The sequence below is a fragment of the Helianthus annuus genome, chromosome 9, assembly GCF_002127325.2.
Source record: "Helianthus annuus cultivar XRQ/B chromosome 9, HanXRQr2.0-SUNRISE, whole genome shotgun sequence".
Taxonomy (NCBI): domain Eukaryota; kingdom Viridiplantae; phylum Streptophyta; class Magnoliopsida; order Asterales; family Asteraceae; genus Helianthus; species Helianthus annuus.
Genome location: NC_035441.2, coordinates 183756505 through 183828593, shown reverse-complemented (window position 1 = coordinate 183828593; position 72089 = coordinate 183756505). Strand labels below are relative to the sequence as shown.

Genomic DNA, 72089 nt, shown 5'->3' with positions numbered 1-72089 from the left:
ATTGTAGCCTTACACGGCATACCTGTGTCTATTATCTCCGACAGGGATACTAGATACACATCTCACTTCTGGAAAAGTTTCCAGCAATCTTTGGGCACGCGTTTAAACTTTAGTACGGCTTACCATCCACAGACGGACGGTCAAAGTGAGCGTACTATCCAAACGCTAGAAGACATGCTTCGTGCATGTGCGATCAATTTAGGTGGTAACTGGGATAAGAATCTACCTCTAATCGAATTCTCCTACAATAATAGCTACCACACCAGCATAAAGGCTGCGCCTTTCGAGGCATTATACGGTAGAAAATGTAGATCGCCTGTTTGTTGGGCGGAAGTAGGGGAGGTCCAACTATCAGGACCAGAGATTGTTTTCCAGACAACGAACAAGATTGTCCAGATCCGGAACGTCTCAAGGCTGCCCGCGATAGGCAGAAGAGCTACGCTGATCCAAAGCGTAAGGATTTTCACTTCGAAGTGGGTGAAAAGGTATTACTTAAGGTGTCACCCTGGAAGGGAGTGATGCGTTTTGGCAAGAAAGGCAAACTGAGTCCGAGATACATAGGACCTTTTGAGGTCATTGAACGTGTCGGATCAGTCGCCTATAAGTTAAACTTGCCTGAAGAGCTCAATGGAATTCACAACGTGTTCCACATCTGCAATCTCAAAAAGTGCTTCGCCGATGAATCATTGGTGATTCCACACACAGATGTGCATATAGATGAGAGCTTAAAATTTATAGAAAAACCTTTGTCGATTGAAGATCGACAGGTAAAGAAGCTTCGCAGAAAGCACGTACCGATTGTAAAAGTCAAATGGGATGCTCGTAGAGGTCCTGAATATACGTGGGAAGTCGAAGCTACAATGAAAGAAAAGTACCCCTACTTATTTGAGTAAATCTCGGGACGAGATTTATTTTAAGGGGGTGAGGATGTAACACCTCGAATTTTTGTGTCCAATAATGTGTTAACACGTGTCATTTGTTTACACGTGGCATTGATATTAAATAAAGGACCGATTTTGACAAACCTTGAAAGTATATCAATTCGAGGGTTATAAATGTCAACAAGGGTAAATATACTGTATAGTAACCCTAAATAACGCTTGAACCTTCAAACGAATAAATCATAGATCGTACTGGAACGAAACGCGGAAGAAAGTGAGAGATTACGAGCTACAGGGGTTAACTGTGTCAACATGTTTAATATTACCTCTGAGTGACCCTTTAACGTTCCCAAGGCTTCGTAACAGTATTATACGCTCACTAGAATATACTGTATAAATTCCGCGAAGTTCCGTCTTAAAACGAGAGAGTTATACTCAAACTCGTATGAGAAGGGTTAAAAGCGTCGGCAATGAAAGTTAAGACTTTCAGAATAATTAAATTAACTAACCGGGGACTTAATAGCGCGGGTAAATAACACGAGGTCCTTAGTTGTAATTAACCGAGGGCCAAACAGCAAAGTTACCCCTTCAAACCCGAAAGGTCAGGTAAATCATTACGAAAGATTTCGTTATTAATTACCAGGATTTCGTAATCATTTCAAAAGATTTTAAAAATCTGAAAAACAGGCCCCTCGCGACCCGCATTGCATGTTTGGGTAAGTTGAGGCGGGCCGCGAGCCTCCTCTTTTACTCGCCTGGTATTTAAATCCCAGGCGGCCCGCATTAGAAACGCATGGAACTCCCATGCGGGCCGCATTAGACGCCCAGATGCAGAATACTTGTAACTACATGCCTTTTGGAGCCTTTGAACGACCAACAACCAATTAATGGAGCATGGGCGCCCCCTACTCGACCCATAGCCCTCAGGGACACCTACCCATCATCTCTGGACTGTTGTGAGTGTTTGTAATGATCATAGATGCTTGGCATTGGCTATAAATAGCCACATTATACACATAACCTTCACAACACCAAAAACACACATCTCTGGTCATTACAAGAGCTCTCAAGTCCTCTTCTCTGCTCTATAAGCAAGAACACACTTCTGTAAGTCGTTCACAACCATTTTGGTCATACATTTCCATAGTTATAGCCTAAAAACACAACCGTCGTAACTAACGGTTGTCATTACAATAACTTGCAAATGGTTCAGTCTTATGACGGATCAAAAGTAGTTTTGAGTAGGTAATTATGTGGGTAATAAACCTCTAAAAAGGTTCCCCCTGATCACCACTCTAACTATGTCAAATATCGAGTCAAACGTGCGGTTAAAAAGTCAACAGAAAGCTATTTTAGCGATTTACGCATAATCTGTAATGTATATGTTATGAAACCTGTTTTGACACTTATAAAACATGATATTAAGTATATAAACTTGTTTGCGCTCGTTTGGATCGATCATTTGCTATATTGACCCGGTTCGGAGCCGAATGTCGCAAAAGTTTGACTTTTGCTTTGACTTCAGTTCTGACCCGTTTTAGTGAGGTATAGATATACCTTAGGACTCTCTTAGGACCAGATTACATGATGGTACCAACCTCTGTGATCGGTTCATGAGTTATCCGAGTCTTTTGCGCATTTCCATCATTCGCCTAAAAGTTGACCGTAACGGCCTTTTGAAATTAAAACGAATATTTCGGACACGTGAACGGACCAAAACCTTGCTTATTAAATTATGAGCGTGTCCTTAAAGTTTCACGTCAATCAGAGGTCTAGAATGAGAGTTATGCTAATTAGCGCAATTTAAATAAACTTTTGTAATAAACGGCGCAATTAGCATAACACCTATCTAAACCAAGATTTCGTCACCAAAACTTTTACCCACTGTATTAAAATAATATTTTGGGAATTTTAAAGATTTTTAATAATTTTTACCTCGCTCATAACCTGCGGTTATGGCTACGGTTCGGTAAATACCGAATATGCCCTTTTCGGCCAAAACATGAGTTCTACAAGGTCTTTTGACCCGATTCCAGTTGCTACTGATTTTAAATAATAAATAAAGTATTTTAAGCTTTATAAGCTGTTCGGGAAACTCAGATTTCCTGTAGAACTCGAAAAGCCCTTTTTAAAGTCTTTAAAAGGACCAAAAAGCCCCTACGGGGCATAATAATAACTTAAACTCGTTACGGGCGTCACGGAAGGTATTCTACTGATACCACAACCCATTTAAGGCATATTGACTTAGGAAATAAGCGTACGACTCTCATGGTTAACCGTTTCGCCTATTGCGCGCACGGTTCGGCTTATGAAACTAGTTTTCATAAATTAGCCGATACGGGTCAAATTATATTATTTGAACCCCAAAATCCAGAGTGTGAACCATTAACCCATGTAAAACAAAGTCTCTGAACTTGTTGGGTCAGAATCACGCTCCATTCTCGGTTTTCGCCTTTCGCGCGATTAAACCATATCTATATATATCGGAACCAACCGGTCTAGGCTACGGCCATTATAACGACTCGTTAGGATTCTAAGAGGTTAATTAAAACCTTCGTTCCAGATTAGGAGCCCCAGTAAAAGCTATCGGTGACTTAATCCAAATTAAGGAAATATACTTGCAAAGGTAAATACTTTAACTTATTTCCCCTATATGGGCTTGGGTTACGGTATATTAATACCGCTTGATTGAGCATTGTATTCTTCCATCGCTTAGGTGGTTAATTAAATAATATGATCGGCTCATTTAAACAGTTTTGTTTCTTATAAGCCTTTGGGGGGTTTAATGACCGTTGTCCCGGATATCCTTGGCATCATTTTACGAAATGGCCACAACCATCGACATCCCGGTGTAGGCGTACACCCGGTATATATTGTCGACATTAAATTAAAAGACGTAGCCGTTGGTTTTTATACTACGGTTTTACGCAATGTGGTGTGTCTATAAATCTTTAACCCGGCACGACCCGGGCTACTGAACGCATAAAAGAACATGTAAAACGTTCACAAGATTTTATTATAATTTTCCCAAGTTATAAAAGAGTTTGTGCCTTGTGCATTCAAATCAATTTTAACAAACATTTTCAAATGTGTCAGTTGAATGTATTTACCAGTGTAAACTGACGTATTTTCCCCAAAAAGATTAAGTGCAGGTACTGTACGAAATTGGCTGGTATTAGCTGCCTAAGCATCATGAATAGTCTCGCAAACTCGATGCCGTATCTGAATGAACAACATTTTATTATTTTGATCCGCTGTGGATATATTCAACTTCTGTAATACATTTGATATTACAACCAGAGGTTGAGTTTATATATTTATCTTATGCTTCCGCTGTGCATTATATAATTGTGTGGTTTGACTATATTGTTGCCAACGTCGTCACGGTAATCCCCCACCGGGCCCACCGGTGAGATACGTGGAAATCGGGGTGTGACATAATAAGATGTACCAGGATTTAAGAAATAATTTTTGGTGGATAGGAATGAAAAAGGATATAGCCGAATACGTATCTAAGTGTCTAACCTGTTCACAAGTTAAAGCCGAACATCAGAAACCTTCAGGACTACTACAACAGTTAGAAATGCCTGTATGGAAATGGGAACTCATAACAATGGATTTTGTTACTAAGTTACCCAAAACCAGAAAAGGTAATGATGTTATTTGGGTAATTGTGGATCGATTAACCAAATCAGCTCATTTTCTACCAATAAAGGAAACCTTTAGCATGGAAAGGTTAGCCAAGTTGTATGTAGATGAAGTAGTATCCTTACATGGAGTCCCACTCTCCATTGTATCGGATAGAGATAGTCGTTTTACTTCCCGTTTCTGGACAAGTTTCCAAGAAGCAATGGGAACTCGACTTAACTTGAGTACTGCATATCATCCTCAAACGGACGGACAAAGTGAAAGGACGATACAAACCCTGGAAGACATGCTGTGTAATTGACTTTGGTGGTAATTGGGATAGCCACTTACCATTAATTGAATTCTCCTATAACAATAGTTATCATTCGAGCATCGAAGCTGCTCCATTCGAAGCACTGTATGGACGCAAGTGCAGAACTCCCGTTTGTTGGGCAGAGATAGGAGAAAGTCAGTTATCAGGTCCAGAGATTGTGCAAGAAACTACTGACAAGATATCGCAAATCAAGGAAAGACTGAAGACTGCTAGAGATCGTCAGAAGAGCTATGCAGACAATCGCCGCAAGCCGTTAGAATTCCAAGTCGGAGACAAAGTACTATTAAAAGTGTCACACCCCAACCGATGGCGGAAACATCGAGATGAGACGTACAAACTGTTCAAAGACATCATAACACTAGTTGTGATAATAATTAAAGTTTATTTCATTGATATTCATAAGTTTCATACAATACATGGAAATGAAAAAGTACATAACATAGATTGTAAATTTAAATAGTTGATGGGTTTCTAAGCCATCCTAGCCTTTTCTTGTTTTCTTGAATCCTCAGCCTGCAGTATGCATTTAAAATACAATCAACAAATAATTGCTGGCGAGTATACAGGTTTGAATATAGCATAATAGAGTTAAATAGTTTATCAAATCTATTCCATGTGAACAACTGATATTAATTAACTGTTATACTCGTAACGATGAAATCCACATGTCCAAACCATAGTTACGCAATTAACATAGCCTAACCCTCGAAAGGGTGGTAATAGAGTTAATAGATTAAACCTAACAATACCCGTATATACGGGAGGGGCGTTACAACCTACAGCGCTAAAATTGGCGGATGTTACAGTCTCCCCTACTTTAGGAGATTTCGTCCTCGAAATCTAAGATTAACGTATTTCATAAAAATTTAGAACAATCCACATGCCATACTTAGTTGACAAGATTAACGTATCCCTGGCATGTGAATACACAGGTCAACCCATCGAGTATGTTAAGGTGTGGCTTCTTACGAAGTTAATGACAAGTTTATCACATAAAGTTTAACCCAAGTAACACGAATCCAGTATATCGTATTAGCATGCACGTGGAATAAATTCTAAAATTTTTGAAAAGGAACGTTCAATCATAAAATTTCATTGAGAACGAATAAAAGTTGGTAACTACCTCCGAGGTAAGAGAATCACCTCTAGCTCGTTGGTGAAGTTAGAAAGTGAGTGGAGCTAATCATCAAGGTTTGGGAATCACCCCTATCTTGATGATAAGTTTCCATTTTTTTTTTTTTGGGAATATGAGTATTAACAAGCATCAAGATGTATCAAAGTATTCATATATAATGTATTATTTTGTGCATTGCATAAGAAAATGTTCACAATAGTATGGATAGATTGTGCAATGAAAGTGTTTATCATTGTGTTTTTGATAAGGAAATGCATACTACACCCAAACGTGTAAAACGAAAATGGGTCAAGTATACTCACCTTAGGTTGCGTTGCGTATATTGGAAAAAGATAATAGAATCAGGGATTTTCCAAGAAGATCGTGCACAAGAGAATTACCCTATTAATTTGAGGATTTGATTAATTATTTGGGAATTTATAGAATAATTTAGATAATAAGACATAAATAATACAAAATTCCTAAAGTGTTTGAACAATAAAATAAATAGGAATTTAAATAGATAATTAATTATTTTAACAATCTAAAATAATTACCACAACATTAGTTAATAATCTTATAAACAAATAACTTATTTATAAAGTTTCTAGTTTATAAAACAAATAAGTAAATCTGAAAATAAAATAAATAAAATTTCTAGATTTTTATTAAATAAACAATAATTCTGATTTAAAGAATATAAATCCTGAAATTAATAAATATGATCAAATAATAATTAAATGGTAATTCAGAATTAATTTATAATTTAAACAACATTTAAAATAAATATTCTGAATTAATAAAAACAATATATCTGATTTTTATGATAATAATTCTGAAATACATAAATAATTCTGATTTATAGATTCTGAAAATAAATAAATAACCTGATTTTAAAATATAATTCTGAAATAAAATTCTGATAAAAAAAATATACAAAAATATGATTTCTAAATATTATTAAATAATAATTCTGATTTGTAAATTCTGAAATAAATAAATAGATAAAATCTGATTTTATTAAATTTCAGAAATAAATTCCGAAATAAATAAATAAATAAAGTCTGATTTTATTAAATTTCAGAAATAAATCCTGGAATAAATAAATAAATAAAATCTTATTTTATTAAATTTCAAAAATAAATTCTGAAATAAATAAATAAATAAAATCTGATTTTTTTTATAATTCTGATTTTTAAATAATAAATCAGAATTATATAAATAACACAAATAATAATTCTGATTATTTTAATAAATAATTCTGTTTTATTAAATTTCTGATTTTAAATAAATATTTCAGATTTAAAATAATTAAATATGTTTAGTAATAATTATATTAGTATATTTGTTTTCTAAATAGATATATTTGATTTTTTATAAGAATTTTCAGTATTATATATTAATATTTATAATATATAAACCTGATTTTATGTATTTATATCTTATAATACTAAATTATATAATAATAATAATAATAATAATAATAATAATAATAATAATAATAACCGAAAATATACTAACGGTAATACAGTAATCGGAACAAGAACGGTCGGAACGTTTACCGGAGGTTTGACGGTGAAGGCGGTGGCAGGCGGTGCTCGGCGGTGGAGTTCCGGCGAGGAGATGGTTCCGGTGGTCCTCGGTTTCCCGGCGAAGACTCGTATCGGGTTGGTTTGGCTTCGGGTTGGTTTCGGTTGCGGTTTGGATCGAACGAAAAGGAAACGAAAATGATGAAGGATTGATGTGTTTATATATAAAACGGTGGTCGGTTACAGGATCCGAGCGGTCACCGGTTATCAAACAGTCGGAGAAGACGATACGAACAGTTGGCGGTTTCTGATTTTGAATTAAATTACGTAATAAATGAGTGCAAAAAAATAATGCAGATCCAATTTGTTCACATGCTGAGATGTAGCCCAGTTGGTTGTGTGCGTTGTTTGGGAATAGAGGGTCGCGAGTTCGAATCCCGGGTCACGCGAATTCTTGGGATTTAATCCTTTTTTTATACAATTAGTTTTAACTAACTGGGTTAACTCAGTTAGTGCTGCCCTTTAGTAAACTTATCCTTGTTAGTCTTATTTAACCGGTTTTCACCAACGGGTTTAGATTTGCTAACGGAAATGCTTAAAAATCAATAGAAATTCAGAAAATATTTATTTACTTAATTTAAATTGTTATTTTATTTATCTAAAATACAAAATTAAATAATATAAAAATCAAATTTAACCAAACTTCAATATTTTTACTGAATTAGCGTATAAATTCCCAATTTTTGTACGGTTTAGGGTAATCTCTTGGCAACGATGAATTAAAGAGTCGAAATTAAGATGGAATTCCTCTGTTTTTACGTGTTTAACATAGTTTCAACGTGTTTAACATAGTTTCAACGTGTTTAACATAGTTTCAACGTGTTTAACATAGTTTCATAGTTTCAATGATTCATAGTATTCAAACACAAAATATGGATAAAATCATGCAATTTCATTATGATTTCAAGTCTCGAGTACAATTTTGGAATTTGAATTAAGTACAACAAAGGTACAACTTACAAAAGTAGAAAGTACAAGTAGACTTTCCAAAAATGGAAAGTTTGAAAATACGAAATGTTACAGTCTCCCCTACTTTAGGAGATTTCGTCCTCGAAATCTAAGAGGAAGACTGTTGAAAAGATGGCATCCAAGGATTCCACAGAGAGAATAGATGAAACTTGATTGTGAATGGGAGTCATATCAAAGACATGGAATAATAGAGAATAGTGGGAGTATGGAAGTGAACGATTGACTCTAAGTGGATGCAAGTATAAGAATGGCATCAGTATTGGATATACAAAAGTTGCGTAGTAAGAATGGAGTTTCGTCTTGGATAATCGGACATAATGCGTTTGTAAGTTGTTTAAAGTTTGCATTAGGTCCAAAAAGGTGTGCAAAACACTGAATTTCTCATGGCACGTTTCACGAAAGTTTGGTAACGTGGTGAAAACACTTATATATAGGATGTACCAGCGGTGTATCCACCATGTTTTGACCATGTTACGTCCGTTTCGTTATTCGTGTCATGTTACGTTCCATGTCTTACCATACACAGTAGTACACTCTATGGTTCTCATGCGCTTATTACTATAATCCCGTGTGCACCCGCGATTATACCAATCGTCGCATGATCCGCATAGCTTGTACTAATTTGCGTATGAATCAAGGTATACATAAATTTTGAAAATAAGATTGTGTGCGTATAAAAATGTAACATGTAAGCATGTTCGCGTTCCAAATAGTATAAGACTAACGTAAACGAATCCTTCGGGTTTCGCCCGTGTACATGTGCGAATGTATAAATTTTGAGTAAAAAGCATGAGCATAGTATAAGTTTAAATTTGAACACGCACGTGAGCATAAACATAAAACGCATGCCAGGAGTGTGAGCAAAAGTATAAGCATAACGTGTATTAAAATGAGCATAAATGTGAGCACAATTTGAGCACAAACGAATGACGTGAGTATGGACAAAATTCGTATAAATGAGAGTATGAACACAAGTACGAGTGTGAATACGAGTATAAATATGAGTATAAACATAAGATGCATGAGTATGGTTGTAAATGTGAAAATTAAGTGTAAAACATGAATGTTTAAGTACGAATGGAATGTATGAGTATATATATATATATATATATATATATATATATATATATATATATGAGTGTAAACGTGATCGTATAAGTACAAGTACAAGTATGTTGTTGCGACTATGAGTATAAATATGAGTACAAGTGTAAGCATACGAACGTATTGTGGGGAGTACGTGTGTAAATATGAGTCAAAGTATAGACACGAAACGTGTCGTGGTAGTTATGAGTATATAAATACGAGGATCATAACAGACGTGAGAATGTGTCTGAATATAAATACAAGTATAAACATAGCGGTATAAGCGTATACGCAAATTGCATACGTATGAATGTGTATATGATTATAAGTAAAACGAAGGTGTATGAATATGAATTTAAGTATCACGTAAATGTATAAAACGTATGAGTTTTGAATCGTGAGTATAAATGCGTAAGTGTGAACATAAGTGAAAGCATAAAATGTATAAGTATAGACGTAGGGATTTATGATTTTGTTTATAATATAAAATTAAAATACATGAGTTTATGCGCATAAAAGGTTTAAAGTTTTGAATATGAAAGGAAAAAGAGAACGAGTGACACGCGTGAGATTGTTGTGAGATATTGACTAAAACGTGTAAAATGATATACATATATAGTTGTCTGTGCAAAACGTGAAGTTAAATTAGATTGAGTTGTCAGGAATGTAGAATCTAGTTTGTGAATTGTAAAGAGAATATAAAGGAAAACATCTTTTGATTATGCGAAAGGATACTTTGTAAAAGAATAGAAGTGCTTATTATGGTTTTAAAAAAAAGAATTTTCATAGCTGAAAATTTGTCGTCCTTATAAAGTTTCCTTGCCCACGTGTTTTGAATTTAATTAACGTATCAAGCGAGGTTTTGAAAAGTTCTTCGAATTAAAAAGTTTGCATCGTTTTAAGAAGTTTTTTTTTTTGTATTACTAACTTCGAAGTTTACAGATTCTAGTGAAAAGGTTTAACCTTAGGAAAAGGAATTTTGGTATATGAACCTGGTGATCGTGAAAGGTGTCCTTAATAAAATGTTTTTGTTGATCTTGAAAAGAGTTTTGATAACTGATCGGATAATATTTGTAATATTCTGTATGAAAAGTTGGTTTGATTCTCAATTGGAAATTTAGAATTCTTTAGTATAGTGATGCGAGATGAGTGCGTTTTAGTAATTACGTGGAATACGAAATTTTGTGGGCAATAGATTTATTAAACTGATTAGGGTGACAGTAGTATTTTGTGAAATTTTTGAAATCGAGGAATACGCGTTTTTGGTAACATTGAAAATTTTTGTGTATGCGAGCGATGTGAAAATAGATTATAGAATAGGAGATACGTCTAAATAAATGAAGCATTTTGAAATACATGATAAATGATTTAGGTATAAACATGATCGTGTTTACGCAATATAATCTATTAAAGAAAGTATTGGTAACGATCACCTAGGTAAGGGAATCACCCCAAATCCGTTGGTGAGGTCGTTGTAAGATGAGAAAAGAAGCGAAGTTAATCGTCAAGGTAAGGAAATCACTCCTATCTCGATGATATGTCTTCACTCGTTGTTACGAAAGTGTAATTAAAATTAAGTGAAATTATGCATGCTAATGATGTATAATCGTATGATGTATGCGCAAAAGTGAAATCCTAAAAATGGTTCAAAATTGACAAGGAAGAGTTTCATCATAAAAGATCGAAGATAATAAAGTGTACATCTGATAAAAAGGAACTTGGATTTTCTGGGAGAGTGAGAGTACTGACGAGATGATGACATCTAGAAATTCAAAACAAGAAATGGATGAGACTTTTAATCATAATGTTTTTGTTTAGGAAAATTGACTTCATGTATGCATCACATAGCACATAGTTTCTCACATGGATCACCAAATAGTTTCACATAGTTTAACATAGTATTACACATAGAATGATGTTTCACATAGAATAATGAAAGCAATATAAATTTAGTTTGTTCACGAAAGAGAGTAGTTATTAATTGTTTTGGATTGCGATAATAACGTGCTTCGTGTTCCCAAATTTGAATTGAAGATAACGCTCAAATATAAATCACATGATAATTGAGATAGCATAAAAAGAGATTTTATCAATAAATATGGAGTGTCACGGAACGTAACATAGACTATTCCAAAGTGAATCGAAGTCCTTTTCGAATTAAGGAAACGTGCTTTGGCCTAATAGACAAACATTCTCATCGAGGAGCGACTAACGATGTTTGTCCTTCCAGTTACTACACGTCCTTAATCGATTGGGTAAATCGAAACTTTGGCGAGATCGAAAATCAAGGAATGGGACTAGTTAACAAGATGCGAGTTTCACCTCTAACTTGATAACATCGTACCCTAACGTGGTTAGTACCCATCCAAAGATGAGGGTCCACTAGATTAGGAAATGGAAAACTCCCATCAAGATTTGGATATCACTCCTAACTTGAGGGTAGATTTCGTGCAAAATCAAAGTATAGCTGAGTGAAAATCATCACCAAGTGTGGGAATCACCCCTATCTTGATGAATCATTTCGATTGTGTTATAAGAGTGTCTTCAAAGCTTTCAAGTGTGTATTGTGTTAGCCTTAGGAAAGGCTTGTATATTAGAAGTCCAAAAGAATAGAGAGAAGCAAAGAAGAAAGCAAAAGATAATGTCTTTAACAGCAAGTAAATGAGAAAGCTCTTAAACTATAGACTAGGTAAAGCAAGGCAATCCTAATTCCCTATAGTTATGGCTCTGATACCAATCTGGTATCAGAGTACTCCTACTATAGACTAGGGAAAAGTATAGCAACTCTACCTAATTCCCTATAGTTATGGCTCTGATACCAATCTGGTATCAGAGTACTCCTACTATAGACTAGGGAAAAGTATGGCAATCCTACCTAATTCCCTATAGTTATGGCTCTGATACCAATCTGTCACACCCCAACCGATGGCGGAAACATCGAGATGAGACGTACAAACTGTTCAAAGACATCATAACACTAGTTGTGACAATAATTAAAGTTTATTTCATTGATATTCATAAGTTTCATACAATACATGGAAATGAAAAAGTACATAACATAGATTGTAAATTTAAATAGTTGATGGGTTTCTAAGCCATCCTAGCCTTTTCTTGTTTTCTTGAATCCTCAGCCTGCAGTATGCATTTAAAATACAATCAACAAATAATTGCTGGCGAGTATACAGGTTTGAATATAGCATAATAGAGTTAAATAGTTTATCAAATCTATTCCATGTGAACAACTGATATTAATTAACTGTTATACTCGTAACGATGAAATCCACATGTCCAAACCATAGTTACGCAATTAACATAGCCTAACCCTCGAAAGGGTGGTAATAGAGTTAATAGATTAAACCTAACAATACCCGTATATACGGGAGGGGCGTTACAACCTACAGCGCTAAAATTGGCGGATGTTACAAAAAGTATCTCCTTGGAAAGGAGTAGTACGATTCGGTAAGAAAGGAAAACTGAGTCCCAGATATGTTGGACCATTCCCAGTGATCCAACGAATAGGACCAGTAGCTTATCGTTTACAACTACCAGAAGAGTTAGCTGGAGTACATGATGTGTTTCATGTATCCAATCTCAAGAAATGTTTATCAGACGAATCCCTGGTAGTACCTCTTCAAGATATAGAGGTAAATGAAAAGCTGAAGTTCGTAGAGAAACCCCTACAAATAGAAGATCGGAAGATTAAGTTTCTCAAACACAAACGACTAGTGCTAGTAAAAGTCAAATGGGAATCCAGGAGAGGACCAGAATACACTTGGGAACTGGAATCAGAAATGAAGCGAAAGTATCCTCATCTATTTCAGTAAATCTCGAGGACGAGATTTTTCTTAAGGTGGGGAGGATGTAACAACTGCCACTAAAATCAATAATTAGGACAATAATTAGTCAATAAGGAAACCCTAATTGAGACACCCAAGTAATTCTGCACTAGCCCTAAAATTTTCAGAATGATCAGAATCAGGATCAGGGCCCCTAAAACTCGAGGGGGGCAAACCCTAGTTGATAATTATCTAAAATATTACGATGGATTGTTCTGATTGGCCAAATGTTTTGACTCATGCAAGCTACTCCCGTGCATGGCAAGTCTAGGACAAATAGGTATCCCTTACGGACCGTAAGGGATCAGGCTTACGGTCCGTAAGCAAGGCCAAATTTTGGCTATAAATAGCCGACCTTGGGACTTGAACAGGGGACGACGTAAATAGTTGCTGTGTACGCCGAGATATCACTGTTATACTACAATAAACACACACACGATCACGAGGTGCTGCCGCAATCAGGGTAATAACTCGATCGCTATTACGATTCAACGTCCGATCGATTATAACTATCCAACGATTGTCCGAGTGCTGCTCAAATTGAGCTTGTACTTTGTTATTCATTGTGATTTCAACTTGAATGTTTGAGTGCTGTTCGAATTCGGACTATGCTCTGTCATTCGTTGTGAATCCATTGAATTGTTAAGTATCGCACTTAATAATAGTTGTGAGGGTTTAATCTCGTGAATTGACGTAACTGCTGAATTAGTTACTAATCCCGTTTGTGTGTGCATTGTTATTTAAATTAGGTTAAAAGGTTAATCAGTAAAGCTTATACTCTGCTCGTAAATCTGCAAAGTGAGTCATTCCTCTTTTATAAACTCTTTTCTCACAGTTTGTGAGTCAACTGTTTTACAAAACTCCAAGTTATTTTCCAAAGTTATAATTACAGGGATTAAGTCTATGTAATCACCAAATTACAGCCGGTATGTGGGGTTTTGTATACATTACTTATTTCCCGTCACACTTGGACAAACGGGTGGCCAAGGGGTGATCTGACCACAGTCACAGACACCATTGGACAAATGGGCTAGCCAATGGATGGTCGAGTGACAAGTACTATGGGTAGTTGGTTTGATATCAGAAACATTGTAATTCCCCTTAATACTGTAGATTATAACAAATGTGTCGTTTTCAGTAAACTGAATGATTCACTCAGTATTTCCCCGCTGACAAAACCTTTTTCAAACATGTTTCAGGTGATCTGGCATGAGGAAAGAAAAGTGCCGTGGAGCACTCCCAGCTTAGAAAAGTGGCTCAATGTAAATAAATAAATGAACATGTTTTGAAAATAAAGATTTCCCTGAGAAATCACATTATTGTAAATTTCGGGAATTTATCCCTAAGTTATGAAACGGGCAGTTTAAATTATTGAAAGATCCTGTTTTAAAAAGACTTCCGCTGTCGCCTAAATTAAATACCACGGGATTCCTGTCCCGCGGCTCCTGAAACGGGTCAAACCGGGTCGGGGGCCGTGACATAAGGGTAGGGGTTATAGACATGTTTGATTTGTTTGGTGAGTGAAGTCACCGATTCGGTGACCACACCTCCCTTTTAGCGGCAATAGGTGAGCAGGAGAGAGAAGGGTAAATTCGGTGTACACTCACCGAAATGATATGACTGATTTGACCCCTTTTTTTAATATTTTGAACGTTAAAAAATTGACCGTTTGAATATATATTTGACCGTTTGAATTTTTAATATAAATACCCATATTTCCAATCAATTTAAAATACACAACTCTTCTCCATCCAACTTTATTTTTTTTTTAAAAATCATCACTTCCATTTTTTCAATGGATGATATACCACCGCTATTCCTTCCGATTGATATTAGTGAAGACGATGATTCTTCCTCGAGCGATAGTAGTTTAATTTTTTTTTTCCAAAATCTTATTAACGAAGCCGCTCAACTGGAAGACACAGGCACTTCTGAAAAAAGGAAAACTGTGTATCGAGATCGAGTGAAATGTCACGACAACCTTATGAGAGATTATTTTGTCGACGAGCCCGTATTCAACGAAGATGTTTTTCGACAAAGGTTTCGTATGTCCAAAAGGTTGTTTTTAAAAATTTTGAGTGACGTGCAAGCGAATAACTCGTGGTTTCAAGACGCCGCGGATGCTAGTGGTAGGAAGAGTTTTACATCGATTCAAAGGCGATTAAGCAACTAGCAACCGGCAACGCTCCAGACGAGTTCGACGAATATTTAAATATGTCCACAAGGACTTCCCGAGAAAGTCTAGAATATTTTTGCGAAACGGTTTGTAATTTATACGCTTCCGAGTTTTTACGTAGACCTACTGGCCACGACGTTGCGCTCTTGTACCAAGCTCATGAGGAGAAACATCACCTTCCTGGGATGTTGGGTAGTCTTGATTGTACACATTTTGTTTGGAGAATGTGTCCAACGGAGTTGCGGGGTCAATATATGAGGGGGGATCACAGTCACCCGACAGTTATGCTCGAGGCGGTGGCCTCTCAGGATTTATGGATTTGACATGCTTTTTGTGGTCCAGCAGGTTCACAAAACGACATCAACGTGCTCCAACAATCTCCGTTATTTCTTACTGAGTGAAATGGAACTGCACCAAAATGCCCATTTTACGTGAACAACCACTTGTACAAGCGTGGATACTATCTTACCGATGGAATCTACCCTACTTGGTCCGTGTTTGTTAAATCATTTCCGTATCCTCACATTGTGAAAGAAAAGAAGTTTAAGAGGCAACACGAGGCAGCAAGAAAAGACGTGGAGCGGGCTTTTGGTGTTTTAAAGGCAAAATGGCATATACTTCATCGCCCGATGCGTTCTACGAGTGTTAAAAAAACTAGGATGGTCATATATGCGTGCATTATTATGCATAATATGATTCTAAAAGACGACGGAAACGCCATTGCACCGGTACATATTCGGGATCCCCAGTCGAGCCCGTTTTCGAAGACACTGACGAGCTCATTGATGAAGATACGCATTATAGACTTAAATATGATTTTGTGGAGCATCTTGGAGAACAAGATTTACCCCACCTTTTAGCGGATTCCGACGACGAACAGTTAAATTAGTTTTTTTTTAATTTATTTTTATATTTTAAATTAGGTTTTTTTAATTTATTTTTATATTTTAAGTTAGGTTTTTTCTTATGTAATGCGTTTTTTTAATTAAAAGTACCTTTGTTTTTATATTTTTTAATATGTTTTGTTTATTTATGAATAATTTCTAGAAATTAAAAAATATATAACTCAAACACCCTAGGGTGTTTGACTATACCCTCTGATTGAGTGCAAAATGGGGAGTGAAATGGTGAGTTGACATCGCATAATATTATTGGTTAGGATTTCACTCAAACACCCTAAAGGTGTTTGACTATACCCTCCACCCTAAGAAAGTAGCATTTTTTAAGTTAAAAAATAATATCGCGGTCGATGCGTAAAGTAGCTCGAATTTATGCTACCTTGTGAAAACGCTTTATATTTGACTCGATTTTTAAAGTTAAAGAATGGTATCACGCAATTGCAGTGACGTCGAAACGTAAAATAACTCGAATTTATAGCCTTGTGAAACCGCTTCATATTTGACTCGACTCGTTTTAAAACAAAAAATATGTCAAAACGTACACTAACCGAAAACGTACATAAAAATAAGCACGAAAACATATTATATTTGACTCATATATATAAAAATAAGCACGCAAACGTATTATATTTGACTCACGTACATAAAAATAAACACGTAAAATTCAAGGGGTTCAAAATCATAATTTATAAAGATTTTAGAAAACCGGGGGACGTAAGAGTCACCCAAAAGTGTTATATACATAATTACCAAGTAAATATATTGTTAATGTATGGTTTAATTTTTGAAAGTCTGAAACTGAAAAATGGTAACTTATTAATTGATTTATTTTTTAAATAAGTTAATAACATGAGAACAAAATGTAAAAGGATGAAAATGAAAAAGGGTGGCTGGACTCGAACTCACAGCAGCAGGTTTTCTAAAACGTAGCACATAGGCTGCAATCATCTGATAACTTTGTACTCTGGTAATTCATCAGCAATTAAATCTATATATACAGTTTAGTGGTCGGTGGTTGTTGATGTAACAACCATCGACTTTGTCATTTAACATGTTATAGAATTTATACATTTTATAGAGAAGATAATGTTTTGAGACTTTAATGCATCGGTTGATAATCAATATCGTCACCTTTTCTACTAATATTATCAACCATGTTTGTTTAGACCAAAACCAAACACAACTTAAGATGATAACACGTGCCTCTAAGACAATGCTACGTGTCAACACCACATGAATCATTTCGCCAGCTTACACAACACGTGGCAGCACCATCCGATTCTCATCCACCGTTTACATAAACTTCCATGTAAAAAAAAAAAAAAAAAAACTTCTCTTACGTAAGACATGGGAGATCAAGGATCAGGAGAAGAGTGGAGAAAGATGGCAGACACCCACAAAATGAGTCCGGAAGAAGTCAAAAAACTAGGGGTGGAGTCATCCAAGAGACCCCCTGGCCACAACCCTGGTGGCGTCCTACACCAACGCCGTAGTTTGCCGTTCAACGCCACCACCATGACCGTTGTCGGCTTCCTTATGGCTGCCGGCATCGGTTACGCGGTTTTGTACACCAAGAAAAAGCCGGAGGCCACCGCACTTGATGTTGCCAAAGTTGCTACAGGAGTCGCGGACGCGTCTAACACGCATCCGCGAGGCGGTGGTGGAACTACGCCACCGGAAGATACTAGTCCGCGGAAGTAATTTTGTTGCATGTTATTCTCATGACTCATGTTTTGTATTGTTTCTCTTATCTTAACTGTTTTTTTGAAATACGTACGTATTGTTGGCTGTTGGTAACGGTTGCGGCGTGTGCATAACATTTTATTGTCTTGAGAGGATACAATTTTGATTAGTGGGGTGTAACTATTTAAATGGCTGATTAAAAAGTGACAGAATTTTATTCTAATGGTTTCTAATGGTTTCCTTTTGTTAAATTCTCTTTAATTCTCACTAATTTTTTTCTAAATTCTACAAAGTTTTCACTATTTTTTTCCGTGGGTTCGTGGGAACCCACAAATGTGGGATGGATCCGCCCCTGTAAGTGGTGTCCGGTTTTGGAGATCCCCATCGGAGCAAATACACTATGTGTGTGCATATATTATTAGTTGTTTAAAAGAAATATTGGTGTTTGAAAGTGGATATAATATATCGGGGAAAAATGAGCGTGTAAATCTGATGCGGCCTATGCATTTGAAAGTGGATATGATATTAGTAAGAAAATGATGAACATCTTTAAAATATAAGATATGATATTAGGAGGAAAACGAATGCATTTGAAATACAAGTGTAAATCTGTTGCGACATCCAAACGGTTGTTAAGAATATACGAAGAACAAAAAATGTGGTCGTTAAGAATATAGAAAGAACAAAAAAAAGTGGTGGTTGGTTTTTTCAATGATAAATCTAGACCGAGTCAAACTAAATGTTTACTCCCACCATGAGTAGGTGGGAAGGTATAATCCTAAATATCGAAAATATTATTTAGAACACGTACATTAGATTCATTTCAAGAAAGATACTTGTGTGCGTTTCCTTTTTTTAATAAAGAAAGTACTTTTATCTTTAATAAAACGACTTTTATCTCACCGCATTGTCGTATTTTTGGGTGAGTGTTTACAGGCTTTGGCCTAGATGAGGGTTTTTCCTGATTTGAAGGCGAGTATATTCAAATGCTCTGAATTCACCAATAGTCCATTTAGAAAATTCGTTAGAACATTAAAAAAAAAAAAAAAAAAGCCAGCCCTACGTAGTATTTTATGTGTGGAGACTGTTTATGAGGCGTAGTGGAAGTGGACGGGTTATATTATTATTGATATTATTATATGTGTGGTCGGCAATAAATTAACTGAGATTACCCCGAAATGCTCTATGATTCCATCACTGCGTCATCTTCGTCTATTTATCGTCAAATACGAGAAATTAAATTCGATGTACAGTATGTGCTTTTATTTATGCAATTTGGTTGGGAAACAAGTGGGACAACTTATTTTAATTTAATTTTCCCATTTTTTATCAACGAAAATAAACAAAACATATTTTCTCGTTACATCTATTTTCTACTCTTGAGTTGGCCAACACATATATGATATATTTAAGTAAAGATAATTTATAAGCATAGAGTATATATTTTATATAAAAATTATAAGAATCATTTAAAAAGTGTCATATGACATTCAACCAATTATTGAAAAATGGTAAAATAATAATCTAAATAATATCAATTATATTGCATTCCCTATAATTATGCTAACAAGCAATTAATTCTTTATTTGGATCTTGCTTTCTTTTTCAATGTGCTGATATAATTATTTATAAAGAAAAGTGCTGATATCATTCATATATGTGCTAAAATCAATTATCTTGATTAATTTTCATATGCTAATATAATTCAAAAGTGCTACTTTTATGTATTCATTGTTTTATTATATGCTAGTTTAACTTTTTTAAATGTTAGGATACAAACCCCTTATAACCATAACCATAAAATATTAGTGTGGGTTTGAGTTCAAATTTCAAAACACTTAGAATTAAGGTGTTGATTCCTTTAAAGTTAAAGTTTGAGCTATGCGAGCCGAAGACGGAATGATGTAATATTTGTTGTTTAAAAAAGATAAAAAACCTAAAAAGTATTAATTTTGTGATCTAATAAAATTTAAATAAATTATTCACCTTTCACATCAGGAAATAACAAAAGAAAAATGGTGATACTATACACACCCCCCCTAATTCCTGATTACACCCCCCCTATAAAAACATCATATCCAGGTTTTTGTTTTTAGTCTTTTTTTGTCTTTTTGTTGTCTTTTTTATTTTATTTTATTGTCTTTTTTATATTTTTGTTATTTACTATTAGTAATGAATTATTATTATTATTATTATTATTATTATTATTATTATTATTATTATTATTATTATTATTATTATTATTATTAAAATTGATAAAATATTTGTGGTGGTGGTTTCAAATTATTAGTTCTTTTTACTTTTTTTTTTTTTTACCTTTTTAGTGCTCAAATTATTGGTGTACAACTATCTCGTGGTGATATAATAATGAACACAAAAAGCTCATATGAGTCGTGCTATTATTGCTGCAAGTTCTGTAGCACCTGAGCAAAATCCGCAACAACATTGAATTCTCACTTCATTCTTTCGTGCTTACGTGTCAAATTTCGGGACGAAATTCCTTTTAAATTGGGGATGATGTGACAACCCAATCCTTAAGGTCAGTATTTTGTGGTCACGTGATTCTACTTTTCGTTATTCCTTGTTCGTATTCGTTACGTTAATTTAATTAATAAACGCTCGTGCCTGAAATGTAATAGTGGAATGTGTGACGTATTATGAACATGTTTTCTTGAGTGTAGTTGTTTAACCTTGAGATATCGTCAAAACATTCTATGCATCGAGTAACTGAACTAAAAGATTTAATATCGTTAATACTCTTGGGCTGTCGACCATTGGGCTGCACTGATGGCCCATCATGTCCGAACAAGCATGAACCGAGACTAACAAGGCTTGAATGAGTCTCGACCATATTAGGCCCAATAGTTGTAATGCTTAATGTGTATTGATATGGATCGGCCCACTTGCCATGATTGGCTTTATAACTGAACGAACGTAATACTCCTCTATGCCCTATCATTACAATATATCAAACACAAACCCTACACCCTCTATTGTTCACGTCGGCAGGAGAAACCCCCCCCCCCCCAATCGTGATGACCTTGTGCTATTGAGATATCATCACATTTGGTCAAGCCCATTGATCTGTAAGTTCGTACTCATATTAATTGTTAATAGTTTGATCTTATTATGTGTGTGTTTGGTTAACTAAGTGTACAAAACGTGTAGCGATACTATGATCTAGGTAGGTGATTAAAGTTATGTGAGATTGGCTACATGTGTTTTGATTTAGGATATCTTAGAAACTGTTAACTTCAATTGTATATTAATGATAATGTTACATGTCAGGTTTGTATTTTGAGGGATATCTTGAATTATGTAAATTCACTTATGTTAACCTCTTGACCGTTTGACCACTATTCCAATTGTAAGTGGACCGATATCTGACTTGATAGAAATCATGTCATTCTTCACATGTTAAAATGGCCGACAATCTCATTTATTATATGCAACTTATCATGACAACCTTCACATGATAAATGGCTGCAAGAATTCTAATAGAATTTATTTTATTGGACCAAAGAACCCATTAAGCCAACAACATTATTATCTACCTTAAACACCATTGGACCATACATTGTTGAGGGACTGATGGTAGGCTGCTAAGTGGTATACCTAGGGTAATTGTAATCACATGCTAGGTTAGGACCGGGTTAGATAAGTAACAGCGGGGCCGGAATATATGTGTATATAGGAATCAGATATTAAAGGGGGTGTTTTGAATGGGAATAACCTTTTTTTCTTTTAAATGATGAACTATGTCACAATCACAGAGCAATTATATCGATTGTTTTGAATTGAGCATGTATGATAAAGGAGAATAAAATTGATAGGAGGACCTACTTGTTAGTTGAAATAACGGCTTCATAAAGGCGAGTACATTATGACAAGTACGGATAGTGTGTAGATGTTTTGGCATTGGATTTTGGTTACTGGATGTTAATGAATTACTAACCTACAAGCCATTGGGCTAATAAGTTATATGGCTAAGACATAAAGGTAAGTGGGCTTAGAGGGTAACCGTGCTATACAAGTCCACAAAATAAAATAACAGATCCACTTAAAACCAACTGTTTAGGCCGCGTATTCTGTTTGGACGACATGCTTGACCATTGGGTCATTTGTGTTGGGCCGCACCTTTCTCTGATTTGTGTTGAACCGCATAGAGGGTAACAACATTAGTTGGGCTGGAAACTAAGTGGGTTGCACGTTAATTCAAATAGTGCAACGAGTTGTCAAGTGTTGTTTAATAGATAATGTTTGTGATACGGAATTACTTGTGATCCGGATGTGTTTGACGTATTATGTGAACCTGTATGCTACGTGAAAGTAAACTAAATTGTTCCATGTACGCTATGGGGGATATGATCATGGGACGTGAGTATATTTATGGCTCAAACACTGTTTGTAACGCGAGTGATAATATGTGCCATGCTTGTTCTTTACTTGCATAATAAGAATATGTGAGTTATGTGTACTTGTGACTGACTGACGTTAAAACCATACTAGGATTCGGGTGTCCAACTATAAACAAGTAATTCACCATACCGAGCAAACCAAAGGTGAGTTCACTACATTCGAGCATGCGTCCCAGTGGTTGGGGACAGTCAGTGGGTATCCCACGGGAGGGGATGAGTCTTTGGGTAAAAACGGGTATATTGGTTAATGATCTCACCTATCATCTTTTGTAAGTCCCTCATCGGGTATTAGTTAGTAGCGCTACTTAGGTTTGGCACCCTCACCCCGTGCCTGTAGAGGACGGAGGTGAACTAATGACCCAGTCTGGCCCAGTACTAGATAGGAGTACGTGGGAAGGGCAGTCCGTGAGCCGTCCGTGTTTGGAAATGAGATATTAACAATATTACTTGCAGTGGTTATTGAACGATTTTACGCACAACGGGTAATAAACATTTTCTAAAACTGTGAACTCGCCAGCTTTGTCTGATACACGTGTTACATGCTCGCAGGTCGTAGGTATCTTGGAATTGGGAAGCTTGCTATCTGGGAGTGCTGGAGTGGTCATGGATCGAGGCTCTTGGATTAAATTACATTTGATACTTTGGTTTTAAACGTTATTATGAAACAATTGCTAAACAACTTATTACATGCTTCCGCTACACAACTTTTGAGAATTAATATTATGTTGACAACTTATGTGAGTAAATTAATGCCATGATTTATTTAAATATTTACTATTGGTTCAAAGTGATTGGTGGCTCGAACTCTGATGCGTAACACGCCTCGCGGGGTTTCAGTAGGTGGAATTTTTGGGGGTGTTACAGTTGGTATCAGAGCCACTGGTTATAGTGAACTAGGTTTTAAAACGTTTTATAAAACCAGACTATAACCGAACAACTTCGAAAATCGATCATGACACTCAGCTCCAGATTGCAAGGTTCGACTCTCTCTCACCTTATACATTACTTGTTTAACAGTCACACACTCACAATGTATATGAACTGAAACAATTCGCACCATAGTGACCTGATAGCGTGACCCCACATATCAACTCATGCGAGCCATAGACCTATGATATCATCTGTTGTGTTGTTTGAACGGGGGGAAACTTTGAGCGCGAACTAAGAGGCACTGAGATAAGCATGCAAATTGCCTTATTATTATGGGTGCACACTTAATAATAACGCGGGGTGCATGCAAGTCCCAGTGAGACTTATCGAGCGTAAGGAGGGTTCTGCCCTACTATGTGTGAACTTGGTAGTACGTAAATATCAGTATGATACTTGACTCTCATCTCGTTTCAACTTCTAAACCGGTTAATTCCCAACTATAGAAACATGAGTGAACGAGGACGCGGACGAGGCAACATCACCACGACACAGGCTGAGTTGACTGACCTAATCAACACCCACGTGGCTGAGGCTTTAGCAGCCTATCAAGCTGGTACGGAATGTACCAAGCATCCTTACCCCCGTATTGTGTACACGACTTTTCACTTCCATAATGCGAGTCCCAGCGAGGTTTTTCACTTATAATGTGTACACGGCTTTCCACTCCTATTATTTGATTAATGTGACACACAACAGCCTATAGAAGGCATGGCAGTGAGTGACTCTTACATGAACACAAACTTTTTGAAACACGAACTTTTCACTTCTCAGCAAACTTTTACGAACCTCGATGTTAATAAACAGTGCTTGAACACTCATCAGAACGCCTAGCAAACTGTGTAGAATGCTAGGTGCTTGTGCGAACGTTCCTGAGTTGGATAGCGTTGAATGAATGGTTATTACCTTCCTCACTTGCCTTCATTTGTTTGGACCCAACACACTAACGCTCTAAACCCCGAAGTGCGATCGCTTTTGCAACACTCTTGAAACACACTGGGGATAATTCGAATCACTTGCTGGAATGATGAACAAAAGGATGAGTGTAGTATCCCATTTGGACGACCCCGATTGCCAGCAACGGACACCAGCGAACTGACTTCAATCTAAAACTTAACTCTGGTCAGCGACTCATGGGAGTCAACTGTTACAAACCAATCTGGACTTTAGAAGTGATAACAGATTTTAGTGTGGAATGTGTAACTTCCAGCACCACGAGTAACACCTTGGAACTCGGCACGAAGTGTGAAGAGAGGAACATTGTGGTGAAAGAATGTGGCGATCGGCTTCAGGCTCAAGCATTAGAGCAACAGTATTCGTGACAACCAGGTACTTGTAATAGTAGCCTACTGTATGGAAAAGGAGGTGCCTTCGGCACATATTGGACGTTGATAAGTCAAAAACGACCACAACCAAGAGAGCGATGACAATACGGGAGGAATCCGCGTGATTGTAACAATTGCACCGGCAGTGGTACTCACGGAAAGGAAGTTAGGATTGATGTGGGCAACGATAGAACAATAACAACATGGTGGTTCGGATGGGTAGCAAATCGCTTCGCCCTAATTTTGTTCAACCCTGATGATTCGCAAAACCAAACATGTTATGGAACCGGCTGATGGCAAGTCAACTGCGACCGCACATGTTAGTTGGGACGCCAACTCGACCTTACGGGAGACAGGCATTCGACACCGGTCTCACTCCTACTATCCTTGGTGGTTACGATGCAGTAGTCAGTGATGGTTCATTAACTAGATAAATCGCTCAGGCGCACCCTGTGAGAAGAAATTTAGCGTCACCTTATGCATTGAAGCACCAGAGTGGTGAGAAGGTTAGCATCATGTTAGTAGTGACAGCCCCGAAAGTGTCTATGAAAGGATGACCTCGCTGTAGTAGCAACTAATTCTAATGATTAGACTAAGGGCGATAGGATCGAGGATCTATCAATTATTGTGACTAATCTCAATGTACAACTCGAAGAACTTTCAGACATATCACCACATCTATTAGTCAGAAACTCGTTGATCTCACGATCAGAGGAAGCTCCGAATACTCGTACTCTTACTGTTTTACATCAGGATGGGTGCAAGAGCAGTATAAGCCACTATGAGAACTGTTCGACAAGAAAGTTGTCAGACCTAGTTTTCGCTTTGGGAAGCCCAGATAAATCCGGGAGGATAAACTTTTTGGTGTGTGCACTGATTATCGGGAACTCATCAAGGTGACAGACAAGGAACTCGTTTCGGTTGGAACTGATCGACACTGAAGAATTCCTCGAGGATACAACGATTACTTGGTTCCGCTTAATATGCTCGCAGATTAATCACAGGGATTCCAGAGGTCGCGTAGCTTAGACCGCTCTAGTACAGCCGAGTAATGAGATTGCGAAAGACAGAACAGGAGGACGCCTCTCCAACTTCCGAATTTTAATTCTGCAAGACGCTGAGCATCGTTTTACCCGAGGGTGTGGGTAATACAGTGGTATATCATCATGTTTGAATCGGAGACCCAGATACACGCCGACGCAACACAAGAAAGTGACGACTTACGTAATGGAGTTACAAAGAAGAACATCACGACACACAACCGGTGGAAGAAATCGTGGCCTTTGGATTCACTTGGAGGCATTACTTGGACGGTACCGAACGCGTTACTTAGACCGATCACAAGGGCCTCCCGTGTACCCTGGCCACGAAAGAAGCTTTATCAGTTGATGAGAACGCTGGATGGAACTTTTGGATGATTGCGACTGTGAGACCTGAACGTGCACGACCTTGCAGTTCGCTATCCACTCTGACACACCTGACCAGACTCACCTAGTTCGAAGTGAAGACCTGTTGGAAGAGAATTCACAAGATGGGTTCATGCAGGGCATGGGGAAACAACTATTGGCAGGACGGACGGCATTCGCTATCTCATGGAACAAATGTGGATCCCACTATACAGCAACCGTATGGAACTCATACTGAGCGAAGCACACCGACTCCGATGTTCCGGTAGTCTGGACTTGATAGGGGATATTAGGATTTTAAGTCTCGTATGAATAACCGGGCATGAAGGCCCCATAATACTACATATAACCGATGTCGGACATGTGCGAGAATCAGGGTGGAACACCGGAAACCTACTTGTTTGAACAGTAACCGGAAACACCCATATGGGAACGAAAACAAACACCATGAAATTGTCATTGGGTTACTTAAAACTCAGAACGGAACCGATATCACCTGGTGATCATATATTGCCTCACGAAACCATCTCACTCTCTTACAATCAAGAAAACTAGCGAGTCTTCACAAGCTGTGGATGTTCTTCTGAGAGAGGCGGTCTCAGGCACGAGGTGCCAACTTCTGTTACTTCTGATAGTGGAGCTATACCTGATTTATGACAGGCAATACACGATATTCTCGGCTTACGTCTAGGCATGGGCATTTTGTATCACCGTGGGGCAAACGATCAGAGTAAACGAACCATCCTTGCACACGAAGACATGCTGTGAGCATGTGAATGGTTAACTTTAGTAGAACTGGAAGGACGCTTATCCTTGGGTGAGTTCTACAGCAGCTGTTACCGTATTAGTATGCATATAACCTTGTTTGAGGCATCGTTTGGACGGTAACGCTAATCTCCCTGTTGAATTAAGATGGGGTGATAATCTAATCACAGGTTCAGGACTTGAGCTCCAAACTCTTGAAGATTGTTTAGATCGAAAATTGTTTGATGGCAACGCGTAACAGCTAGGAAAAACTGATAAGCTTAAGAAACTCTGGGAGTTTGTTGTGGACGAACGTGTCATAATCGAAAGTATCACCCTAGGAGGGTGCGGTACGCTATAGTAAACATGGTAATCTTAGTTTTTGACGCGTGGGAACATTCGAATTACTAGAATGAAACGGTGACATGGCTCACAAACTCGGACTAATTGATGGAGTGGGATAACTGTCGTAATGGTATGTATGCCATGGATGTAAGACTGTGTTGTCCGATGAAACCCTTATGATACCCTCGTCGGAATCTGAAGTCATCGGAACAGTTGTATTTATCAGGGAACCTATCGAAAACACGGACTAAGGAGTCAAGGTTCGCTAGCATAAGTTGTATGACAATTGTGTGGATTTGTTAAACCTCAATACGTGGACTGGAGTTTACATAGGAATGTAAGGATCTGTTGAAACTTTAATATCCTCAATGGTTCAAGAGGTTGAACCAACCATGGTTATCACTGGTGAATTTCGGGACGAAATTCCTCTTCAAGTTGGGGATGATGTAGCACCTGAGCAAAATCCGCAACAACATTGAATTCTCACTTCATTCTTTCGTGCTTACGTGTCAAATTTCGGGACGAAATTCCTTTTAAATTGGGGATGATGTGACAACCCAATCCTTAAGGTCAGTATTTTGTGGTCACGTGATTCTACTTTTCGTTATTCCTTGTTCGTATTCGTTACGTTAATTTAATTAATAAACGCTCGTGCCTGAAATGTAATAGTGGAATGTGTGACGTATTATGAACATGTTTTCTTGAGTGTAGTTGTTTAACCTTGAGATATCGTCAAAACATTCTATGCATCGAGTAACTGAACTAAAAGATTTAATATCGTTAATACTCTTGGGCTGTCGACCATTGGGCTGCACTGATGGCCCATCATGTCCGAACAAGCATGAACCGAGACTAACAAGGCTTGAATGAGTCTCGACCATATTAGGCCCAATAGTTGTAATGCTTAATGTGTATTGATATGGATCGGCCCACTTGCCATGATTGGCTTTATAACTGAACGAACGTAATACTCCTCTATGCCCTATCATTACAATATATCAAACACAAACCCTACACCCTCTATTGTTCACGTCGGCAGGAGAAACCCCCCCCCCCAATCGTGATGACCTTGTGCTATTGAGATATCATCACATTTGGTCAAGCCCATTGATCTGTAAGTTCGTACTCATATTAATTGTTAATAGTTTGATCTTATTATGTGTGTGTTTGGTTAACTAAGTGTACAAAACGTGTAGCGATACTATGATCTAGGTAGGTGATTAAAGTTATGTGAGATTGGCTACATGTGTTTTGATTTAGGATATCTTAGAAACTGTTAACTTCAATTGTATATTAATGATAATGTTACATGTCAGGTTTGTATTTTGAGGGATATCTTGAATTATGTAAATTCACTTATGTTAACCTCTTGACCGTTTGACCACTATTCCAATTGTAAGTGGACCGATATCTGACTTGATAGAAATCATGTCATTCTTCACATGTTAAAATGGCCGACAATCTCATTTATTATATGCAACTTATCATGACAACCTTCACATGATAAATGGCTGCAAGAATTCTAATAGAATTCATTTTATTGGACCAAAGAACCCATTAAGCCAACAACATTATTATCTACCTTAAACACCATTGGACCATACATTGTTGAGGGACTGATGGTAGGCTGCTAAGTGGTATACCTAGGGTAATTGTAATCACATGCTAGGTTAGGACCGGGTTAGATAAGTAACAGCGGGGCCGGAATATATGTGTATATAGGAATCAGATATTAAAGGGGGTGTTTTGAATGGGAATAACCTTTTTTTCTTTTAAATGATGAACTATGTCACAATCACAGAGCAATTATATCGATTGTTTTGAATTGAGCATGTATGATAAAGGAGAATAAAATTGATAGGAGGACCTACTTGTTAGTTGAAATAACGGCTTCATAAAGGCGAGTACATTATGACAAGTACGGATAGTGTGTAGATGTTTTGGCATTGGATTTTGGTTACTGGATGTTAATGAATTACTAACCTACAAGCCATTGGGCTAATAAGTTATATGGCTAAGACATAAAGGTAAGTGGGCTTAGAGGGTAACCGTGCTATACAAGTCCACAAAATAAAATAACAGATCCACTTAAAACCAACTGTTTAGGCCGCGTATTCTGTTTGGACGACATGCTTGACCATTGGGTCATTTGTGTTGGGCCGCACCTTTCTCTGATTTGTGTTGAACCGCATAGAGGGTAACAACATTAGTTGGGCTGGAAACTAAGTGGGTTGCACGTTAATTCAAATAGTGCAACGAGTTGTCAAGTGTTGTTTAATAGATAATGTTTGTGATACGGAATTACTTGTGATCCGGATGTGTTTGACGTATTATGTGAACCTGTATGCTACGTGAAAGTAAACTAAATTGTTCCATGTACGCTATGGGGGATATGATCATGGGACGTGAGTATATTTATGGCTCAAACACTGTTTGTAACGCGAGTGATAATATGTGCCATGCTTGTTCTTTACTTGCATAATAAGAATATGTGAGTTATGTGTACTTGTGACTGACTGACGTTAAAACCATACTAGGATTCGGGTGTCCAACTATAAACAAGTAATTCACCATACCGAGCAAACCAAAGGTGAGTTCACTACATTCGAGCATGCGTCCCAGTGGTTGGGGACAGTCAGTGGGTATCCCACGGGAGGGGATGAGTCTTTGGGTAAAAACGGGTATATTGGTTAATGATCTCACCTATCATCTTTTGTAAGTCCCTCATCGGGTATTAGTTAGTAGCGCTACTTAGGTTTGGCACCCTCACCCCGTGCCTGTAGAGGACGGAGGTGAACTAATGACCCAGTCTGGCCCAGTACTAGATAGGAGTACGTGGGAAGGGCAGTCCGTGAGCCGTCCGTGTTTGGAAATGAGATATTAACAATATTACTTGCAGTGGTTATTGAACGATTTTACGCACAACGGGTAATAAACATTTTCTAAAACTGTGAACTCGCCAGCTTTGTCTGATACACGTGTTACATGCTCGCAGGTCGTAGGTATCTTGGAATTGGGAAGCTTGCTATCTGGGAGTGCTGGAGTGGTCATGGATCGAGGCTCTTGGATTAAATTACATTTGATACTTTGGTTTTAAACGTTATTATGAAACAATTGCTAAACAACTTATTACATGCTTCCGCTACACAACTTTTGAGAATTAATATTATGTTGACAACTTATGTGAGTAAATTAATGCCATGATTTATTTAAATATTTACTATTGGTTCAAAGTGATTGGTGGCTCGAACTCTGATGCGTAACACGCCTCGCGGGGTTTCAGTAGGTGGAATTTTTGGGGGTGTTACAAGTTCTATGTGGTGATATTAAATAGTTGATATTTCCTCCAAAATATCACCAGTTTCCTTCAAAATTGGAAACTTCAGTGCATTCGCTTCATATACTTGAGAAAGCTATTCAAAGAGCTGCATAAATTTACTTGTTCAAAGAGTGATCTATTTATGTTTCATCATAGCATTCGGAAAAGTTAAAGAGATGTCTGGATTTTCAACAGATCAGGTATAGTTTTTAATTCCCATGTTTCAAGTTTCAACTTAGTTATATAATCTAGCTAGGTTAAGGGTCTTGTTTTAGTTTAAATGGGTTTGTTTGGATAATATATATTTTGTAACTACTCAAGCTTGTTCACCTAAATTTTGTAACTAATATTAGTTCACTTTTAGGTGTTCAAGTCTCGTGAAGAGTTGATGGAATGGGTTAGAAACACCGGACGTAGTCTTGGTTACGCTATTGTGACTAAAAGATCGAAAGCTAAAAATGGCTACGTGTCTAAAGTTGTACTTATGTGTGATCGTGGTGGTGTGTATAAATCAAATAAAGATTCAAGTAGAGAGACCGGCACTAGAAAGATAAATTGCCCGTTTGAAATGGTAGCGAAATTTTCAAAAAAGAATGGTTCTTGGACGTTAAAAGTAAAACCTGGTGAGCATAATCATCCACCCGGAGAATATATGGAGGGACACCCAATCCTCAAACGATTGACACCTAATGAACACCAATTGGTGGCAGAGTTGACGGGGAAGGGTGTGTTCCCAAAAGATATTTTAGGTTGGTTACATCAATCCAGACGTGAACTATCAAGTGACAGGTGAAACAAGTCCGTTCATAAATCAAGATATTTACGGAAAAAAACCATTCAAGGACGATCCTGGTGAACCAAGTCCGTTCATGACACAAGATACAGACGGACAAGGTTTTTTTACCAACCTTTTAAACATACCGGGATATGATTTCATGGGGTTGAACCAATATATTGTCGGACAAAGTTCTTTCGCCAACTCTACAAGTGCGCCAGGCTATGACTTCATGGGGTTGAACCAAGATCAAGCATCACAGGTGATACACAACTATATTCATCTAATTCCAAAAATCTTCCATGCGTATGTTACACGCATACCTAACGTGTTAGGTGATGAAAATTGTGGGTTTCGGGCGACAGCTTCTGCTCTCGGCTACAGTGAAGATGAATGGTTATTTATCCGGAGATCACTGATGGAAGAGCTACTCGAGTTTAGAAATAAGTACACTAAGGCTTTCTTAGGCTCATTCAAAGATGTGTTCACGTCCTTGGCTTGGTCAGGATCGGGGTTTGCACCTGAAAAACACTGGATGATTATGCCAGAGGCAGGATTCTTGATTGCGAACAAGTTTAATGTGATCGTTCATTTTTTATCTCAAGAAAAAAGAAACAGTTCTACTTGTTTTTCGCTTTGGAGAGGCCCTCACGAGTTCCCAGAAAAAAAAATAATTACAATTGCACACGTGAATGGTAACCATTTTATAATGGTAGAATTGCAAGGAGAGTATCCAATTGCCAGCACAAACAACCTATGGAAATTAATGAGAGAAAATGATGCAGCTGGCTGGGAGAATATATTTGAATCACGTCAAAATATGTATAAGTCTTGGATAGCACAACCTGCTACATTTGGGGGGAGTATAGATTAAACCTCGGTATGTAAATTATTAAATGATAATAATTTTGTAAAAAAAGTACTTATTTTTATATAGCTTTTGTTACAGCTATAAATATAATTTGATAAATTATAACAATAAAAACTAATAATAAATACTATATCATAATAATAATAATAATAATAATAATAATAATAATAACTAATTAATAAACAAATACAAACAAATACTAAATAACTAATAATTAAATAAATGAATAAAAAAAAGACAACAAAAAGACAAAACAGGCTAAAAACAAAAACCAAATGATTGATGGATGTGATGTTTTTGATAGGGGGGGTGTAATCAGGAATTAGAGGGGGTGGAAATAGAATGAGCCACTTACTTTTAAAAAAACCCTAATTTTCTCTCCCCCTTCTCTCTCCGGCCGCCGGTGTGCTCGACGACTAGGCTCTGATCGGAATAGCGGGTTGGGTTTCTCGACTTGGCGTCTAGAGTTACCTTGCTCTCTATTCGGGTTAGGACTGAATCCATTCGCCACTGGGGCTGGTGTTTTCTGTTCTTGTTGGGGAGGCCGCTTTTGGATATGAGGGCTGTGCTGGTACGGGTTATTGGTTGGTTGATCCATGGTGATAACTAAGTTCTTCGTGACAAACTTGCCGGAGGGGTGTACTCCGTGGGACTTAAGGAAGTGTCTGGAAGGCTTTGGGGAGATCGTTGGAACGTATATCGCTAAGAAGAGGGACAAAGGAGGCAGCAGATTCGGTTTTGCCAGTTTTACTAACGTCAAAGATAGAAGTGAGTTCGTGAAAGCGTTGAATGGGGCGAGGATGGGAGCATGCAAGTTGAAAGTCAATGTTGCAAGATTCGCGGTTGAGAATACTGGGGTGGAGGAGCAGAAAGTAGAGAGGCATGCTGACAGACCTGCTGCTCCTGGTCATGCAGGGGTAAATGGTAAGAGCAACATTTATAACGTAAGGGATTCAAGGTCATATAGAGAGGTGCTGGGTAAAACTAAAGGCTATGGGGAGTCCTCAGTGAATTTAGGGGGTGGTCAGGGGATGCATGCTGAGAAAATGGTGGTGGTTCATGATAGCTCTCAAGCTTTTGCTGGTTCTTCTGGTTTAGCGTTGGTGGGAAGGACAGTGGATTTGGAAACCCTGGTCGACTTTGATCGGCTTCTTAGGATTGTCGGTACTGAGGTTAGCAACATTCAGTATCTGGGTGGTCTTTCCTTGCTAATCTCGTTCAAAGATAAAGAAGCGGCTCGTGATTTCCTTGATGCTAAGGTGATCTGGGGCCCGTGGTTCTCGAAACTTGAATTGTGGAATGGTCAATCTCTCTCGTATGAACGGGTAGTCTGGTTGAAGGTTGCTGGGGTTCCTTTGCATATCCTAGAATCCGGGACGTTGGAGCAGATTGGTACACTGTTTGGTAAGGTTCTTCACACCCCGAAGCTTTTGGAAGGAGACCAGGATCTTTCTGTTTGTAGGGTGGGTATTTTGGTGGGTGAGTCATCCAGAATTAGTGAACTCGTTGCTCTTAAGTGGAAGGATCGTTGTTATCGGGTCTGGGTGGAGGAGGATAAAGATGATTGGATCCCTGATTGTTTGGGTCGATCAGAATCGGTAGCGTTCAGTGACACCTCACCGATGCAATCATCTCCGGTGGGGATTCCGGAGGCTGGTCGGAATTCAGATATTGAAGGGTCGGGTAAGCTGGACGGTCGGAGCTCGGATAACGAAGGGTCGGTTTCAGAAAGTTTTACGGGGAAGGGGAATAATTTTAATAAGGGGGCTGATAGTAATGGTGGCTCAATTCCCGAGGAGGGCTTTCCCAAGGTTGTTGGAGATTCTCCTAAGAATATTTTTTATTTTAAGTCTAAAAAAAGGTCTCGAAGGTGTGGGAGGAGGGTGAACTGGGCCCACTCCAAAGGGAAGAATGTGAATTTAGGGGAGAGCTTGGATTCGTCTGAAAAGGCAAGGCCCATTAAAAGGAATAGGGCCCAATCTTCTGTAGCGTATGAGGATCTGTTTAATTTCAGGGCCCAGGAAGCGGTTTCTAGAGATTTATTTTCTTTGGACCGTCTTCTTGACCATGTCTCTGGAGATAAGGTTGAAAAGGGGGTTTCGGAACCTACTGGTTCTTCTGTTCCCGTTGCTTCTCTCCCGCAACCGAAGGAGACGCTGTTTGATCTGAATAACATGGCATCGTCTTCGGTATCGGGAGGAACAAATTGCAGTGATCGAGATTGCAGGGCTTCGTCGGTTGCAGGAGGATATGGGGCTGAGGTTCCGTGTAGGAATTCAAAGGTTGATTCGGAGGTGGAAGCCACAATTAATTTAGGCAATCAGTTGGGGATGCATTTGGATAACTGTGAAGGCCTTGTAAGGAACGTCATTTTAGGCAAAGGTATTAATGAAGTTTCCAAATGAATTTTTTATCGCTTAATGTTAGAGGTCTGGGGGGAGATGTTAAGGCCAGATGGATTCAAGATATCAAAGTCAAGTATGGGATTAATTTTATTGCTCTGCAAGAGTCTAAATGTGTGTTGGGCTCTAGTATGGGGTTGAGGAGTATTTGGGGAGGTAATAGCTTTGGTGCGGAGTGGGTGGACTCGTCGGGGCTGTCGGGTGGTATTATATGTTTATGGGATCCCGGAATACTGGATTGTGTTGATGTGGTCAAGGACAAGAATTATCTTATTATAAAAGGCAGGTTGAAAGGTAGTGGAAAAAAGATTAATATTGCCAATGTTTACGGGCCTCAGGATTATCAGAATAAGAAGTCGCTTTGGGAGAGGTTGAGTCTGGAAATGGCTGGTTCGGAGGGGCTATGGTGTCTATTAGGTGATTTTAATGAGGTGAGGTATCCGGAGGAGAAACGGAATGCTAGCTTCAGTCATCGATGCGCTTCGTTATTCAATGACTTCATTTTTAATGGTGGTCTTCTGGAATATAGTATGAAGGACAGGAGCTTTACTTGGCAGTCGAGTAATGGTAACAAATTAAGTAAGATTGACCGGGTGTTAGTATGTTCGGAGTTTTTTGGGTTGTGGCCGGACGCGTGTCTGAGGGCTTTGCCTAAACGGTTCTCGGATCATTGTCCTCTTATTTTGGTCTCGAAGGAGTCGAATTTTGGGCCTAAGCCCTTTAGAATCTTTGATTCGTGGATAGGTCGGGAAGGTTTCGATGAAGCGGTGAGGTCTGCGGCTAGTTCGTTTGTTTTTGATGGTCCTGCGGACTTACATCTTCTGTATAAGTTCGAGGCCATTAGGAATAGTGTCAAAAAATGGAGGAATTTGATGATTAAAAAAGAAGGGGAGAAGGAGGCGTTAGTGAGAGAAGAGTTAGAGGAACTGTAAATTAATCTGGAAAGCAGAAGTCTCTCGGAGGAGGAGGAATGGATTCAAGCGGAGAATCTTATGTTATTAAAGGAGATGGAGGAGAATAAATCCAAGGATATCAGACAGAGGTCTCGGGTGAGATGGGCCAAAGAAGGGGATGCGAATTCTAAGTTCTTTCACTCCATGGTCAATTGTCGAAAAGCTAGTAATAAAATTCATGGTCTAAGGATTAACGGGAGTTGGTGTGCTAAGCCCTCGGTCATAAAAAAGACGGTTTTTCAGTTCTTTCGGGATAAGTTTAAAGAAGATTTGACTCTCCGTCCAGAGGTGGTGTGTGATAATTTGAAGACCTTGGATTCTGCGGATGCTATGTTCCTAGTTCAGGAATTTAGTAAAGAAGAAATCAAGACTGCGGTTGCGGATTGTGGGAGTGACCGGGCTCCTGGGCCTGACGGTATGAATTTCAGATTTTTAAAGCATTTCTGGGATATCTTCGAGGAAGATTTCGTTAATGTTTTGAATGAGTTTTATGTTGATGGAATGGTTAATAGAGGTTGTGCATCCGCGTTTATTACTCTTGTGCCTAAGGTGAAAGATCCGGTCAGCCTCAACGATTACCGGCCCATCAGTTTGGTGGGTGCCATTAATAAGGTGATTTCCAAGGTTTTGGCTAATCGTTTGAAGAAAGTTCTGGGTTCTGTTGTTTCTCACAATCAATCCGCTTTTCTCAAAGGGAAGTTTATTCTTGATGGCCCGATGATCATTAACGAAGTTATCAACTGGATAAAGAAGAGGAGGAAGAACGCTTTTCTCTTGAAGCTTGACTTTGAGAAAGCGTATGACAATGTTAACTGGGGTTTTCTTATCTCTACTTTGGGTCAAATGGGGTTCCCGGAGAGGTGGTGTAATTGGATTGCCGGGATCCTTTCCTCTGCTAGATCTGCGGTCCTTGTGAATGGATCTCCAACTTTTGACTTCCAATGCCATAAGGGGTTGAGACAGGGGGACCCTCTGTCCCCGTTCTTGTTCCTGTTAGTGATGGAGGTCCTATCGAGTTGTTTTGACAAGGCTGTTGATATCGGTTTTATTGATGGGATTCAGCTTCCTAATGATGGCCCCAACTTGTCCCACCTTTTTTATGCAGACGATGCGCTGGTTATTGGGGATTGGTCGAGGGGTAATGCTCGTAACGTTATCAGGATCTTAAGAGGGTTTCACGTGTGCTCTGGCCTCAAAATTAATCTGGCTAAATCTAGTTTTTTTGGAGTTGGAGTTTCGGAGTCGGAGGTGGCTGATGTGGCTGGTGTTATTGGGTGTAAGGTGGATAAGGTTCCGTTCTTCTATCTTGGGCTCCCGGTTGGGGCCAACATGAACAGGATTGCTAGTTGGAGTCCGGTTGTTCAGCTCTTCGAATCCAGGTTGTCTCTTTGGAAGGCGTCAGCCCTGTCTTTTGGGGGTCGGGTTATTCTGGTTAGATCGGTTCTGGGGTGCCTCGCCAATTACCCATTCTCTCTTTATAAGGCTCCAGTGGGTGTTATTAACAAGTTAGAAGGCATTATGAGAAAGTTTTTGTGGGGAGGTGCGAGCGGGGATAAGAAGCTTCATTGGGTCGCATGGGCCCGTGTGGCCTCCCCGATTAAGAATGGGGGCTTGGGTATTAGGGACTTATCGTCTATCAATATGTCTCTCCTCCTCAAGTGGGTGTGGAGATTTAAGTCAGAGAATGGTAGCCTGTGGGCCAGAGTGGTTTCGGCGGTCCATTCGGCCAGTTGGAAGACTGATTTCCTTCCGGTGAAGAAATCTTTGGGTGGTACTTGGGGAAAGATTGTAGAGTTGGCTGCATCTCCGGTTTTCTCTGGTATCCCGTTTAAGAGTATGGTGAGGGGTTGTGTTGAGAATGGGGCTGGGATTTCCTTTTGGTCCGATCCCTGGCTTGGTAATGGCCCGATTATGGATAGATTTCCAGAGTTGTTTCGGTTAGAAAAAAACAAAAATTGTATTGTTCGTGACAGGTTGGTTCGGCCGGTGCTGAACCCGGGGGCTAGGTGGTGCTGGAAACGTCCCCCAAGTTCTAATGTAGAGTTGGCTCAATGGTTAGCTTTGGATTTGGAGCTTAGGGATGTGGTTCTGTCGGATAAGAATGATAGGTGGGTGTGGTCCGGTGATGCCGAGGGGGAGTTCAGTGTGGCGTCGGTTAAAAGTCTCTTCGACAAGGGTAGGGACTTCAGTTCGGTTTATGTTTGGGAATGGTGTCGTTGGGTGCCGTTAAAATGCAATCTTTTTGTATGGAGGGCTGAATTGGATAGAATTCCCACGAAGGTTGAGCTTCGCAAGCGGAATGTTTCTATTCCGGATGAGTTCTGCCCTTTGTGTAAAGCCGATTCGGAAACTGTTGAGCATCTCTTTACGGCTTGCCATTTTGCTTCGCTGGTATGGCTGAAGATTTCGCGGTGGTGTAGAGTTCCTGACCTGATGGCGTTCTCTTTTAGGGATATTGTGGAGTTTCACAAGTTCTGTGGTCTCAAAGATAGGGCTCTTGAGGCTTTCAAAGGCGTTATCATTATCTCTTGTTGGCAGATTTGGAAAGCCAGGAATGCTATAGTTTTTGGGGAGAGAAGCGTGAAAGTGGAGGAAGTGGTTGGGGCTGTTAAATCTATAGGTTTTCTTTGGTTTAAAAATAGGTCCAAATATAAAGAAATAACATGGGACGAGTGGTGTAAATTTGTATAGTTTTGTGGCTGGCCCCTTTTTTTCGGGGGCCTGGCTTGTTTTAATGAAGTTTTCCTTTCAAAAAAAAAAAAAAAAAAAAGAAATAGAATGAGCCAAGAAAAATGATAGGTGTAGGTTTAAATTAGTGAAGGTAGGTGGGCAATCATATCACATCAATGAAGTTGCGAGTGAGAAGTATGTCAATTTCAATTTATCATGTCGATCGTTGGAATGAATTTATCTTATCGTGAAATAATGGGACTGCGATAACGAGGTTTGTCTTCAGGTTTCCAAATTCAAAACCAAATAAAACTAGTTTAATGCTCGTCTAGTGGACGGGTATTTTAATGTCTTAATGACATAAGTATGAATTATGACTCTTAACCTATTAATCTTTTAACTAATTTTTTTTTGTAACACTTATTTGAAATAAAACGCAGCCCGAATTGACCCGTTTAAAATAAAAGAGTAAACCGTCAAAATGGTCACTGAGGTTTTGTCACTTTTACCACTTTAGTTCAAAACTCAAACCTTTTGAATCTGGGTCTCTGTTGTTTCAATTTTATTGTCATTTTCATCCAAAATCAAAATTTAGTCAAATTTTTCAGTTAACATCCAATTTTTTTTGTCTTTCTCCTCCCTTTTAATGAACGGCAAAATGGTCTTTTAACGTTTTAGTATAACAAATTAATAAAAATCCGACTGTTTTGCCCTTCATTAAAAGGGGGAAAAGACAAAAAAAAATAGATGTTAACGGAAAATTCGACTAGAATTTGCTTTTGGATGAACATGGCAACAATATTAAAACCACAGGGACCCAGATTCAAAAGGTTCGAGTTTTGGACTAAGGTGACAAAAGTGAACGAACCTCGGTGACCATTTTGACAGTTTACTCAAAATAAAATATAACCAAAATTTATATGCAATTAGCAAGTACTTACGGTGCTTAGTTTCCTGTTATACAAATTATTAAGATTTAAAAAAAGGATGAAACCTTACCAAATACTACTCTTTTTTACATGTAGGTGCACTATTTCTTAAAAAGCAATTGCAATTCATTTAATGCAAGTTCATCCAACCATTCAAACAAAGCAAACAATACACAGAAGAAATAAACACGAGAAAAAAGGCGTTTAAAATATATCTTAAAGGTGTGACAAAGTGCAATACTAGCTAACGTGGAAATCTACTGCTTGATGAATTTATTCATATGTGATTGGCTCACTGAACTTGGTTGTTATTGTTAACCAGGTTGCGGAATTTTCCAAATTTAAACATTTGAAAGCAACAAAATAAGATGCTCCTGCTGATTTGCCATGTTATCTTCCTGTAAATTAAAAGATACACTAATGATCATGGTGCTAAAACATAACTCTATTCATGTTCATGAAAAATTTATTATTCAAATCTTTTTGTGTATTCCTTGAAACATAATAAGATGAATACTTTCATCACTGACATTAAAACTTTATAGAAATTTGTTACCTGAAACCCAAATATAGCTTGAAGTCAGTCAATAATGTCTTCATTTTTCTTCTTGTATTATGTGGGCCGTGGAAGACCCTTTTGGCCTTTGGGGTAGCAACAACAACTTGAAAATGCAAACCAAATCAACCATTTTTAAGAAAACAGTTTGAAACCTTTTAGATATGTGCAAACAAATAATGCGCAATGGAGAAGTACTCCCCCTACCCAACTTTGGTGAAGTTGAATTTGTTAACATCGAAGGACTATGACAGTGGCAGATCCAGGGGGTTCCTAGGTTCCCAGGAACCCCCTCGGTTTAGAAAAAGTTAGTGGAAACTAGGGATGAGCATATGCCACCGAATACCGATCCCATACCGATCCCGTACCGATACCGTACCGATCCCGATCCCGATCGGTATCCCGATCGGTATCCACTTTTTGGTGTTTTCGGTATCGGTACGGTACGGTATCGGTATTATACTGATACCGACCCTCAAAATACGGTATAATATCGATACCGTACCGTACCGATACCTAACCGACATGTTTCGGTATCGGTATCGGTACCTAGTTTGGGTGAAATTCGGGATCGGTATTAGGCGGTATCGGTATCGGTTCGGTATCGGATACCGATATGCTCATCCCTAGTGGAAACCTTGTATGATTTGGAAAAAATAGTGAGAATTAGTGAAAATCCACTAAAAGGAACCCCCTGGAAATTATTCGTGGATCCACCACTGAACTACGACACCTTATCAACTTGGAATTATGTGGATCATTTTTAAGGTGTCGACGATTGTTTAGTTGAGAAATAAAACCATGTTTACTGGAATCACATGCAAATGATCACAATCATCATAACATTTCAGTTTCAATGATCACCCGAGGATAACCGTTAATCAAATTAACGAAATATGTTAACTTTTTTTTTTACAATTTCCTCATAAAAAATAAAATTAATACTGGTGATAAGAAATCAAGGTTTCTATTTTTCCAGATCTACTCTTTCAAACGCCACAAGTTTGAACACGGTACGGCGTACCAATCCAGTTGATTGTGGATCTGTTTCTCGGCGGCGAGGACGTCGACGACGGCTAAGATCGGATCAGAACCGTCGATTAAAAGCTCGGTTTCTTTGGATTGTAGGAGTTTTCCAACGATTCCGAGTAAGAAGTAACCACTCCGCCTCTGCTCTGCTTGTTGATTGCATATCTCTCTTAGGGTTAGGGTATTGAAATTGTTTTTGGTGCGTTTTTGGTGCGGTGGTTGTTCCGGTGTGATGGTGGTGTTGGTGTGGTGATTTTTGAAATGCTTTTTGGTGCGGTGGTTGTGGTGGTGTGGTGGTTGTGCAGTGGTGGTGATGGTGGTGGTGATGTGGTGTTTAGAGAGATAACAGAGTGTCTTTATGTAATAAGTTCTTTATTATCTACATATATTTAAATTCTTTTTGTTTTAACTATTAAAATGAATTTATTAAATACAATTAGGTTAAAAGACAAACTTACCCTTCACTTAGCAGTTAAAATTAACAGAGTTAGGGATAAAGGACGTAACATGTAAGATTTTAAAACATTAAGTACAAAACTAATCCATTTTAAAGGCAAAGGATACCACCTGAAATTTGGTGTAAAAATAAAGGACAAAACTTGTAATTTACTCCATATTTTTTAAATTTTATGCTTCTTACATTCACACACACACACACATACCATACAATAGCCCCTTAACGTGCGACCGATATGCGAATTAAATACGCACATTCATTTGTAAATTACGCACGTTATAGATTTCAAACCCTAGTTATGCATGAAGAAGAAATCACACATGGTCAAACACAAAATCACGCTTGGGTTTTTTCAACCCAAATTACGCATGTTATATGCATAATTACGTACATTATTTGGTGGCGGCGTACCGGTTGTACATTAAGAGCCTTTTGTATTTTAAACTTTATATTATATATATAGTACATTAAATAAGAATTATATAAATACTAGGCTTGTTTAGGCTCGCGAGCTGGCTTGAGCTCGATTAGTGAACCTCATACTTATTTACTAATCAAGCTTATTTTAGGTTCAGGCCTAGACTCGAGCTCGTTTAAGCTCCACTCATTTTGAGCTTTCCCGTGTCGATCTCAAGTAGCTTATGAGTAATTCGTCTCGTTTACACCTCTAACCAAGCCTATTAATATTTCCGTTCATAGAAAATCTAAAGGCCCAAATAGTGCAGCATTTCATTCCATTATGCTCAACCCAAAACATAATGGATGTGCCCCCTTTGTTGGGCCACTCACTATCTCCAAAAAGAGACCACATAAAGAATATCCAAATATCAATCAAATTAAATCTCAAGGAGAAAATCAATCAAATTAAATCTCAAGGAGACAAAGGACGATTTTCTTTCTCCCATTCGGTATCCATTTATCAACCACATACAATTATAAGTTAACCAACCCACCCACATACAATTATAAGTTAACCAACCCCATCATACTGGCGCATACTGTTGTGCCCAAAAAGAAACCAGTATTGATTATTGACTAGGCCTATTAATATTCCCAAATAGTGCAACACTTCAAGTTAGAGGTGTACACAAACCAATTTGGGCCCAAACCAAACCGTTTCTATATTGGGCCCAAACCAAACCGTTTCTATATTGGGCCCAAACCCGTTCGAGTTATAAACCAACTTTAGAGTTGAAAAACTCAACCCACTTTTTTTTTTCTTTTTAAATCCTCATTCTCCTTCATACTGGGCTGGGTCCAGGGGCGGACCTACCCATAGTTGTGGGTGGACGGCCGCACCCCTTGAAAAAAATATTTAGTGTATATTTAAGGCAAAAAAAACCCGACCGCACCCCTTAAAAATATGGTTGAACGTCTCATTTGCACCCCCAACAAATAATTTCTGAGTCCGCCACCAGCTGGGTCACAAATTACAAATATAGTTATTTGCAAGTCAAAATGTTATAAAGTTCATGAAAATCCCTCATTCTCATTTATCTGTTTTCTCCATCATGCTTGACCCTTGAGATCTAATAATCTCTCAGGATCCTATTTATAGGAAACATGAAAATCAATTATTTATTGCTGAATGCAAGGCTCTTTCTTATGGTGAAGTCATTCAAATAGCATTAGGTAGACATACTAGAATAGTATCGGATGTTTGTGTTATAGTTTACAATGCGAGTGTTTTGGTGGTTTATTTGATCATAATGGGCGATGTAATGTTGGGTTCGTTTAATCATGTTGGCGTGTTTGATCAATGGTTGGGTAACGGTATCTGGGATCATAGGAAAGTAGTGATCTTGGTTGTGGTGATTCTTTTTCTTGCACCACTTTGTTCTTTAGGCAAAATGATTAGGCGTAACAAGTTTCAATCTGGACTGAACTGCAAAAACTGGACCGTCTAGATCTCACACCGACCAACCTAGTTTAGTTTCAAACGTTCAATCGGTTTCTACGGTTTTGATCACCCTTGGTTTGTATAGTGTATAACTCACATCCCTAGATTGTTACTCTTAACAATCTTGAAAGCAACCATGGGCTTGGATCTTGGAATCCATTATAAAGAATCATCAAGCATTCAAATTGAAACATGTTTACTCATATTTTAATCATTTTCTTATTAATCTAATGAATCATCAAGCATTCAAATTCAAACAAGTTTACTCATATTTTAATCATTTTCTTATTAATATAATGTTAATGGTTTCGAGTTAGTTATTAATGATGACATCGGATGTGCATAATTAATTGTTTTTAAAAAAGATAGTAAAAGACATAGATCCCCATGCATCTGTCATCTATCATCTATCCTCAGCTCACCAAAACAAAACATAATGAAATAATTAGATTAGCTGGTTTTTGGATTCTTAATGCTCCGTTTTGATTATGACGTCTCTCCTAATTCCTAAGGGGACTAGGGGTGGTTCACTAGTGATAGAATTTATCACTCACAAGCACCAATCAAGTTTCGCCATGTCATTGACCATTTTTCCATCACTCACAACCATTTTTAGTGGGGGTGGTCATCACTCACCACCACACCCAACAATTTCCCCCCAACCAACAAATACCCTCACAAAAATAAACCATAACGCGTTGTCACCATCACGAAAATGATTAACGCGTGGAAGATTAACGCGTTGAAGTGGTAGCGGCGGCGGCCCATCACACGTTGATGTTTGTTTAATAACGGAGTGCCCCGGCACCTCTAATCATGTATCTAGTGATAACATGCAAGTGGTTATTATTTTTCCTATAAACCTATTTTTAAATCTACACCAATTTCATTGAGGGACTCGATACCTCAGCCACTAATTAGAGAGGAACAACCAAGGTTGGAGAACTCGCTAGTCGCTAGCGGGTCGGTGAGGTAGGGACTAGCGACTACTCGGGATTACTCGAGATTACTCGGGATTACTCGGGATTAATCGGGATTAATCGGGATTAATCGGATCGGACTTTTTATGTATAATTTTAATTTTTTAATCATATATACATATATTTTTATACGTAATTTTTTTAAGTGGACAAGTTTTGACCGGAATCTGGGAGGTTTTGGCCGGAATATGTGTTTTTTTCGATTTTTTCTGATTTTTTCCGATTTTTTCTGATTTTTTCCGATTTCTTTTGTTTTTTCCCGAGTTTTTCCGATTTTTCCTGACCGACTAGTCGCGATTAGGGCCGACTAGGGCCGATTAGGGCCGACTAGGCCGACTAGCGATTTTTTTACTGATTAGCTGAAAATTACTTAGTTGATGGGCGACTAGCGACTAGTCGCGATTAATCGCCGACTAGTCGCGATTTTTGCAACCATGGGAACAACTATACTGCACACCTTGATGTCGATAGGCTACAAGCCATTCGGTATAAAATGTGGTAATCATATTTGTACACACATATACAGAGTTCAGATAAATTAAACGGGAAGTTCTCGTGCGAAGGGAAGTTCTCGTGTGAAGCGTACAACGTGATCAGAACGTATAATCTTAACAATTCAATGGTAAGTCCGTAATATTAGTAGAAATTAAGTTAAAGATGGCTTGAGGATAAAAAGAATAAACCGCAAATTCTTGATTATTGGTATTTCAAAAGGGGTTTGGAGCCGGGGCTCTAAGTGGGAGTTATGGTAGAGCAAAAGTTTGTCTTCATCTCACCATTCTCACATCTTACAAATAGCACTAGTGTGAGTGAGATTTTAGTAGGTACGTTTGTTTTTTTATGCTTACAATTTTTTTATCCTCAAATAACATTTATATACATCATTATTTATAAGAAACGTAAACATTTATTTACTTCATTATTTATAGTATTTTTATAATTAAAAAACGTCACAAACTGTTGATTCTATTGGTGCATCTAAATTATCCAATTGTAAGGATAGCTCGCTAAACTAGTTACGATAGTGTGTTTAAACTTTAAACCAATTACGACTGCACGTCAAAGGTATAAGTGTACGCTCAAGCTGTCAAGATATGGTGCATGAAAGAAATGTAACGTTACGTCGAAACCATCATCATCATCATACTCAGTAAATCCCGCCAACAGCAAGCTAAGTTAGGGTCTGAGGAGGGTAAGAGGCTGTTTGTTTACCTCTTATTGAGGCTCTTAATCATTCAGATCTCTTACTGGTTCAGCACTTAATGGTTCAGATTGTTTGTTTCGTGAGCAGATGTCTGAATGGTTCAGACATTTGCCTCTGAATGGTTAAGTTTTATACAGAGTCTAAATGGTTAAGACCTCTAATCTGAATTGGTCAGACATTTGCCTCTGAAGGGTTAACCATTATACTGCCTCTTAGTGGTTCAGACCTCTTACTGGTTCAGCACTTAATGGTTCAGACCTCTTACTCTTTCAGCACTTAATCATTCAGAAGTTGCCAAACAGCCCCTAAGATGTAGACAGTCTTACCTCTACCATGTAGAATAGAGAGACCGTTTCCAGTGAGACTCCCCGACTCGATAGTAGTTTTACATCAAGCCTTGGACATAAAGCACATAACACCCAGCAATGACCAGTGGCGGACCCAGGATTTTTTTTCACTGAGGTCCATTTTTTTCGGTGTTCAAAATTTTCATAACAAGATGTTAAAATTTTCGGGTCAGCACTCGTTTGGTCGGGTCAGAGCGAATTTTGAATTAAATTAAAAAAAAAACAGAAAAACAAGTTACACAAGATTTTGGCAAAGAGAGAGGTTTATCACCACACCAGCTTTCCTTTTCTTTTTATGGTGTCCACCTAATTGTATTTATGAGATCCTCATAAAATTTAATATACCAAATCTACTAATTTTTTTTTAAAACATTGGGGTCCGAGAACCCCGACCCGCTCTATGTGGGTCTGCCCCTGATTGAGACAAAGGTCGATTAGTGCATATAAATGCCACCACATGATGCATGATTAAGTCCGCTGTTTTTAACATTATTTTTACGCAATTAGTAAAACAACGTTAAAGTTAGTGTAATTTCACTTTTGCTTCCAATGACCCACACATATATACATTATATACACACACAGTCGGTACATTATTACATCCAAACCATGATGTGTGGTATTTGATACAACCGATATATATATACACACACTCTAAAATTAGAGCATCCCGAATCTTTCATACACAAAAATCACTTTTTATAGTAACCGAATTAATCTTGTGTGGACTGCAAGCAGGCTTTTTAGTAGTGGTATGGATATCAAACATGATTTTTTGCCCCCCTAATTTTCTTTATTCCAATTTGATTCATAAGAAACAAATAGAAAGGGTGTGGGGACTTGGATCTCGAGGTACGTAGATTTAAATACTAAATATTAATATAGCTTTGTTGAGAATATTTAAAGAAAACTATGCCATGCATTGCATCAGAAGACGATACCCTTTGTCTTCGAGATCCACGTGTACCTGAAACAAGAAAGAGGTCAATTAAAGGAAGGATTCCGATATTGTATTCTATAATAATTTTGTCGAACAATCATATAATCATATAATATTTTATAAACCGACATTTTTATGAGACGTATAGTGCCACGTATTTAATGCAAAAATATGTTTCAGCCCAACGACTATATAGATTTAAGTGGCACGCATACCATGTTTTAAAAAGAATAATTAAAATAAAACTATATTTTCTTGTTTACATCTAATCGAATGACATATATATATTTATTCATATGATAACACGAATTGACAAAAAGATTATAAATTATAAGGTAATTAAAACTATATATTTATATATTCAAAATCGGAAAACAACATAAAAATGCTATCCTATTGTTTCAATCTTGAGAGTCTTTCTAGCATATGTTTCATGTTCGAATCTAGTTTTCCGTCTTTAACTCTTATAAAGAGCACATGTCCAGTGTTGTATTGGTGGATTCTCATGAGTTTACTGGTAACACGTTCTGAAGTTAAAAGAATATATCGTTCCAAGTAGTGTTTGGGATTGTTTGTTTATTACCTTTAGACCTTTTAAAATATTAGTTTAAGATGGATAAACCTTTTAAATTGTTTATTTAAGAGAATTTAGTTTAATAGTTAAGATCATCAATCTTAAGTACCTTTAAAACAAATTAACAATCATTATTGTATTGAAATTTGAAAGGGAATTATCAAACAACCCTAAAACATCCAAAAAATAGCCGTAGGAGTGGTGGGTATGTCTCCGTGAGCCCGTGACCCATGTCGCCGTGATTGATGTCTATTCCCTCACTACCACTTCTTCCCCCTAAACTTTACACACATTTACACTTTACCCCCTTTACTTTTTATACATCATACTCACATTCCTTTGGCAATGCCCCACAAACTCTTTTCTCACTTCTACTTCAATCTTCATATAAATAACTTCCATCATCCACTCAACTCATCACACACGTTCATTATTCACTTCATTGGTAAAAATGCACCAATCCATTGATTGGTTTTCTTGGCTTTCAAAAACCGGTCTTGAACCTTCGCTTATATACGAATATGGGATGGCGTTTTGTCGAAACGAGCTTGAAGAAGATGATATAGCTTACTTCAACCATGAGTTCCTTCAAAGCATGGGGATCTCTATAGCCAAACACAGGTTAGAGATACTCAAGCTTGTTAGGAAACAAAGAGGGTCAAATGGTTTACACCCTATCTCAAAGCTCATGATAGCCATCAAGAGAACCAAGAGGAGTTTGGGTCGGTGCATCCGGGCATGGATGCACCCGGATGACTCATCTCTAGTCCTGGTTACTAAGAGTTATGGCTCAGGATATTGGAAAGGTAACATGTTAAGGAGAAACAAGAGATTGGTGACCATTAAACAAGCTACTACTACCCCTACTCTTTTGCTTACTAATGGTAATTATCATAAGTCTAATAGTTTTAAAGTCAACACCTTTTCATGCCCCTTGGATTATGATCTTGAACATGATCAAGACAAGAAAGATGGGGGTGACCATGATGGTCATGCGCGTTTCGATGAAGAAGAGGGTGGTGGTGGTGGTTATTGGGCTGGTGGTGGTGTGAAGGAGATTAAATGGGACACCATGTTTCAGAATTTGAAACCTACTTGATGATCTTATAGGAATCATCATCTTCTTCTTCCACAATCATCCTCTTATCTATCTTCTTGACTTCAAATATATTATAAGTGGAATTAATGGTGAGAGAGATGTTATGTTTCGAAGTTCTTCCACCACTTTGAACCTTGCTTCAAAGAAGTTGTAGCACTCTTGGAATTTACTTTAGCTAAGTGTAGCATGACTTGCCCTTTTGAGGGTATTCTTGTAATGATAAAGGTTGTATTATGCAATAAAAATTGTATTTTGATAAGTTATCTAGTTCTACTATATGATTAGAACTCAAGATTCTTTTACCCGGCTAGGTTATATGGGTCATGTTCATAGGTTGGCAGATCAAACCCAAACAACACGAGTTTTTACAGGTTGACACACTATGTAATCCAAAAAAGATATATTTTGTGTAATAATCTCTAACTTTGCAATTACAACCACAAAATAGTAATGTATATACAATAATTACGTTTATATTATAAAAACATAAAAACATGATGCTCATTTGTTGTCGATTAAATTTTAGCATAAAATATCTTGTCAAATTAACAAATGACATAAAACAATTTTTTTATAACATTTACAAAAATAAATAGGCAAACTTGTCAACCCACGAACTACTACGCAAAACGCCCATTTTAACTAAACATGATTGTGTGTCCAACCCAAACCTGTTTTTGACTAAATCAAAACCTACAACTTTCACATGTTGTAAAAAATCACACCCCTAAGGTTAAAAGTCATGCCTTATGTGATATAACTTTTATCTTGATCATGTTAATGTAACCATAAAACTATAAAACTAAAAAAAATAACAATATAAGCCCCTTGTAATAAAACTATACTAAAGTGGAACTAGAGATGGCCCACCTTATTTACAGCATAGTGAAATAAATGGTGCATTTAAGTAAAAGTCAACCCATGCTTCTGAATGTTTGGTTCTAAATCCATTGCATCATCAAGGGACTGAGGGAGGTGGTAGACATGCACACTTATTAATCATGGGCCCTTTCACTATCAAACAATGTATGTTTTATCTTCAACACAAAGCAATTGTATCTTTCAAAATTTGTATGCACAACAACTGCATATCAAATTACAATCCCTGATGCACAGGGTACAATAGAGCAAAACTTATACATCATCAATACCAAATAAACATAGTTGGTTGATTATACATCATCATTGCATATTAAACTCAAGTTAGGTTATCCTCTGACTTTCAAGATGATCACGCGCAAACATTAAAAAAAATTCCTTCAATGACCATTATGATTTATGACCCGCGCTTTGTGGCAAGCGAAACGATCCACCAGCGTAAAGCATTTGGTAAACGGGCCTAATCCTGATGGTTAATATTAAGCTCAAGACCGCACTTAGAGAGCACACACCAGCAAGAACAAAGAAGGTGAGCCTGAAACAACTCGGGCCCATACACGTGGGCCCGCCTTGCTTAGCTTCCTCTGTATCATATACATAACCCGCAAGCATCCCGGAGAATAAAAGAGCACCTATCGGGTTTCCTAAACCCATGAAATTAAATATTAAACCAAAATTTTTTAACCCGAAAAGCTCTGATGAAGTTGGAATCATAACGCCAAACTGAACACCGTAACAGATCCCGAGCAATGCTGTTGCAACATATAGTGTCCCGTTAAGAGCCGATGCGTATAAAAGATACGTCATTACCATTATTATTTGTGTCACCGTTGTCAAAAACGTGCGAGGAATCGTTTTTAACCTGCAAAGAATAAACTTTTAGGATCTTTATTCCAAATTTCCAACAGAGTGTTTGTCCTTTTATTTTATAGTAAAATGTCATTTTCGTCCCTGAGGTTTGACGACTTTTGCGACTTTCGCCCATAAGGTGTCCTTTTCATCCAAAAAGTTTGAAATCTTCCATTTTCATCCCTTGGGCCAAATTTCGAGGGACGAAAATCGCATTAAATTGCCAAACGCAAGGATGAAAATGGCAATTAAATGCAAACCTGAAGGGTTCAAATGCACAAAAAAGTCGTTTCGGATGGAACAAGCAAAAATGACTGAACCGCAGGGACGATTTTGGCATATTCATGATAAAGATTCTTGAAAATTAAGATTTTACCTTACAAAGTATTCTGAAACAACTCCGCCTCCAAGCCGACCGAGAAAATTGCAGAAACTGAACAAACTCAACAAAGTTGTTGTATCGTTAAACCCAAGCGAAACACCAATTTGGGCGAGATTATTAAGAACGGTAACACCCGAACCGACGCCAAGAAAATAAACGAACCACAAAAGCCAAAAATCGGCTTTCACAATCGCTTCACGAAATGTAAAATCTTCACCTCTTCTAGGTCTTCTTTTCTTTTTAATTTTAACCGCGCCTTCACCAACAGCAAGAAGCACATCCAACTCCGATTCATCATCATCATCATCATCATTAAGATTTTTAACGTTCGGTTCTGGAATAGGCTGAGTCAGCAATGGATCGGTTACAGTCGCATTGTCTGCAGCACCAGCTGGCGGGTTAAGCTTCTTGTTAGAAGGAAACAGAGTCATTTTAACAGGAATGGCAAGAGGAGCCATCAAAAGAACCACCATTATCCCAATAAACGTGTATGATAACGCGTTATTTAAGGTCAAAAAGTCCTTTAATATTGTAGTGGTTAAAAGGAAGACTGCAAGCACAATACTAGCCCCTTGAGTGAAAAGAAAATAGGCGGTTTCTGATGGGTCGGCTTCGGAAGCTGGAGTACAAGGTCTAATATAGTACATTAAACTGAAGCATATGACAGGAATCCCGAGTGTAAAGAAGAGGAGTAAAGCAGAAGCGGATCCTTTTAAGACCATGGTGTAAACTTCAGTGAAAACTGCGGCACTTAAGCCGACATAACCTTTGAGAATGCCGGCAACTGTGCCCCTACTGAGTGGGAAATTCCTCATGTTGGTAACAAGCACAGCCGTCCCCAACCATGCACTGCTGTTAGTGGCAACAACGAGTGCAAGCCACAGCTGAAAAGAAAACGAAAATTTCGAGGATTTTCAAATTTTTGAGTTATATATACGGTAAAAGTTAGAAAGGTAACTTACTTGATTCCTGGTTGTTAAAGAAACCATACGTAAAAAAATCGAGCATTATATATTTTTGCTTCACAAACAAGAAAAGGCAATTACCCTATGAAGAAAATTCATTAAAATTTTATACATTTTTGCTCCATAAACAAGAAAAAGCAACTACCCTATGAAGAAGACTCAAGATTTTATATTTTTGCTTCATAAACAAGAACAAGCAACTACCTGATTCCTGATAATTTAATAGGCTAAATCTATTTGTGGTTATCATGATAAATATAAAAAAAATTGTTAAGCTTAACAGTAGGATCCTAGTAGGAACATGAGGGACGGGTATTCGTGTATGAGACCGGCCCTATCATAGGATTAACTATAAAACTATCCACGCGTTTAGGACAAGTATGATAGTAGGTGATACCGTGCCAATTACTCGAAACTGATCTCTACCCGTTTATTCTTATTGGAACCGAATATATTAATATACCATAAAATCTTTAAAAAAATATAATAAAATAATATACCATAAAATCTTAAAAAATATATAATAAAATATAATGAATAGTATGTTAAAGCTACTAGATATTTGAAATTATTAATAAGTGTGAGGTTCATTGGGGAACACTAAAAAAGTGGGGAACCCGGGAACGCTTTTAAAAATTTAACTTAACATGTTAAAAATCAAATTTTTTTAAAATTTCGGCGCTTCTCCTTATAAATACTTGCAGAAGCATTTAAAAAAAAATCAAAAACTAAAAATATAAAAAAAAACAGTTAAAAAAGGCTAATTTTTTTTTACAATTTTTTTTTTTTTATTTCGAATAGTTTCTACCCATTTTTATAAAAGCGTTGAAATTTTTTTAGAAAAGTGATTTTTAACATGTTAAGTTAATTTTATAAGATATATATTTTTTAACTGTTTCTACATGTATTTATAAGAAAAAACGTCGAAAAAAAGTGTTTCTACATGTATTTATAAGAAAATCACTTTTTCTAAATATAATGAATAGTATGTTAAAGCTACTAGATATTTAAAAATCACTTTTCTAAAAAAATCACTTTTTCTAAATATAATGAATAAAAAAATCACTTAAAAGTGTTTCTACATGTATTTATAAGAAAAAACGCCGAAAACAATTTAGAAAAAAAATAATTTTTAACATGTTAAATATAATTTTTAAGAGTGTTCCCGGTTCCCCAGTTTGTTTTGAGTATTTGATGTTTTATATAGCGAGTTTAAGATCGGTTTCAGGTAAATCAAAATCTGAATGTGTAAATTAAAATTATAAACTGTATAACCCGTCCGGACGGACTTGTAATAGTAATCGATAACCAACGGGCATAAGTCATGATTTTACAATCGGTCCATATTAGGGATGACAATGTCATCCCTAAAACTATAGATAAATCCAAATGCGCAGTTAAAAACATTGGATCAATCGAAGAAAAAGAAACTTACAACCCAGTAAGGCATGTTGTGAACAGTCTGAGTAACAGCAAGCCAAATAACACCATACCCAAAGAAAGAAGCAACAACACCCACCAAAAGAACAACCCAAGGTGGGTATTTATTCGAAGCAATGCCCGGAAGAATACCGACATTTTCCCCAAAATCATTAGCAACACCGAGAATCGTAAGCTGCTGTTGAGAAAGACCCAGTACGGATTTCAAACTGTGCGAATACAGAGGGAAAGAGTAGGCATTCCCGGATGCGATCTGGACCCAAACTGCAGCTGCCAGACCCACCCACGGTGGCCTGCTTCCAGCTTTTAGAGCCCACATAATAGTAGTATTCTGATTGATTTCTGATGAGTTACTTAGACTATCTCCAATGCTAAGGGCGTCCTTAAACGTCCTTAGCTGCCTAGTCAGCTGCCACATCATATCCTTACAAATCTATATAAATCCTTAAAAACCCACAATTCATCTCCAACCATACAAACATCCTTACATATCCTTATATTTTCCACATCATCACCCATTTTTTCTTTAAATTTAATTACTAAAATCACTGTAATATATTTAAACATCCTTAAATAATTCTTATGAATTTTCTTTTTAACGGGATTTTTCAGAATTTGTTATTTATTTAAAGTGGATTTTTTTAATTCAAATCAAACCTAAAGGTTTAAAATGTAGTTTACTGCAATTGAAGGGGATGAATATAAACCTTTTAATATTAAAATGAAAGGTTTCTCTCTTTAATTGACTTTTAATATTACACTTCATCTTCCTCACAATTTCTCCATTAAACACAAAATATAGTTCTCTCTGTTTCTTATGGTAACAAGCAGAAGACATAAAAACCTTTCTCTTCCGGCAAAAAAATCAACCTTGATGGGGTTGTGCTTATCTCCAACTGATGGTTTAACTTAGGGGTTGTGTTGTTTATTGAGGTCTCAATTTGTAGTTTTCATCTTTTTTAAACTCTGGTGTGTTTGTTTTTACCAGGTAGCTGGCTTTCTAGTGAATCCTTCATTTTGTTGTTTACATAAAAGCTTTTTTCGTGTTTGGCACAAGAACCAAAATAAAGTGAGAGCCCTTGCAGTCGGATTTTGCCTTCAGATCTCTCCGCTACGAATATGCTCCAACGCGTCTGAAAACATGGATGTAATCCACGTCATCTCGGGCAAGATTACGGATAGGGCGTTGGAGATAGTCTTAGTTGCAATGGGAATAATATGAATAAATATAAAAAGAAGAATATGGAGTTGCTTTCAAAAGATTCATGGAACAACGTTTGTACTTTGTGATTTGGACAAAAGGGGCCCTGTTTTTGGCTTATTTTTATCCTGTTTTTAATTTGGCTTTATTTATTTTAGTACCTCAAAACCTGGACTAGTTACTTGGGGGCATGATTACGGTTCCTTTAACGGTAAGTTACATGTTTTTAAGTAAAGGTAAACATGATTAACGTTTATTTTTTAAAAGGTGGACGGTAGAATATTATTAAGGAAAGAGTAAACTGCCATTTTGGTCCCTGTGGTTTGGTCATTTGCCACTTTAATCCAAAACTCAAATTTTTTACATCTGGGTCCCTGTGGTTTCAGTTTTATTGCTATTTTGGTCCAAAAATGAAACCAGGTCATATTTGTCTTACAAAATCCTGTAATTTTGTTATTTTCCTCATGGGCAAATCAGGTCATATTTGTCTTATAAAATATGGTATTTATTTATAAAAAAGAAATGATCATTTTGCACATGCGGAAAATGACAAAATAGCAGGATTTTATAAGGCAAATATGATGTGATTTCATTTTTGGACCAAAATGGCAATAAAACTGAAACCACATGGACCCAGATGCAAAAAGTTTGAGTTTTGGACTAAAGTGACAAAAGTGACCAAACCACAGGGACCAAAATGGCAGTTTACTCTTAAGGAAGAGAGTTTTCGCGAGAAACTTTAAGAAGAGAGTATAAATCGAAATGGTTTGCTAAGGGCAAGCTCATAAATTTCTTTTTTTTTTACAAAGCAATGGCAGGTAGTCGGGCAACAAGTCGCTCATAAATTTAAAATTACACCGTGAGTACGATTTGAGGATGACTTTCGCCCTACCTTTAACTCGTAAAACAAACTCATCTTGATTTTCTCTAATGAGTTATAACTATGAGTGCGAACGAGATGGAGCTGAGTCGAGCCCGAACTCGTTTAATATATGAAAGCTCAAGTTCAGCTCAGTTCGAGCTTTGTTTCTAAAGCTCAAGCTTGGCCCGTAGGTAGTTTTTCAAGCTCGAGCTTGGCTAAGGTTAGGCTCGTTTATTACTTTTTAATTAATTTATATTAATTATATTTATTGTTTTAAGTAACTTTATATATAACAATTAAAAAACAATAGATATATATTTTAATATATTAATTAAAAATTATATAAATAATAATAGTCTCGTGGTTGAGGCTCGCAAGCAGACTTGAACTCGTTAAGTATAACTCAGGCTTAGACTTGTTTACTAAACAAGCTTTTAGACTCGAGCTCTAGATCGTTTAAACTCGGATTGTTTATACTATAGATAATGTTTTGTTGTTGAGTAGTTTGTCGTTCCTAGCTTGTAGTATGTACAAACATGAGGACAAAAACATTGCTTGCACCGCTTTCATGTGTGATTTAGAAAACAACAATTGTTTGGCGATTTCCAAAAGCTTATACTATGAGGTGGTCCGTTGATTCTGGAAATTCTCCCATAATTAAACACTATAGCAAATCTAAAACAAGGCTTATACTATATGTCATAGGTTAATTATGCATCATCATTACATTTCAACAAAACTAAGGCTAATTTACCTATGACTTTCAAGATGATCACACAAAAACATAAACACTTTTCTTAACCAAGTCAAACAGATCCCTAGTCCTCAATGATCCGAGCTTTGTGACAAACGAAACGATCCACTAGCATAAAGCATTTGGTAAACGGGCCTGATCCTAATGGTTAAGATTAAGCTCAAGATTACACCTAGACTACACACACCCGCAAGAACAAAGAAGGTGACCCTGAAACAATCCGGGCCCATGCACGTGGACCCACCTTGCTTAGCTTGCTCTGTATCATATACATAACCCGCGAGCATCCCAGAGAATAAAAGAGCACCTATCGGGTTTCCTAAACCCATGAAATTATATATTAAACCAAAGTTTTTCAATCCAAAAAGCTCGGACGAAGTTGGAATCATAACACCAAATTGCACACCATAACAAATCCCAAGCAATGCCGTTGCAACATATAACGTCCCATTAAGAGCCGATGCGTATAAAAGATACGTCATCACCATTATTATTTGCGTCACCATTGTCAAAAACGTACGAGGAATCATTTTTAACCTGCAAAGAACAAATTTTTTAGATCCTTATACCAAAAATAGGGTTTTGTTTTCTGATAAAGATTAAAGATTCTTGAAAATTAAGATTTTACCTCACAAAGTATTCAGAAACAGCCCCGCCTCCAAGCCGGCCCAGAAAATTGCAAAAACTAAATAAACTCAACAAAGTTGTTGTATCATTAAACCCAAGCGAAACACCAATTTGGGCAAGATTATTAAGAACAGTAACACCCGAGCCAACGCCAAGAAAATAAACCAACCATAAAAGCCAAAAATCGGCTTTCACAACCGCTTCACGAAATGTGAAGTCTTCACCTCTTCTAGGCCTTGTTTTCTTTTTTATTTTAACCGCCCCTTCACCAACAGCAAGAAGCTCATCCACCTCAGAAATATCATCACCATCATTAATATTTGTAACGTTCGGTTCTGAAGTAGACTTAGTCAGCAATGGATCGGTTACAATCAAATTATCCGAAGAGGAGCCAGCTGGCGGGTTAAGTTTCTTGTTAGAAGGAAATAGAGTCATTTTAACAGGAATGGCAAGAGGAGCCATCAAAAGAACCATCATTATCCCAATAAACGTGTATGATAACGCGTTACTTATGGTGAAAACGTCCTTTAGTATCGTGGTGGTTAAAAGAAAGACTGCAAGCACAACACTAGCCCCTTGAGTGAAAAGAAAATGGGCGGTTTCTGATGGGTCGGCTTCATAAGCTGGAGTACAAGGTCTAACATAGTACATTAAAAGACAGCATACGACAGGAATCCCGAGTGTAAAAAACAATAGTAAAGAAGAAGCTGATCCTTTTAAGACCATAGTGTAAACCTCAGTGAACACTGCAGCACTTAAGGCAACATAACCTTTGAGAAGGCCAGCAATTGTGCCTCTATTGAGTGGGAAATTCCTCATGTTGGTAACAAGCACAGCCGTCCCCATCCACGCGCCGCTGTTAGTAGCAACGACGAGGGCAAGCCACAACTGAAAAGAAAAAGAAAAATTCGAAGCTGATGTTAAAAAAATTTAAGTTAAATATACACTAAAAGTTAGCAAGGTAACTACTATGAAGAAAAATCATGAAAATTTTATATTTTTGTTTCAAAAATACAGGAAAGCAACTACGTAATTCCTGGTCGTTTAAAAACTAAATCTATAAATGGTTATCATGATAAATATTCTAACCGGAATAAAGTCGAGAAAAAGAGTCAGGACCCTAGTAAACTGGGTATATTTATATACTATAAATTCTTTTAAAAAAGGGCAATTGGATTTTAACACCTCAAACTTTGAAGAATTGGCCGATAACACCCGTAACTAACACTTTGATCTGTGACACCCCAAACTTTTAATTTTGTTTGTCATTTCACCACTCAGTTAAAAAATGAAAAATGAGTAACTGAGTTAGTCTTCCATCCTAGCTGGCATCATTAATCCTACATGGCACCCATGATGTGGCAAACACATGTTATAAGAAGCAAATGGCAAGATAAGGTGGATTATTTGGAGACTTATGTGTATATTTTAATTACTGTAATTAATATATACATATGTATAGGTAATCTCCCAAACCAAAAAGCCTGCTCAATATAAAAAATAAAATCATCATCTTCATCTTCACCCCAAAATCAAATCATCATCATCTGAACACTCAACTCCACGACACCACGACACCACCACAACCGCCACCGGAGATTCTCAACAGCAAAACCCACATCCACTTTTCAACAAACTCATCACACACACACTCTCACACCAATCCACAAACCACAATGGACTTCGACACACCGTCAGATCTCATCCACAAAGCTCAGATAGGCTTCAAACAAACTGCTGGACTTTCATCTTTCAACCGTAACAACACAAATCTCCCGTCCATTTCCACCGTCGAAGCCTCCATATCCTCCTTAGCCCCTTCGCCGCCCTACCTCAGATGCAAATTCTGTCACGGTAAGCTTCTCAGAGGCTTACAGTCACTCATTTGCATTTACTGCGGTGAATACCAGAAGAAGGATCTAGATCCTGAACCTATATCGTTCAGTTCTACCCATGGTTATAGCTGGTTAATTCAATCATTGAACTTCAACGGATCGGTTAGGGTTTCTTCTCTTTTTATGTGTTTTTGTTCAATTACAGTAATTAAAATAGGCCAATTGGATTTGCCCTGCAATGCATTACGGATCGGTTAGGGTGCTCCGTTTACGGATCGGTTAGGGTGCTCGTTTTGATGAAGCTAAAAATTGGGGGCGTGTTCCACCGGGAAACATCTCGATCGACAACAGGAACGACGGTCGGCACCTCCTGGACTCGTCGTCGGAACCTCCGGTCAGGTGATTGTCGGAGATGAGGGCGAAACAGAGGCAGGGTGTAGGTGTGCAGGTGATTGTCGGCTAAAACGTGATTTTGGGGGTGCTGTGAGTGGTGTTTGGCGGAGAGGGTGAGACGCCGGAGCGCCGGTGATACGGCTCCGGTCATCGGAGCTCGTGAGGATGAGAGAGAGGCAGAGAAATGTTGTTGGCTGTAAGTTTATGATTTTTCTCCAAGTGTTGCAAATGAAGTGAGGTTTTATACCCATGAATGTGCCACATTGACAAAAATAGTCCACGTCGGATGCCAGCTAAGAAGGAAGACTAACTCAGTTAGTCATTTTTTAACTGAGTGGTGAAATGACAAACAAAATTAAAAGTTTGGGGTGTCACAGATCAAAGTGTTAGTTGCGGGTGTTATCGGCCAATTCTTCAAAGTTAAAGGTGTTAAAATCCAATTGGCCTTTAAAAAATAATAAATAGTATTTCAAAGTGATTAAATGATTAATACTTGGAAAAATGGTTCTACAAAGGCTTCTTAAAAATAATAAGTGTAAGAAGTCATTATAAAGTGACAAGTGTCCAAATCTAAAATTCAAACCCACTACATCACTACCCAAAACCTACACACCCACCGGCCACCCCACCACCACCAAAAAAACTAAACACCCCCCCCCCCCTAAACTAAATACTAAAAACTAAACCATAAAGCTAAATCACACAACTAAATGCTAAAAAAAATCTAAAAAACACATAAATTTTTTGTTTTAAAAAAAATCGCTACTTTTCGTCACCATTTTTTGTTTTTTTGGGGGGGGGAGGGGGAGGTTTTTGGGTGGTGGTGGGTGTTTAGTTTTTTTTTTTTTTTTAGGTGTAGTGGGTTTATTTTTATAAGCCTTTGTACATTTTTTATTTTGAGTAACCTTTGTATTTGATCCAAAACCTGAAAAAGTAGATCTAGATGTTTAGTTGAGTATTTAATTTTTCAAACCAGTCAGGTGACTTTACGACCCAGTTTTAGAAAATAAAAATCCCAGAAGTGTAATTTAACCACATAAAATCACAAACAAAATAACCAATATTCACCATGTGAATCCAACAAGTAATAGTAACTGATAAAAATTTGCCTTTAAAATTTATTTTTAAAGAGTTAAATGTCATTTTATCAGTTTAGTCCAAAGGTTTGAAACGTTGCCATTTTAGTTCAAATAGTTTTAAACATTGCTATTTTAGTCCACTGGGTTAACTTTATCCCTTTATTTTGTTAACTAAAAGACATTTCGATCATTTTATATGTAATTATGTTAATTAGAAGTGTAATTTGACCATATAAAATGATCGAATTACTCTTCTAGCTAACATAAAAAATGAACGGAGTTAACCCACTGGACTAAAATGGCAACGCTTGAAACTATTTGGACTAAAATGGCAACGTTTCAGACCTTTGGACTAAATGACAAAATGGCCCAAACCTCTGGGACTAAAATGACATTTAACTTATTTTTAAATAAACCCAAAAAAGAAAAAAAGATTGTTGGGGGTGATTTTTAAACTTTACTGTAAGGAAATTAGTGAGCTAAGAGCATTCACAGCAGGTTCAGGTTCTGCATATTTTAGCATGTGATGGTGAATGGAGAGGACATAAAAGATTACTGTGTTGGGTTAATCGGTTCGTTTACGGGTCAGGGGTTGTCACGTCTCATGTCATGGGTCAGCAGGTCAACAAGTGAACGGGTCATGGGTCAAAGTTGAGGATTGGATCATGGGTTTAGGAGATTGCAATTCACTTATTTAGTTGTTTTATTTCACATGTTTTATTGTAATTTAATGAGCCAAACTTAGGGGCTTTGTTCTCCATGCTTTTAGGAAATTCACCTGAGCACTAGGTAGTTTTAGTTCCTTTTCTTTAGGATCAAAAAATAGTTCAAGCAGAAAACACTTACTTTTGTTTCGTGAGTTTTGTAGTGTGTGTGCTAGTGGGGCCTGAACCTGTTCATCTCCATATTTCTCGAATTTATTTTTTAATATTTTTTGAAAGTGATTGTGAACGGAGAAAAGAGAAAAAATAATGATAAAGTTATAAAAAATTATTTCTAATGTAATTCATGTGAATGAAAATAGAGAAGCTAATATGAATGCTTGAATTCCAAAAAAGTTAGTTTTTTTCCGCCTTCCGTGGGTAGGTGGGTACTTTGTACGGCTGTCGACGGTCACGAAACATTGAGCGCTACGTGTCACTTAGGCCATCCGTAGTCATAAAGCCTCTTGTGGGGCGTTATACGACACGTGTCATGCCACGTCACACGGGTGCTTTATGGGGCGTTATATCACTAGAGCTCGTAGTCATAAAGCCCCTACCCATCATTACCTAATTATTAATTTTCAATTTTATTAATTAATTATTAAAACTTGCTTGTTTGTGATTGGTCCAAACTTTGAAAACATCCCCCATACCCGGCGCTATACGCATGGCGCCTCCCCTCTTTTTTTGTCTCATAAAGCCCTTCGTAGTTGTTTTTGAGGCTTTACAGGGGCTTTATGTGGGTGTATAACGCCCCACTATACAAAGTCTTAGTGACGCACAAAGAAGTTCTCCAAAGGAGTGTACATGTTGAATTGTTGTAGTGGAAAAGTCATTGTTTATTTTATGTCCTTTGAACTTTTATATGTTTATTTCCTACATCTAAATGTGTAGGGAAATAAAAGGGTCAAAGTACTTACAATCCAGTAAGGCATGTTGTGAAGGGTCTGACTAACAGCAAGCCAAATGACACCAAAACCAAAGAAAGAAGCAACAACACCTACCAAAAGAACAACCCAAGGTGGGTATTTGTTAGAAGCAATGCCCGGATGAATACCAACACTTACCCCAAGATCATTAGCAACACCAAGTATCGTAAGCTGTTGTTGAGAAAGACCCAGTACGGATTTCAGACTCTCGGAATACAGAGGGAAACAGTAGGTGGTGCCCGATGCGATCTGGACCCAAACGGCAGCTGCAAGACCTACCCATGGTGGCCGGCTTCCTGCTTTTAGGACCGACGACATAGCGTATTATAAGTTTTAACACCGTCGACTTTAGATTATATGAACTATAGGAGTAATCAATATATGTTAATGTTAGTCCTCGTGAATGAAAAGCAAGGAATGCAACCTAAAGAAATATAAAACATGAAACATTCTCCTACCTACCATGGTACGTGGAGGACATGAAGGCACATATGTTATTTTGTTTTTTATTTTGCATGGAGTGGTAGGTATAGTATTAATTATCCCTCATTCACTACGTAGGGTAGAGATGCACAAGCCAAGCCGGTTAATTTTAATTAATAATCCGTTCGGTTAACCAGTTAATTTGACTTTAACCGGTTAATGTTTTAACCGGGTTTTATTTTAACCGGTTATTTTTTAACTGGTCCGGTTAATTACTTTAACCAGTTCAGTTAACTAACTGGTTATTTTCGGTTATTAACCTGTTGTTTTGCTTTTTTTTTTTTAATTTTTCGGTTAACCGGTCTACCGGTTAAAAAACCAGTTCCTATACTAAATACTTATATCTGGTTACTAACCTATAGTTAAAAATAACCACTAACCGATTATTCCTTAATCGGTTACGGTTTCGATTAATAACCGGTACGTTAAGCTTAATTAACCTGTTATTTTGTGCACCTCTAAGCTAGGGTACCCGGTAACACGTACTAACGTACATGCTAATAAACCCTCAAAGGCCAAATTACACTCAATGGTCCTCCAGGACCACCTTTATGACTAGTAACAAAAAGGGTAAATTCACGGTACCTCTGACTGCGGAAGAGATAACCCCTTGTAAGCCGCTACCCGACCAAGCAAGCCTGACGGTGAAATCCCCAGCTGAGTTGACAACGGGTCCGCATGGGGGTCGAACCCGCGTCCCCACGGTTTGTATGGGTGTCGGTGGCCACTGGGCTAACACCCAGTGGTTATATATTTGTTCGAAATCAAAGGCTGAATATTTCTAACCCAATTAAAAAAAACACTATCATAGTTTGGCTAGAAAAAAAACCCTAAAACGATGGCAATACCGTAATTTGAGCTGTGGGCGAAAATATAATAATTTATCAGCACTAATGAGCGATTGTGTGACAACTGCTTGACACGAATAAAAAATTAAATCGAGTCAATCAACTAAAACAAAACACTTTTATAGTTTTGTTAAAAAAAAACTAAAACGATGACAATAATTTTGAACCGAAGGCAAAATTGTAATTTTTGGCTGGGTAAAATCGTAATTTGACAAAAGGCAAAGCGATGGCTATACTGCAATTTTTAACCAGTGGAAAATCGTAACTTTGAACAAGGCAAATTCGTAATTTTTAACTGGGGTAAAATCATTTCATACCCGGGCCCATGGGGGAGTGCCAGTTGCCAGACCCTATTCCCCAGACACCTTTAAAAAAAATTAAAATGATGGCAATACTGTAATTTATAACTGGGAGCAAAATTGTAATTTTAAGCTAGAGTAAAATCATAATTTGCCAAAAGCTAAAACGATGACAATACTGTAATTTTTAACTAAGGGCAAAATCGCAACTTTAACCAGAGGTAAATTCGTAATTTTGAACTAAGGGGTAAAATCATAATATACACGGATCAATGGGGAGTGTTAGGCAGTTGCCTGGCACTATTCTCCCACATTGATTTTGTTGTGTATGTAAATATAAATAAATAAATATAAATATAAATTAAATAACAATTTTTTAAATTCTTTTTGAGTATTTTGATTCTCAAGTACTTTCCATTATGTATAAAAACCAGTGGGATTCTCTCGCGCGCTATGCGACGGTAATCTAGTTGGTATTGTTTCGGTTTGTTAAGGTACCGTATATCAGTCGATATCGGTTTGGTTCGTCACGGTAGTGGCACTCAATATAGCAACCGAAAAATCCATTTACTGAAAGATCCTGGCTTTCGTGAAGAGGATATCCACACATGTTTGCATTGATCGAATACTATAAAAACTAATACTAGTACCAATACCAACACTTGCTATATCTTACGATACCAAAAACAAATACTCTATTGCAAATACACCATCAGCATCTCCACCGCTGCCGCCACAATTCGTGCTGCTGCTATTATTATTGCCATTGTAAAATTCTTAGGATTTATAAAGCTTGTACATGTTTTTGTTCATTTTACATATGTAAACATTTACTTTTTGTTACCAAGACATGTGTAAATATCTATTTTTTTTTTTCTGTTAACGATACATGTGCATACAAATAAATTTTTGGATTCAAGCCCTAATAAAGCTCTATTTAACGGTTTACCAGGTACATAAAAATATGACAGTGTGGCTTGGGATTCCCGCAGAAAGGAACAGAACTATGAAGTATGGACTGAGCTGTGGCCCAATTTCCAAAAGAGATTACTAGCCCAACTGATAATTACATAGCATAGATTCTAATACTCATAAAACTTCTGCTGCCAACGAGATACTGGTGGAGTGGTAGGGGAAAGACTTGGTGTTTCTTGTGACGCAGGTTCGACTCCCATTCTCCCCATTATTTTATGCAGCATCCAGATGAAAGGCGAATAATGGTGGCGCCGGTTCGTCTTTGATGGGTGACGAGGTTTTACCGATTATTCAACTGTCGTGTCTTCGGGCGGGTGGAGGTCGGGTTTCCGCGCATCTGGGAGAGCCAAGGGGCTGGCGGCGGTCGAGTAGTCGACCTTGGTTACAGCGTCCGGTGTCACGGTAGTTGGCACGTCATCAGGGCGGTTTTTAGAAGGTCACACGGCCCTGGCACGTTTTTCGGCCAGAAGTGCTAATTTTCTGGAGTTCGATCGAAATTTTTTGTACCCACTATGTTTTTCGGCTAGGCTAGCATGTTATTTTGGATAAACAGTTAAGTGTTTTTTTACTTTGATAACCCAACCTAATATTTAGCCATAATGTCTCCATAAGCCCAATAAAAAATAACCCATTAGCCCCCTCCCACTCACTGTCGATTAGGAATTAGGGTTCCATCTGATTCATTGCACTATTGCAGCGAGCCAGGCCAGGGAAGAAGTCAACAATACCCCCCTGCTCGAACTCGAACCACGGCCAATTTGATGTCTTTAACCCTTAAAACACATTTGTGGAGAAACCTATTGCATCATCAATTTGATGTTAATAAAATTCGTGGGCAAGGTTATGATGGTGCTAGTAACATGAGAGGAGAATGGAACGGATTACAAGCACTTGTTCTTAATGATTGTCCTTATGCATGTTATGTGCATTGAACCAACTGGGGTAGCCCAGTTGGCCACCGACACCCACCTCTTCCCAGAGGTACCGGGTTCGAGTCTTGGGAGTGGCATATGTCGCCCACGGTAAGAACTCGGCAAGCGGAATTCACCGCGGAGCTAGCTTGGTCGGGTAGCGGCTCCCGGAGTGGGATCACTCCGGCGGTTGGGAGGACCGTGCACTACCCCCCCCCATGCATTGCTTTGCTCACAAATTGCAACTTACCTTGGTTGCAGCTTCAAGAGAAATTATTCCAGTGAGCCAATTCTTTTCACACTTAGCTTCAATAATTAATGTGGTTTGTGCTTCTAGTAAGCGTCATGACCAGGGGCGGACCCACTATCAACCGTGGCTGGGCGGACGCACCCCTTGAAAAATAAACTTTAAGGGTTATCCGTCGGTGAAAATCTCAAGTGCACCCCATGAAATTTTGATGTCGCACCCCATGAAGGAGTGAAAATGGAAGAGTGTAGAAAAAAGTGAAGATACAAGAAAAAAAATTCCGGCACCCATTGGTTCATTAAGATTTTTCCCTAGTTAGGTCTGCATAGAAGAAGGTGAAGGGAAGGGTAGGGAAAACGGCTAGGTTTTTTATTTTATTTTCTGCAAGTATTGGGCCAATGGGTGTCATAATAGCCCACAAAGGCCTAATATTTTAATCCACTATTTATTTCTATTTGAATTGTTTTGTCTTTTTTCGTTGGTTTATTGTGTAATTTTGATATATCAGTTTTCACAGCTAGTAAAGTAGCGAGAGTGACGCATTTTTTATTTATCTATTTTCTTATATTTTTACGGTAAACCTTCTGATCAAAGAGTAAAGCCTTAAAAGCGTTTATTCATTTTATTGTATTACTTTATTTTGTTTTAACTCAAAGTATCTATATTTATTATTTTATTTGATGATTTTATTTATTATATTATTTATGTAATTTAGGGTTTAATCACATATCTAAACCTTATTTCCGTTGGAGGAAAGTAATGTTGTTCGATCATTCTTAAGTTTTTCTAGTTTTGTTAATTTTATTACCTTATAGGTTTTTCTAGTTTTGTTAATTTTATTACCTTATGGTTAGATTTCAAAAATAAAAATCCATTGAGAGCGATTGTAGATATATTGTATTTCCATTATATATTTCCAATGAAGAACGACGAATTTTTATTATGTATTTGAAAGTTGATTAGGTTTAATCGTTTTAGTATGTGACCCAACTCGACTCGACCCGAAGCGAAACTTTTTTTTAATATTTAGATAGATAAACAACTATTAACCCCTAGAAAATTCCTCACCCCATGGAAAAAATTTATGGATCCGCCACTGGTCATGACGACTTATAAAGGGCAAAGGCAAAGGAGATTGAAAACTTATTGGAGCTTGGTGAAATAAAATCAGGAAAAGGATTGAATCAAGTTGGGGTTCTCACTTTTATTCTATTTGCAGTTTGCTAAACATGTATGATGCAGCTCGTGTTGTTCTCAAGAGCATAATTATAGATGCACATGCGACTGGTCCTCACCGTGCAGATGCTGATGCAGCTTATATGTAACATTTGTGCTCGAAATCATTATGAACAGTTCAATTATCAATAAAACAATGTTATTTGGTCCCAATGTTTGTTTGGTTGTGTTTTACATTTTTCATGTTTTGACTTTTGTTCAATTTCAAACTCTACATCGCTTTCTGGAGAATTATACGCAAACTGGTGCGTAAACGTACTCAGTTTAATGCGACAAATACTCTGGAACATCAAAATATACTCAACATACCTTAAATAACCTTTACATAACTTAGAAATAAGTTTTGAAGGCTTTGGTATGGAAAAAACAAGTTAATTCGCTTAAAGGGACTAAACTTGACAAACTGCGAAAGTATGCCAAATTGAACTGTAACAAACATTCCGGAGCATGTCCATAAGTTAAACATACCATAAATATCCTTTACATAGCTTAGAAATAGGCTTCGAGGGGTTTGGTATGCTAAAACAAACTTTTGGATCATTCAGGGGCTAAAAATGTCAAAAAGTGCACAAGTTTGCACTTTAGCGCACAACTTACGTTCTGAATACATCCGGACATCCAAAAATTTATGTAAGCATCCTAATATTATGTCTTAGTGTTTGGCATGAGAAAAATCCATTCGTCGCGTCATTTGGATCGTCTTTCGCGCTTATGCGCATTTCGTCGTAATTAAGCGAACATCGCGATCGTACGGCCAAACGAACCAACATCCGACATATTTTTGGGCATGTTTCTTGTCCACAATGTTTAGGCATCATTTTAGGGCCCTAAAGTTGGCTTTACGGGCCTTAGAAGTGTCGGAAATGGCTTAAATACGTAACAGGGACTAAAACTGTAATTACTGAAAGTTTGTGCGGATCAGACAGAGCCAGGTGGCCCGCCTGGGCCTTGTGTGAATCCTGTCGCGGGCCGCATCAGACCTGCAGACCAGATTCAATGTTTGATCCACTTGCATTGGCCTTTCGATCACCCAAAGGGCAACGCCACGTGTCGGATTCCTATGGTGGGGGCAAAATAAGGCACCACAACTTTGCGACAAGTGTACGGCTTGGATCGTGGCACGATATTCAAGAAACGATCCTAACGGCTTTACTTTTCCTATAAATACCCCCCCCCCTTTGGCTAAAAACTCACACAATCTGATCTAAAGCTCTAAGTTGAGGCCTTTGCTTCATACCTGAGCTCCTGGATCAAGATTAGCTTTCGGGGACCCTTCGTAAGTGTTCTTTCGTTCTTTATTCGTTTTTCGAGTCCGAAAGTCAACGTTTTGTTTGACTTTCTGCGTTGACCAGCCTATGGTCAGCACGAAGTTCATTGGAACTTCATAACGTGAGCGTGATCACGATGGTTATAGTCCATGGCGACTATACCTACTGATTACCACTTTATCTAGGCTTAGTGACGAGTCGTAGTTTCGGCCAAAATGCGCATTCTTGCGTATTTTGTAACCAAACTACTCGTGAGCATCAAAGCCGTTTGTTTTGATGCCAAACCTGTTTTCTAAACTTAGTTAAGCATGTCCTAACATGCTTAGCTCGTCACTTTTAGTTTAGTGCTTATATAGGGTCGTAAGGTAAGCGATCTAAACCATCGCTTATACTTTCGAACCCGACCCATTTGGTCGATCATTAGGATCCGACCAAACACATTAGGTGACCATAGCTGTAACCTTCCGAGGTTATACCTTGTGGTCACGATGTTAGGCGTTCCAAACGCGTTCTACGCGAACGACGCGTTAAGGTAGCATAAGCTACCTAAACGGGTCGTAATGGGTCGCAAGCACTTAGGTTAGGTTTCTTTTTAGTATGTAGGCTTTGTTAAACCATATTACACGAGTCTCCATACTCGTTTGGTTTACGAACCCGCATACTATCCGATCCTTCCGATTTTGGTCCGGTATATTAATATAGCTACCTATTAGGTGCCGTTTGATATTCCGTGATCTCTAGCATTATTTGGTCATTATACAAGAACTACAAAGCAATCTCAGGTGAGTACATTGAACCCCTCTTTTACTGTTTTCCAAACTGTTTTGGGGTGAAACACATGTGCCTACTTGTTACTTTCATGCTTTCCATGTTTTCACATCATATACCTGCTATGTTCGTTAGTATATTATAGTACATGTTTTCATTACATTTCATGCTATGTATGCCCATTGTGTGCGTACTTAGTACATTGTTTTACATTACACTTCATGCTATGTATGCCCATTGTGTGCGTACTTAGTACATTGTTTTACATTACACTTCATACTATGTATGCCCATTGTGTGTGTACTTAGTACATTGTTTTACATTACATTTCTGCTATGTATGTTGACTGAGCATACTAGTACATTGATTCACATGACTTTTATGCTATGTATGCCCATTGTGTGCGTACTTAGTACAATTATTCATCACATGCCTACATTTTGGTATGACATTTGGTTTGTTTAACATGGAACAATACATTCATTAACATTGATCACGCCATTCGTTAGTAGGTAGTGGTACCATAGGAATTGACAACTCCCGTTCCTGAAATCCTGGGTTTGTTTGGATTGGAAGGAATGACCGAATTCGATATACATAACTTAGATAAACCTTTAATTTGTTTAAGGGTTTATCGCCACAGTCTCAAGGCTTGGATGTATGCATTTTCACAATACCGCATAAATGTTTGTATCAGTATAGCATGCATTGTTCCACAAAACATAACTTTGATTTAAACCATGTTTTACTTCAAAACCTTGTTTTGTGCATTTTACATATGGTTTAGTTGATACATCTCACTTACCATACAAGATATATTTTGGGTACACATTACATGATCTACATTAAACATAAACATTTTGACATTGATATACATACTTGGTGGTTTACATTGAACATAGACATTTCGATATGGTTTACACAACAACACTTGACAATTGGTTTATACATGAACAATTCACATGGTGGTTGGTTTGGGTAAATGGTTTGAGTAACGTGGCGTATGTAATATGGTACAAACATGGTGGATACGCCGCCGGTACTTCCTATATATAAATGCTTGTATAGTATTACATATCGTAGCTTTATTTGAATCATTTCAAATTAGACATGTAACATTTTATACAAATAACATACTTTTTACAAGTCATTGCTTTACAAACAACTTATCATATTCAACTCATTTTGCTTGGTTATTCGTTTAACCTTACACTTATCTATACATATCATCTGATATTATCGTTTTTCAAACAATTTACAAAACAAAACAAATTACAAGGTTCATGACTGACTGTTATTAAACATTTTTCTTTAAACTCAAGTCATGAATCCCATTTTCACAAAACCTATGTATCTCACAGGCATTTTTATGCTGACGTACCTACTTTCACATGTGTTTTCAGGAGCTATCGTGTAGGATGACAATGGTGACACTAGGGCGGACCTGTGCCTTAGAGACTAAAAATAAAGATAGACTAGTTTAATTATGTCACGAACTCTTTGTTTTCCTGTTTAAGACAATGTATTACGCTTGTTTAATAAATAAAATGTAACTTTTATTTCCATGGTTATGAAACAATTAATTCTGTCCATCAACACTCCCCGGCGTTTCCGCCGCGGTTGAATGTTATACGCGGCCGGGGTGTGACATTATACTCAAATGCAATCGTTTGAATTTATTCTTCATTTGTTAAAGGAAGTTATGGGAAAAACTGATGTATTTTCTAAAGCTCTACAAAAGAAGTCCCAAGATATCCTTAATGCAATGGAGTTGGTTTCAGGAACAAAGGAGAGTTTAAATAGTTTCAGAAACAATGGATGGGATTCTTTCATTACAGAGGTTAATTTTATTTTTTAACTTCTATATTATTATATTTAACTAATTATATTTTTTAACATCTTTTAAGTAAATTATTGCACAGGTTGCTTTTTTTGTGACAAGCATCAAGTAGAAATGCCGGATATGAGTGCTCCATATACTTCTACTAGATACCGATCTCGTAAAAAAGATGGACATGTCACTTTTGAACATTTTGACCGGGTGGATTTGTTTACTTCCACATTGGACAAGCAACTACAGGAATTGAATAGTGATTCAATGAGCACGTGATAGAGTTGTTCAGTCTGAGTGCTTCTTTGGTTCCAAAAGATCACCCTAATGGGATTAATGTTGAACAGATCGGTCAACTTGTTGAGAAGTATTATCCAGAAGATTTTACCGAGCAAGAAAGAATTGATTTAAGATGTCAATTAGATATTTTTAATATTGACATGAAAGAGAATCCCAGTGTCACACCCCGATTTTCACGTGTATCACCGGTGGGCCCGGTGGGGGATTACCGTGACGTAGTTGGCAACAATATAGTCAAACCACACAATTATATAAATGCACAGCAGAAGCTTAAAGATAAATATATACTTCAACCTCTGGTTGTAATATCAAAAGTATTACAGAAGTCGAATGTATCCACAGCGGATCAAAATAATAATAAAATATTGTTCAATCAGATACGGCATCGAGTTTGCGAGACTATTCGTGATGCTTAGGAAGCTATTACCAGCCAATTTCGTATAGTACCTGCACTTAATCTTTTGGAGAAAAATACGTCAGTTTACACTGGTAAATACGTTCAACTGACACATTTAAAAATGTTTATTTAAAATTGATTTGAATGCACGAGGCACAAACTCTTTTGTAACTTGGGAAAATTATTAAAATCTTGTGAACGTATTACATGTTCTTTTATGCGTTCAGTAGCCCGGATCGTGCCGGGTTAAAGATTAATAGACACACCACATTGCGTAAAACCGTAGTATAGAAACCAACGGCTACGTCTTTTAATTAAATGTCGACAATATATACCGGGTGTACGCCTACACCGGGATGTCGAGGTCGTGGCCATCTCGTAAAATGATGCCAAGGATATCCGGGACAACGGTCATTAACCCCCCAAAGGCTTTTAAGAAACAAAACTGTTTAAATGAGCCGATCACATTACACAAATTAACCACCTCAGCGATGGAAGATATGATGCTCAATCAAGCGGTATTATTATACCGTATCCCAAGCCCGTGTAGGGAAAATAAGTTAAAAGTATTTACCTTTGCAACTATATTCCTTAATTTGATTAAATCACCGATAGCTTTTACTGGGGCCTCTAATCTGGAACGAAGGTTTTAATTAACCTCTTAGAATCCTAACGGGTCTTTATATTAGCCGTAGCCTAGACCGGTTGGTTCCGATATATAGATATGGTTTAATCGCGTGAGAGGCGAAAACCGAGAATGGAATGTGATTCTGCCCCAAACAAGTTCAGAGACTTGTTTTATATAGGTTCAATGTTCACACTCTGTATTTTGGGGTCAAAATAATATAGTTTGACCCGTATCGGCTAATTTATGAAAACTAGTTTCATAAGCCGAACCGTGCGCGCAATAGGCGAAACGGTTAACCATGAGAGTCTTACGCTTATTTCCTAATTCAATATGCCTTAAAGAGGTTGTGGTATCAGTAGGATACCTTCCGTGATGCCCGTAACGAGTTTAAGTTAATATTACGCCCCGTAGGGGCTTTTCGGTCATTTTAAAGACCGTTAAAGAGCTTTTCGAGTTCTACAGGAAATCTGAGTTTCCCGAACATTTTATAAAGTCTAATATACTTTATTTATTATTTAAAATCAGTAGCAACTGGAATCGGGTCAAAAGACCTTGTAGAACTCACGTTTTGGCCGAAAAGGGCATATTCGGTATTTACCGAACCGTAGCCATAACCGCAGGTTATGAGCAAGGTA

The 72089-nt window shown here is 37.6% G+C and overlaps 5 protein-coding genes and 1 long non-coding RNA gene across 7 annotated transcripts; 3 read left to right on the top strand and 3 right to left on the bottom strand.

The window, feature by feature from the left end:
* The first annotated feature begins 17832 nt into the window (after positions 1-17832).
* LOC110875101 lies at positions 17833-18283 on the top strand. Its single transcript, XM_022123328.2, has one exon. It carries the CDS (start codon positions 17859-17861, stop codon positions 18210-18212), a length of 354 nt encoding a protein of 117 aa, XP_021979020.1. The 5' UTR covers positions 17833-17858; the 3' UTR covers positions 18213-18283.
* Positions 18284-34725: 16442 nt separating this feature from the next.
* Positions 34726-35658, top strand: LOC110876940. The gene has a single exon (XM_022125097.1). The coding sequence runs from the start codon at positions 34726-34728 to the stop codon at positions 35656-35658; it is 933 nt and encodes a 310-aa protein (XP_021980789.1).
* A 3807-nt stretch (positions 35659-39465) lies between these two features.
* Positions 39466-41225, bottom strand: LOC110875100. The gene is made up of 3 exons (XR_002556511.2): positions 40859-41225; positions 39835-39940; positions 39466-39676 (listed from the first exon to the last, which is right to left on the bottom strand). It is a non-coding gene; the product is annotated as an uncharacterized LOC110875100 (long non-coding RNA).
* Positions 41226-47661: 6436 nt separating this feature from the next.
* Positions 47662-48627, top strand: LOC110880062. The gene has a single exon (XM_022128617.2). The coding sequence runs from the start codon at positions 47717-47719 to the stop codon at positions 48362-48364; it is 648 nt and encodes a 215-aa protein (XP_021984309.1). The 5' UTR covers positions 47662-47716; the 3' UTR covers positions 48365-48627.
* Positions 48628-49373: 746 nt separating this feature from the next.
* On the bottom strand, positions 49374-53214 carry LOC110880060 (protein NUCLEAR FUSION DEFECTIVE 4). The gene is made up of 3 exons (XM_022128616.2): positions 52875-53214; positions 50469-51358; positions 49374-50105 (listed from the first exon to the last, which is right to left on the bottom strand). The coding sequence occupies exons 1-3, from the start codon at positions 53196-53198 to the stop codon at positions 49634-49636; spliced, it is 1686 nt and encodes a 561-aa protein (XP_021984308.2). The 5' UTR covers positions 53199-53214; the 3' UTR covers positions 49374-49633.
* Positions 53215-55616: 2402 nt separating this feature from the next.
* Positions 55617-61692, bottom strand: LOC110880059 (protein NUCLEAR FUSION DEFECTIVE 4). Of its 2 annotated transcripts, XM_022128615.2 has the most exons (4): positions 61402-61523; positions 61255-61334; positions 56325-57211; positions 55617-56233 (listed from the first exon to the last, which is right to left on the bottom strand). In XM_022128615.2, the coding sequence occupies exons 2-4, from the start codon at positions 61267-61269 to the stop codon at positions 55768-55770; spliced, it is 1368 nt and encodes a 455-aa protein (XP_021984307.1). In that variant the 5' UTR covers positions 61270-61334; positions 61402-61523; the 3' UTR covers positions 55617-55767. The 2 variants fall into 2 exon arrangements, with proteins under 2 accessions (XP_021984307.1, XP_021984306.1); XM_022128614.2 differs by having other exon boundaries at positions 61255-61692.
* Positions 61693-72089: the final 10397 nt, after the last annotated feature.

Coding starts and splice junctions, on each gene's coding strand:
- LOC110875101 (XM_022123328.2), top strand. CDS start 17,859: ATGGGAGATCAAGGATCAGGAGAAGAGTGGAGAAAGATGGCAGACACC.
- LOC110876940 (XM_022125097.1), top strand. CDS start 34,726: ATGAATTTTTTATCGCTTAATGTTAGAGGTCTGGGGGGAGATGTTAAG.
- LOC110880062 (XM_022128617.2), top strand. CDS start 47,717: ATGCACCAATCCATTGATTGGTTTTCTTGGCTTTCAAAAACCGGTCTT.
- LOC110880060 (XM_022128616.2), bottom strand. CDS start 53,198: ATGTGGGCTCTAAAAGCTGGAAGCAGGCCACCGTGGGTGGGTCTGGCA. Junction 51,359..52,874: donor ACAACATGCCTTACTGGGTT/GTAAGTTTCTTT, acceptor TTTTCTTTTCAG/CTGTGGCTTGCACTCGTTGT. Junction 50,106..50,468: donor GTTTCAGAATACTTTGTAAG/GTAAAATCTTAA, acceptor TATTCTTTGCAG/GTTAAAAACGATTCCTCGCA.
- LOC110880059 (XM_022128614.2), bottom strand. CDS start 61,581: ATGTCGTCGGTCCTAAAAGCAGGAAGCCGGCCACCATGGGTAGGTCTT. Junction 57,212..61,254: donor ACAACATGCCTTACTGGATT/GTAAGTACTTTG, acceptor TTTTCTTTTCAG/TTGTGGCTTGCCCTCGTCGT. Junction 56,234..56,324: donor GTTTCTGAATACTTTGTGAG/GTAAAATCTTAA, acceptor TGTTCTTTGCAG/GTTAAAAATGATTCCTCGTA.